General features: G+C 37.6%; 3 protein-coding genes across 3 annotated transcripts; 1 reads left to right on the top strand and 2 right to left on the bottom strand.

The window, feature by feature from the left end:
* Positions 1–23,907: 23,907 nt before the first annotated feature.
* On the bottom strand, positions 23,908–25,032 carry LOC125480549 (calmodulin-6-like). The gene is made up of 2 exons (XM_048591500.1): positions 24,910–25,032; positions 23,908–24,125 (listed from the first exon to the last, which is right to left on the bottom strand). The coding sequence occupies exons 1-2, from the start codon at positions 24,983–24,985 to the stop codon at positions 23,953–23,955; spliced, it is 249 nt and encodes an 82-aa protein (XP_048447457.1). The 5' UTR covers positions 24,986–25,032; the 3' UTR covers positions 23,908–23,952.
* A 2,354-nt stretch (positions 25,033–27,386) lies between these two features.
* Positions 27,387–27,740, top strand: LOC125480565. The gene has a single exon (XM_048591526.1). It carries the CDS (start codon positions 27,387–27,389, stop codon positions 27,738–27,740), a length of 354 nt encoding a protein of 117 aa, XP_048447483.1.
* A 7,567-nt stretch (positions 27,741–35,307) lies between these two features.
* LOC125480614 (phosphatidylserine decarboxylase proenzyme 1, mitochondrial) lies at positions 35,308–39,993 on the bottom strand. Its single transcript, XM_048591623.1, has 12 exons — positions 39,695–39,993; positions 39,341–39,429; positions 38,749–38,802; positions 38,546–38,611; positions 38,282–38,342; positions 38,014–38,123; positions 37,650–37,903; positions 37,448–37,554; positions 37,090–37,157; positions 36,463–36,540; positions 35,951–36,073; positions 35,308–35,608 (listed from the first exon to the last, which is right to left on the bottom strand). The coding sequence occupies exons 1-12, from the start codon at positions 39,852–39,854 to the stop codon at positions 35,447–35,449; spliced, it is 1,332 nt and encodes a 443-aa protein (XP_048447580.1). The 5' UTR covers positions 39,855–39,993; the 3' UTR covers positions 35,308–35,446.
* Positions 39,994–50,918: the final 10,925 nt, after the last annotated feature.

Below are 50,918 nucleotides of genomic sequence, written 5' to 3'. Positions count from 1 at the left end.
AAAGGGTCCAAAAGTTTGAATCTAGCCCTAGGTGTTGTGTGAAGTTCCCCTTCGTGTTTAAAGTTGATTTCTGCATTCAAAAGTGAATTCTAAGTGTTTATTTCATTACTTTGCTTACTATTGCTTTAAGAACTTTTATTTATCCTTAACCTTTCTTTGTTAGCCAATACCTTAGCCCCGTTACAACCCTTAGACTTCTATCTTGATTGTTATGTATGTCAATATGTGGAGTTTAAAATTGGTACAAGCATATGGTATCCCTAGTTCTCGCGTCTAAGTAGTGGCATTCCATTCATGAGATCATATCATATACATGTTAATAATTCCAAAAATCGCCTTCTTTGATTATACATATGTGAGTGCTAGTTTACATGTTTACATCAATCTTCTCACATATACCTAGTGTAGGGAGTGTAGTCGGAAAATCTATGTGAAAATATAGAGTATATCTGGTGAGGAATTGAGGGATTCTCTAAGGCATGTTACTACATTCAAAATATTGTTTTAATTGATTACATGCGAGCTAGTGAGTGGTGATTGCGATTAAGTATATGCCCGAGGGTAGGGATAGCTAAAATCTATGTGAGTAGTGAGTTTTAACATGTCATGTTTCATTGGAAATCCCTGAGGCAATTGTTGGAAGGTTTAGATTGTGTTTGTTTGTTTTGTTTTGCTCGGGGACTAGCAAAAGCTAAGTGTGGGGGAATGTGATAGGAGCATATTTATGCAACTTAGTTAGCTTGTTTTCTTGCATTTACATAGTTAGTTTCCATTTATTATAGTGTTTTAAGCTATTTTCGTGTATTTGTAGGTCCTAATGGCAAAGTTGGCGAGAAAGTGCATTTTGGAGCTATTTGGAGCAGTTTTGGGCATGGAATGGATAGCTAGCATATGGAGCAGGGTGGATGGACGAATTTGAAGATCAAGACAGGCTAGGATTTAATGTGATAAGGAATCAGCTACAAAGAAGGAACATTATCCAAATAAGCTTATTTTATCCAAACCTTATCCAACCTTATCTTATCATATCCTAATCTTTTGCTACCTTAATTCCAGCTGCAAAGAGGACTCGTTTTCACATTAAATCACCTAAATATTAGGTTCTAGAAGCCCTATTTTCATGCCCTAAGTTGTGCCACATATCTTATCCTTTGTCCTTCTAGAAAGCTGTCACAAAACCCCTTTCTAGAAGCCCTAAGAACCTGCCTCACCTCTGTTTCCTTCCTCATTGGATTCTGTCATATAGATAGTCCTTTTCCCCTAGGATTGTGCAATCCTTTTCCCTTTAGAAATTTTGTGAACCCTAGCCTATAAATACCTCATTATGCCGCACAAATCAAGCACCAACCTCTACCATTAGATCACCACACCATCCACCAGACCTTAAGAGCCTAAATTCAGAAAATCCTCATTGTGCTGCTGCAAGGAAGGAATGAGGAGCCACCTGGAGCCGTGCTTGCCATTCAAGACATTGGATTGTTGGAGCGTTTTAGATGCATTCTATTCTTTGTTTTCAATGTTTAAATTTAATTATCTTTGTTTTGCAAACATGAGGAACTAAATTCGTTTTAGTTAGAGGTGAATTCAAAACCATGAACATATATGTGATATGAATTGATTTCATCCAATTATTGTTTCATAAATCATGAGTGCAATTTGCTTAACTGCTTGATTGATAACTTATTCTTGTATGTTGATTAAGGAGGCCTACTTAGTTTGCATGCATGAATTTGATGCTAAAATATAAGGGATTTTCACCTAATCATTATGAACTTATGTTTGCAAGTAGTGGAGGTTACTAGTCGCAATCATGTTAAGTAAATTCCTGGCAAGAGTATCATGCTTTTCATAGTTACGAATGCCTTGTCAATGCTTATATTTTCACAAAGCTTAATGATCTTTGATTGTGTCTTTATTATGTTGTTCATGTAGGGAACTATTGAAGAATAATTTGGTTTCCGATGCGTATTTCATCCAATTCAATGACTTAAGGAAAATCTAAGGGTTAATTAGTGTTGTTCACGGTTAATCTGGGGCGTTGAGGTTCATGGTTTAAAGAAAGAATAACTGGAAATCGATTTGTGTTGCATATGTGTCATGTGTGGAGAAAGACCCTTTAGCTAGCTTATCACCCATCCATTCACCCCAATTTCGTGCAACTTAGTTTAGAGTCTTTAATTTACTTGTTTTTACTTTAAATTCGTCAAAAACTCAATCTTATTTACTTTGTTGTGTCAAATTAGTTAGAATATGGCCAAACTTGTGTTTTTAAGTGTTTTGAGTCAAGTTAAAGGTAATTTTCGTCCAAATCATCCTTTAGTGTCTAGTTTGAGTCTATTTGATTATTTTGTGCTGTTTTGAGTCTTTCTAGTTTGTTTTGAGTCATAAGAGTCTAGTTTTCTGTTATTGAGTCTAGTTTAGTGATTTAGAGTTTAATTTGAGTAGATTAACAGTCCCTTCTAATCCCTGGCCTAAAACGATCCATACTTTCATATACTACAATCATAGGGTTTTAATTTAAGTGTGTGTTAGAATATATCACATCATACTACTCTGTTGACAAGACGCCTAGTCTTCCAACAAGTCCAAAAGAAAATTGGGCACTGGATGACGCACAACAAATAGCTGAAATGTTTAAGGCTTTTCAAGCATCGACAAATGCTTATACGTGCACTAATGAGAAAAGTGCACATGATCAATAGATGTCTTATCTTGATCGTTTTATGAAAATAAGCCACTCAAGTTTTTGGGAGCGCCTAAAGTTGAAAAAGCAAAAAGTTGGTTGGAACATATTAAGAAGAAGATGAGAACTCTTTATGTACCACCATAACTTCAAGTTAATCTAGCTTCACATGTCTTCGAAGGTGAAGCAGATTTATGGTGGGGTACTATACGTGCTCAGTATAACATTGAAGAGATGAATTTTGATGATTTTGAGCAACTTTTTCTCAAGTGTTACTTTCCTAATGCAATGAAGCATACTAAGATTCAAGAATTTCTTGATCTTAATTAAAGGAACATGACTGTGGCTGAGTTTGTCGCCAAATTTACTAAGTTGAGTAAGTACTCTGATGGTATTGCTAATGATTAGAAGAAAATGGAAATTAAGTTCAAACAAGGGTTTAGAGACTCTATCTAAAGGCATATTGTAGGTCAAGGACCTAAAACTCAACATGAAATTATGGAAGCAGCTTATGAGTTAGGGCAAGAGTATCTGTTTACTCAAAAGAATCAAAATTAGTATTAAGGATCGGAATCGAGTATTCCAACCGTATTTGGATAAGCTTGTTATCATTATCTATTGATGATATCCTTATTTATTCTAAGACTAGGGAGAATCATGAAATGTATCTCCATATAGTCTTACAGATTTTAATGGACAATCAATTGTATGTTACGAAGCGGAAAAGTGATTTCTGGCTAACACAAGTACAATTCCTTGGACATGTAATATCTAGAGATGGAATTTGTGTGGACCCCAGTAAGATAGAAGTGGTATTGAACTAGGAGCAACCTAAGAGTGTTTTGGAGATATGAAGTTTTCTTGGATTAGTTGGCTATTATAGGAGATTTGTTCAAGATTTCTCAAAATAACAACTCCAGTAACTCGACTCATAAGAAAAGGAGTTAGATTTGAATAGGACGATAAGTGTGAGTCATCATTTAAGAAAATGAGTCAGTATTGCCTAATAACCAAGATCCATTTGAGATATACACGGATGCATTGGCACAAGGACTTGGATGTTTGCTAATGCAAAATGAACGAGTTGTAGCTTATGCTTCAAGACAGTTAAAGAATTACAAAAGGAATTATCCAACACATGACTTGGAGCTAGCTGCAGTAGTACATGCATTGAAGATTTGGAGATGTTATTTGTACGTCAGTAAGTTCAATGTTTATTCAAATCACAAAAGTCTTAAGTACATATTTACTCAACGTGATTTGAATTTGAGACAAAGAAGATGGGTGGAGTACATAAAGGATTATGATTTTGATTTGTCCTAACATCTTGGGAAAGCAAACGTAGTTGCTGATGCTTTAATTAGAAAGACCAGGAGCACTTTGTCTTGTTTGATGTTGGCAGATAAAGGGATGTTTAATACAACACAGAATTATGATTTAGAAGTGCAACATGATGACATAAGTGCTTATTAGGAGAATCTTAGTCTAGCACCTCAATTAGAGCGATATATAGTGCAGAAACAACATGAAGATACTGAACTACAAGAAGTAAGGCAGAAGATAGTTTTAGGAGAATCACTTAATGAATGGAAGCTTCATGACAATGGTAGTTTAAGGTACAAAGACCGATTGGTTGTACCTGAGAATGAAGAAGTTAGAAAGAAAATAATAGATAAAGCTCATAGAATGCAATTCGCAATGCATCCTGGAAGTACTAAAATGTACAAGGATTTGAAAAGGCAATATTGGTGGAAAGGTCTGAAGCGTGATGTTGCTATTTATGTTAGCCGATGTGTAGCGTACCAAAAAGTAAAGGTAGAATACCAGGAGCCATTTCGAATGCTACAATCACTACCGATCCCAAAATAGAAATGGGATGACATCACGATGGATTTTATAACCGGCTTACCAAGATCAAAGAAAGAAAAAAAAATGGTATTTGGGTCATAGTTGATAGACTTACTAAGGTAGCTCACTTTTTACCTGTAAAGATGGATTGGTCTATCAGTTATTTCACCAAATTGTATATTGAATGGATTATTCGATTACATGGAATTCCAAAGATAATAGTCTCAAATCGAGATCCAAGATTCACATCATGACTTTGGAATAAGTTACAAGATGAGCTTGGAAATTGCTTTGATTTAAGTACAGCTTACCATCCACATAATGATGGACAGTCAGAGCAAGTAATTCAAGATTGGAGGATATGCTTCGTACATGCATACTTGATTGGGAAATGAAAAGGCTTAGAAATCAGGTTATGAAATGTAAAAGACAATACCATGGACTTGAAGAAACAACTTGGAAATAGGAATCCGACATTTAGATATCCACCTACATTTGTAGAATAGTTCACTACTTAGTGGCATGATGGGAAAGTATCGGCTATCTCTTTCTTTTCTTATTGACGTAATCATTGGCATTTGCTCATGTTAAGGGACCGACTGACCACCGGATCTTTTATACTCTATAGTGGAATGTTCATTGATTCAAGGAATAAGAAATTTAATGGATATGATGCTAACAAAATTGTGCAAAGGTACCCATAATTTTCTTGGGAGTTTATGGGTGTTCGACTAAGTGTTATATGTGGGTATGCATAATCAGTACGCTTAAGATTTCGAACTTGACTTGGAAATGACAGTCCGATCAAAGATGGAAACTCTGGACTTGTAAAGTAACTCGGTGTTATAGTAAATCTCGAGGACAAGATTTGTTTTAAGGAGGGTGGAATGTGAGACCCCGAAATTTTAAAGTGCCTAGAAAGTGTTGTTATGAATTTTGGAGTGTTTTCGAATTTTACGATTTGTAGTTCATTTTAAATGGGTGATAATTTTACTTGAGTTCAAAGACTATTTTCATGTGAAAAGATGAAAGTCGACATCATTACGAGTTTGTAACATCTTTCGAATTATTTTTCAGAGCTCGAATGAATTTTTAAAGTGATTTACATGTTGGACCAATGAGTAAATGACACGTGACAGCCAATAAGTGGCTAGCTTGCCACGTGACAGCTGCTGGAGCTAGACACCAAGGGTCTGGTCTGACCGGTTAGTGGCAATTTAGCCACATGAAGTGAGGATTGGACCCAAAGAAATGGAAAGTTAGCCTTGCAGGTGGTGCAAATCTAGAATATGATTGCCTATAAATGTGATTTCAATCCTTGTGGAATTGGAGATGACTAAGCTATGTGCTTAGCTTGCTGGCCGATTAAGGAGGTGTCAATAAAGTTTACATGCAAATGGGATATCTATGTAAGTCCTGGCATGAGTTGTGGATATCAGGCAAGCATTTATCCACATTGAGATGATAGGTGTGCTTGCTACCAATTCATCCAATATGATGTGTTGTTTTACCGTCATTCTTGTACTATAAATAGGAGCAAATGCTCTTGTTTAATATCGTGCAAAGGGCTAGTTTGCATGCAAGCTATGGTCTGATGTTTATACACACACACACACACACACACATATACATATATACATACATGCATGCATGTTAGAGAGATTAGAAAAGAGAACAGAGTGGAAGAAATACATGCTATTAGGAGTGATCAAGGAGCTTGCTCAAGTATGTGGAAGTTAACTATTTAGGGAGTGATGTGGATAAGTACGTGGAGCTTATTTATTTCGGTAGTGACGTGGATCTTCGTTTTAGCTTTGGAATTAAGGGCTTTGAAGCCTATTTGATGACTGGACAAGGATTTCTGAGACATTAAGGTAAAGATTTATGTATGATCAGATTTCTAGGATTTTGTACAAGTTTCATTTGAATGAGATATAGAGAAATATGATGATTGATTCGAAATATATTGAATTTGGACTTTAAAGGACGTTTGTATGGAACAAATGAGTTGTCTATTGATGGATTGTGTTTTGGCTTGGAATATATGTTGAAATTATAGGAAAAAGACCTCAAAGCCGTTGGTTTTCATACCATGGACTGAATTGCAAAAACAGTTTTGGTATTGGAGCAATTGTGTAATTTTCAAAAAGTTCAGGGGCTAAAGTGCAATTATCAAACGTTTTGGGACCTATTTGAAATAATAAAAAGTTCAAATACAAAATTTTTATTCTGATCAAGTGAAGGTCCCTATTGGATATAATTGTTGTTATGGGAATGAAGTTGAGTCATTATATATAGACATATAGTGACATACTGTAATTGTTGAACTAGGGACTCCAATTACTCTCAGTGCTTGCGTGTAATCGAGGTATTGGTGAGGAATATTGATTGCTTAGCTTGGACACCAGGTGCGGGGATCCTCATTTACCCTAGTTATGGAATTTTGTGCATGTATGTATATGTAAATATACAAATGCCTATGAAAGTTGTATATAATTTGTTGTGATAGAACCATGAGGAAAAATGGTTTTGTGTTTATATCATGATATGGATGTTGTTTTATGCTACAAATTAAAGTGATGACTTGAGACTAAAGGGAGCATAGTGACCGCCTTGGGTTTCGATCCCCTAAACCTCCAGAAGGGCTACTACAAAGGCATTAGTACCACTACCTTTCTAGGAAATGTACTAGGATATCTAAGGGTAGAGCATTAAAGGACACTCTCGCTACACCTTACCATAAGTATATTCGTTTGGAGTTGGTCCAGGTAAAGGGGTAGTTGGTCATTAGATTGGTCATCAGGCATGTAGCAATTTATTGGGATCCCTATTTTCTTTTTAAAAGGAAATTGTGTGAGCATACAATCTATTTTCAAAACTAAAGCTTTTGTTGTGCATCAATCATTTTCCTATAATATATAGTGTCATATACTATTTTCAAACCTAGCTGGGATGGATTCCCTGAGGGGGAGCAATGAACGTTTGTGATGCTCACCCCTACTTTATTACACAACTGGTGCACCTACAAATAAAGGATCTGGACTAATGTTGGGACTAACGTTGTTTGTTACTTGTCAACTTCTCAATCGTTCATTGCCTCACCGTCTTGAAGGGATTTTTGTAGCCAAAGTCAACGTTTTGTATCTTTCAAAATTGTACTAAAGAGTTGGTTTAGTATGATAATTACCTTTAACTCTTTTGTTTTGTTGTAGATTGTGAAGTTCTTTTCATATGTAAAAATTTTATCCAAATTCCGTTGCCCTTCTATTCTTCGTTTTACAAAAAATGATTTTCCACTTCCGTACTGCTTAAAAATAAATTATTTTACTTCCCCTCAAATAGCCTTACGTTCTATTGGGAATCTAGTGCTATAGTGTTGGAATTTAACACTATAATATTACATTACTAATAGAGCGTGGCACTGTTACGTGCCCTTTTTGGGGCATGACAGATTTTATTTTGTAGTAGTATAAATAAGGCTATTTAGCCATTAGGGTCTCTATGGACTAATTTGGAGAATGCGGCTTAGAGAACTTTTACGATTCAAATTTATTTTACAAGGTGCTTCTTATCCATGTTCTTAATAATATTTTGTTTTATGATTGTTCATAACTAATTTCTTTGGCTAGGGTGAGGCCATAAGCCTTAGTAAGAACATGTGGTTTCTTTTCAATTTACTTATGATATTATGCATGTACATTTTGAATTATTAATCACTGTGTTTAAGCTATCTAAGTGTCTTAGTGATTCGCGCCATTAGGATGTTTAGAAAAGTAATTTGATGCAATTTTGGTCTGAAGGTTCCCTGAAATTGATGATGGCTTATTGTGGTTAATAATTGTAATTTTACTTAGGATGAACACCATGTATTAAGGGTTGCATGGTTGTTCAAAGGGTTTTCATAAAGCTTAATGAGTCATTCATTTTCACATTTGATCCAAACGTCCGGACGCGTTGCATGTTTGATATGTGTTCTAGGTTGGAGGTAGTAGAACATTTTAGGAAAATTAAACCTTGAAAATATGCATGGATAATTCATAAGTAAATTGAGAGAACTATGTAGGATTGTTAAGATGACAGCAGAACCTATTCATTTACAAATTGATTTAAAAAAATATGTTTTGTTTTGTTTTCCTTTCTTTGTCAATTTATTTAATTGTTTTTATTTTAAATTTTTTTTTTAATAGGGAGTTTTATGTATAGAGAAAAAATTTTACTATATTTCAAGGAACTCTACTAGTTTTTAAACATGTCAAAGAAAGACAAAAACATGAAAACAACTAAAGCCCAGCCTAAAAACATGGACCCCTAAGGCTTTATGTTGTTAATAGAACTTACCCCTCAAAACTCTAACAAAATTATTGTGCCATAAGCTCAACCCATACTCGACTATTTCTGCAAAATCAGTTTTGAAACTATATGCACAATTAGTTTGTATGTTTTGTTAAGAGAATCAATTCAACCCATTCTACACCATTTTTTCAAAATTAGTTCAATCCTTCATCGACCATTTTTGCATAATCAATTCAACCTATCCTCATCAATTTTTGCATAAGCAATTCAACCCATTGTCGACCATTTTTCCAGAATTAGTTCAACCAATCCTCAACCGTTTTTGCAGAATCAGTTCAACCAATCTTCAACCGTTTTTACATAATCAATTCAACCCGTCCTTGACCATTTGTTTAACCTGTCCTCCTACAGTTGAACCCTTCCTTGACCATTTTAGCAGAATCATTTCAACTCATCATTGACCGTTTTTGTAGAATCAGTTCAACCCGTCCTCGACAGTTTTTGCATAATTAGTTCAACTCATCCTCGACCATTTTTGTTGAACTAGTTCAACCCATCCTTGACCATTTTTACAGAATTAGTTCAATGTTTTTGCAGAATCAGTTCATCTCGTTGTCAACCATTTTTGCAGAATCAGTTCAATCTGTCCTAGACCATTTTTGCTAAATTAGTTCAACATTTCTGCTGAATCAGTTCAACCTGTCCTTGATCGTTTTTTCATAAACAATTCAACCTGTCCTCGATCGTTTTTGCAAAATCAGTACCTATCTTCGACCATTTTTGCATAATCAGTATCCATTTTTACAAAATTTCACTAATTCCTCTTTTGGTTTAATAAGTCATAGGTGTGTCCAATAAATTTCCATTTGCAAAATCCCATTCTTGTATTATTTTTTTCACTTTACAAATTTGTATTTTTTATAGAATTTTTTTTTCGTTAATAGAGGTTGAAATAAAACAATTGAATTTTGAGGGACAGAAGCAAGGCAAAGGTCTTCTAATTCAGAATTTGTTTGATTTGAAACTCATCTTAAATTGGTCAATAAAAGGTTATCTGTGATAAATTATGTTTGATTTGAAAATCATATACTATAAAGCAATAAGAACATCCTTCAATCCAATTTCAAGGCACATTGAACTTGAAAAGGGAAAAAAGAAGGGAATTATACCCGTCTAACAAATAATTAAAACTGGATGGGAACTTTAATTGTCCAACTAGGAATGGGAATGGGAAAGTAAGCTAGGTAGAGGTTGTAGATCCACAAGTTCATTCATTCATTTGAATAATTAAGTGGAACCAATATTTCTTGAAGAGAGAAAGAGAGAGAAAGGAGCAATGGTAGAAGAGATATAAGTGTGAGAAAGACTTTTCCACTATAAAGGGTAATATTGTAACTTACACTCCAGAGAAAATAGGGAAATGAATTCATTTTTCACATGTATTAACTTTTGTCTCTCCTTGAAATGTTTAAAAAAATGTTGTCTCAATATATAATTAAGTATTAAAAGTATACTCTATGTGTAATTTTTCATTTTTTTTTAACTTAAGTAACAATATCAACTGTTTTCAAAACTTTGTTTTAAATAATTAATTAAGATTTGATTTTACATAAATTGTTTTAAATAATCTATATGCAGAACGATCTTATTTAAGCCGTTTATACTACAACTACCTTGTTCTCCTGCATGTATTTTTAAGTGTTTTTAACCCTACTTTTGCAGATGGTAAAAATCCTACCAATGACAAAGAGGGTCCAATTACACGTATCAGATGGGCTCCTGATGAGCAGCATATTGTCATTGGTTTGAACAATTCTTACATCTAGTTATAGGATTTATGAATAACATAAAAGCGGGCACCAAACAAGATTAGGTTCCTTGGCCCAGAATAAGCACATCTTAACAACATAAGGATTGAATGCTAGAGTTATTAACAGTGATGTAAGACTGAGGTTCCTATGTTGCTAGAACCTACGCAGGTCACCAACCGGAAGTTTGTGATTGAAATGGTCACCTTTAGCCAACAAATAGCCAATGAAGGAATGTCAATCTTCTCTTTATATAAGATAGGTCAACAATCTCTTTAATTCACCTGGCAATTGGCTTCACAGGCTTCAGGACCATATTCCATCAGCTTCTCAAATTGAAGAACACCTTTGCCCTAACGGTAGGGCGATTATATATGAAATATCTTATCAACCTTTTCAACATGGGATTTGGATCCTCTCCGGATCTTTCTTGTGAGGATCCTAGGATCCTCACATCCTATCCATTCATCGTACATCATGGGGCCAACTTTTGTTTGGTACTGTTTGTGTTTAATTTCAAATAAAAAAATTCAAAATGATTTTTGGCCGCATGATGTATGATGAACGGATAGGATATGAGGATCTCTAGGATCCTCGAAAAGAGGATTTGGATGAGATCCAAATGGCCATTTTCTTGTACACCCCAAAAGGAAAGTGGCATTTTCTTGTCATGTAACATGGACTTGGCCTTTTCAACCGTAGTCCTTTTTTTCCTTTCCGCTACACCATTTTGTTGTGGTGTATAGGCAACTATTGACTACTTTTGTAATCCCAATTCTTAACAACACTCCTTGAATTCTAGTAAAGTGTATTTATCTCCTCTATCACTCCTCAGCCTTTTGATCTTAAGACCACTTTGTAACTCAACCATTGCCTTACAGTTCTTGAAAATAATGAAGACTTCATTCTTGTTCCTCATGAGATACACCCATACCATCCTTGTACAATCATCAATAAATAACGGGATTACCTATTTCCACTTAGTGTTTGTGTTTTCATTGGACCTCACACATCAGTGTGTATGAGCTCTACAGCTTGACTAGCATTCCATGCATTTCCAGTTTCAAAAGCATTCAATGCTTTTCCAATGTGTATGAGCTCTAGAGGTTGACTAGCATTCAATGGCTCATACTAAGACTAGCAAAGTCTTTCTCAACCAAGTTTTTTTAGTCTCTATGCAATCTCTGCTCATAGCCCCTTAATAGTCCAATCTCCTCATGAACCTCAAAAGTATCAAGGTACTTAGTTTCCTATATAATGGATGCGATGGAATCATAAGATTTAGACAAACTAATAAAAATCTTCTGAACTAATCTTTGGCTTGACAGTTCCTCACCATAGGTTTTCATTTGGTTCACAATATCAAGATTCTTGTCAAGTAAGAGGACAAAGTTTCACCATCATTCATTCTAGTATACTCAAAATCTCTCCTTAAACATTGTAGGTTGATTGATCTAACCTTTTCGTCACTGCAGAATTCTTGTTGTAGAACATGCCACGCAACCTTGGAGGTTTCTAGGATTAAGATTCGAGGAAAAATCTCATCTGAGACTGCTCCTTGAATGATACCAAGACTTTTGCATCTCTGGTTTCATTCACTTAACTTGAAACTTCTTTTCATAGACAATTGTTCTTCACCTCTGGAATCATGTTTCATTTCTGAGTTTCCAAAACCCTTGTCCACCGACTTCCAGAAATCGTGTGATTTGAATATGGTTTGGATTTGATGGACCAAAAATTGTAGTTAGACCCATTGAAGATAAGAGCCCTTAAATCTCCTCCACCTCTTGAAGTAGCCATATGAGACCTTGAATCGACAACTATAGTTCTTCGAAATCCGGATATGTTTCCTCTTTTTTGCTTTCAAAGATTCGAACACAAAACGCCCAATCTTGTTTGATCAACTCTGACGCCATGATAAATTTTTGAAATGTTTGTTTGTATTTTGTGTGATGTATTTTCCTGATTCGAAGAATAAGAACAATTTTTTTTTTAATTGCAATGATATATTTTACACTAAGGGGATGGGGAGTTCAGGAAAGCCACACAATGGGCAACTTAATTTGGTATCGAATTTGCCATCAACGAGATTTGAACCTAAGACCTTTTACTTACAAGTGAATAGAAATACCACCAGACCGTAGTACTAAGTGGGAAAAATAAAAGAATTTTTGAAGGAATGTGGAGGTGCTAATCATTGCAGCACATCACATATATTTTCATGTTTCATCAACACTGGATACCTTTATACAAGCTTATCCTGATTGTCCTTCACAATACAAGTTCCAACTACTTAAGGGCAATATAAGGCCGTTGACTTAAAACAGTAATCTGGTGCATACACTTGTCCTATGGGACCACCAAACCATAACACAACAAAACAAAAACTAGCCATGAGAGACTTAATTTTAAACTGATTGTAGGATTTCTTCCTTCTCAAGTCTTTGATTAAAACCAGAATCTTTTTTTTCTCTTTTTTTAAGAAAACGATACCATCTACACTAAAGAGGGGGGGGACTTAGCCTCACAATGGGCTAGCAATAATGTGGTTCAAATTCGCCATTGATAAGAATCGAACCTAGGACCTTTCACTTATAAGTGTAGAGGAATTCCACTAGACCATAGTACTAAGTGGTAAAACCAATGTCTATTTAAATCTAACACAAACTTGGATGTTTATGTACGCATGTGCATCTACCAAGCTAGATTACTGGGAGAGGGAGTGATTCAGTTGTCTTATTCTGCTTTTTTGTCAATTGTTTGAAATCTTTACAAGATTCGTTTATTTAATTGAGTGAGATGATTTAGTAGTACATAATAGTGTATGTTTACTGATGAATTAAAAACTTAAAAGACTACCATACTATGAAATCCCATATAAAATACTTAACATAAGTAAGCACATTACACACCAGTATATTATTCAGTCTGAGTGAGTCTCGCCTCAATTTTGTTAAAGGATGACCTGAGCTTAACTGTTCATGCATGACAATTGTCGATTAATTAAAAGAAAAGGTAAGAACATATGATATTTTTAGGGGCACCGGTAATATCATCTACAACTTGATAGGTTTATAAGGTTGCCACAACTTTTTATACTAAAAACGCGTTTACAAATAGTTTTACTAAACACCTAATTGTGTTTGTGACAATCCGTCCCAAATTGTTATCTATATTTTCTCCCCTAGTGTGTAAAGTGACCATATTACCCTTGTTGGCTTAGCGACGTGGATGTACATATGCAGTTCTAAATTAATTTCCTCGTTATCGTAATTAGATTATACTCGACGTCACGAGTGAGTTGACATGAGTTAGGGCCAAATCGGAGTCTTAACAAGGAAGTTACGAACGTATAGAGTGTAAACAGACCAAAATAAGAAACCAATCACCATAATTCCTATTTCCTTGGACCCAATTTGGTATTTAGGCTATTATCTCATCTGGACCAATCAAAATTAGTCATCTGTCTCCCTCTTTTACGACAGCCCAATCTGGGCTTAACATTTTCTTCTTCTGCCCAATCAAGATGACACACACACAGACATACATGCATGTACACACTCTCTCCCCTCTTTTTGAACCTTCATTTTCCTTCTTCTCTCTGCTCTGTGATACCCACATACACCATCATCATCAAACTCTCACGGATCGAGTCTTTGGAAACCATCATCATTCTCCTCTTGACCTCATGAACTCAACCATACCCTTAGCTCATTGAACGGACGATAGGAACGTGAGAAACCAGAAGCTTCGACGAGGAGTCAAGTTTGCTCCGACGCGATCCCGATGTAGTTTCGAGATTTTAAGGCTTGGAAAGGTATTCACCCAACTTTCCTAACTCTTTGAACTACTTTTGGAGTGAAGTGGACGTTGGTATGGACAAATTTGAAAGGTTGCAGATTTGGCTGGAAGTATTGAGGGAATTTTCGACCGTTTTCCGTTGTATTTTGAACTTGTATTAAGTACGAATGTGTTCTACCCTTCAAGACCTTCAAATCCATATAAATTTCATGGATTTTGGTTGAGAAATGACAAAGTTATAAGCTTTAGAAATTTTTCCAGAAACCGGCAAGTGCAATCGACGGTGGACGGCAGAGATCGGCAAAGTGACAGAAGAAGAAGGGGAATATTCCATTAACTTTAATGGAATATTCTAATGGCATCAGGTACCATCAGTTACATTTAACGGAATATTCCATCAAACTGACGGAATATTTCTAATGACGTCAATCAAACGGACGGCACATGCCTGCGTGTGGCCGGCACGTGTGGCTATGCCTTGCCCGGCGAGTATGAAGTCGCATCCGGCGTCCAAAAACTTTTCTAAAAATATATGTGTATTCATACTGTCGAGTAGATCACATTGGTATATTCAAATACCCTATTTAAGCAACTTATGAGGAATTAATCATGGCCTTTGTTTATATGTTATCGAATTCACGTTAAAATAGTTGTATGGCATATAGGTGAGACGTACCCCGAGAACGAGCTTGGACAAGCAAGGCTAGGGGGCTACAATACTGCTACTTATTAGTGAGTGGGCATTTGTTTTGTGTGTGTGTGTGTATGTGTGTGTGTGTGTGTGTGTGTGTGTGTGTGTACACGCACAAATGCTTTACGATTTCCAAAAAAACATTTTTAAATGAATTTATGCCTTGTATGCCATGTCTATATCGTTTATTACTATATTGTTGCATTAGTATAATTGTGAATCATATTATTTGATGCTACAGAGGCTCAGGTAAGTTAGCATGTGATTGGTCTTGTTGCATTGCATATTTCTATGCATTTATGCATTTAGAGCTTATTATGCTGCACCCCGGTGTCAGTGTTCCCGCCTGAGGCCAGCGCACAACTTTCACGTGATTGTTCACCTCCTACACCGCATGCTCACCTTAGATCCAAGTATTGGTGCTAGCCTGTCGTACGGAGCACAATAGATGGTTCCGACTCATAGGTGACCCGCAATTTATCACACAGCTTTCACGTAATCATAGCACTTAAGCATACTTATTTACACACAGCCTGTCATATAGGTCACATTAGGTGACTCCAACTTGTGTGCAGACATATGTTGATGAGCTATAGGTCCAGTCGTACAGGTCACGTTAGGTGACTCCGACTGGTATACTAATTTATATCAACGTTTCACCTAGCTTACATATTTTAGTGCTGAATGTTATGAAATGACATAATTATGTTTTCACTACTCTTGAACATGGTTTTTATATACGTGCAATATTACTATTTCCTAGAAATTATACGGGTTTTACGAAGAAGGGTTATTATATTCATAAAGATAAATGTATTTTTCTAAAGCTTTGTTTTTGCCCACTCACCCTTCTATTTTGCGCCCCTCCAGGTTCTAGGTAGATGCTCATCTTTAGTGATTCACGAGGACTACACGGCAGTTCTGACATTTCCATAAATAAAAGTAGGGATCTTCTCCCTATTTGTATAATTAGTACTTAGTTAGTTCAACTACACTTTCGTTTTACCTATGCTCTGATATGCGTACATCTTATATTTGATCACTTTCACACACTTACATAGTATCTCTAGTTAAATAAGTTTAGTTTTGGTTTTTAATTATTCACATTTCTTTTATTAGTATCACTTCTGTTGCGCACTTGGCTACGTTACTCTCACATGGCGGCCAGCACGTCTCGACTCCGGTCGGGGTGTGTCAATTTGGTATCAGAGCAAGGTTGGGTAGTCCTATATTTTTGCTTAAATCCTAATCATTTTGATCTCTTATGTCAGAACCATGCCACCTCGTAGGGAGCCATGTACTTATTCTGAGTTTGAATTTCCAAATATTGGACAACTTAGTGAAGTTATTGCTAGTGCTATTCAGTCCTCACTTCGTCATCCCTATAGGACCCCCTTGGAGACTGTATATAACTTGAAGCTAAATGATTTCTTTGGTAATGAAGGGTTCGAGGGACCTAAGCGTTGGCTTGACCATGTTGAGAAAACCTTTCGGATGATACAGCGACAGGGAAATCTTTCAGAGGACAGATGGGTCGAGATAGCCACTTGGTTCTTGCATTTGGAGGCTATATCATGGTGGAAACAAGAATCCTTTCAACTGTCAGCTGAAAATGCCACAAATTGGTAGGTTTTCAAGCATCTATTTCAGAAGAGATTTATACCTCTGGAGTTTTTAGATCATAAAAGGGATGAATTCTCAGAACTGAAGCAAGGGAAAATGTTAGCCACTGAGTATCATCGAAAGTTCACTGATTTGTTCTGATATTGACCATAGATTGTTGCAAATTTTGCTAATAAGCTCTGACGCTTTAAGAAGGGTACTCGTAAGAAGTTGCGTTCTATGGCGACTTCGACTCCCTATTCTGCATATCAAGAGTTTTTCAAGGTATTACTTCAGGTTGAGGACTCTGAGAATGCTCCAGATGATAGTGATGAGGAGGAAGAGAAAGGTAATGCTCAAAAAAATAATACTAATAAGGATAGAGGGCAATCAACATACGATCCTTGTAAAACACATAATTTTAAGCGAAGTGGCAACAGTTCTGGTTCATCCAGTGGTGTTTGAATTCTACTATGCTGCGGAGGGGCGGCAGGTTCACAGGTGGTTCCCGATTCCAGAGGTAGAGAAATCCTAACAGTTCTGGTGCTCCACTTTGTCGTAGGTGTAATAATCGTCATTTTGGGGAGTGAAGATAAGGTGGGAGTGGTAGATGTTTCACTTGTGGTCAGACGGGGCATAGGGCTAACCAATGTCCGCAAAATTAGCAGAAACTTGAGCCCTCTGTATTACCACTAGATGTACCCCTTCAACTAACTCAAGGGCCTAGTGGCTATACTCCAACGGGTTATGGTGATGCTTACCACTATCAGGGAGATGTAGCTCTATATTCCAGGGGAGCATACCAGCATCCAGCTGATCCATATTATTAGGGTAGTTATCCACAGTACCAATGAGGCTATATACCGTATGCGTCATATCAGGACGGTGGACCACAATGGTATACTAGAGGAGAGTCCCAGAACCTTGATGTTGCCTCTAGCAATGCTAGTTCATCAAGGTAGCCTAATCAGCCCAGTCAAGGATAAGGTATCCAAGGACAAGGTAATCAAGGAAATAGAGGTCGTGGAGGTCGGCAGCAGGCAGAGGGCCGTGTTCATCACATCACTGTGCAAGATGCTCAGAACAACCCTAATCTGATTATGGGTACGTTAAATATTCTTTGTTATTTTGCTAGAGTATTAATTGATTCAAGTGCCACACATTCTGTTATTTCTCATATGTTTGCTTTAAATACTCAACCACACCCTACTCCCATTAGTTATGAATTGGAATTTTCCATGCCTAGAGGCGTGACTTGTTATGTTAGCTGGGAATATCAAGGATGTCCTGCTTTTGTTGAGGATGTCATCATGCCAGCTAATCTTGTTCCTTTGGATATTGTCAATTTTGATGTTATTCTGGGCATGGATTGGTTACATTACAATCGTGCCAAGTTGGATTATTATAAGAAGGTTGTCACTTTCCATCGATCGGGCTTACCTGTGGTCACTTTTGTTGGTGAGCATTGTGGATTGGGGCTGGGCTTTATCTCGACTGTGAGAGCGGAGTGATTGTTAAGGAAATGATGTGAGGCTTATCTAGCTTATGTGGTGCTGCATAAGGATACTTCTACTCATATGGAGGATGTTAGGGTAGTCAGGCATTTTCCTGATGTTTTTCCTGATGATTTACTTAGACTACCACCAGATCATGAGTTGGAATTCGCTATAGATTTAATTCCAGGTACAGATCATATTCCTTTTACAGATCATATTCCTTTAACCCTTTATCGAATGGCTCCTGCTGAGTTAAGAGAATTGAAAACCCAATTACAAGAACTTAATGATAAGGGTTTCATCCAGCCGAGTACTTCGTCGTGGGGAGCTCCAATTTTGTTCGTGAAAGAAAGATGGAACTCTGAGGCTGTGTATTGATTATCGACAATTGAATCAGGTGACGATTAAAAATCGTTATCGGCTGCCTTGCATTTATGACCTTTTTGGCCAACTTCAGGGTGCATGTGTGTTCTCAAAGATTGATTTAAGATTAGGGTACTATCAGCTAAATATCAAGCGTGAAAATGTCCCAAATACAGCATTTCAAACTCGTTATGGTCATTATAAGTTTCTGGTGATCCCGTTCAGGTTAACTAATGCTCCAGTAGCCTTTATGGACCTGATGAATCGGGTATTTCACCCATATCTCGACATGTTTGTTATTCTCTTCATTGATGATATTTTGGTATATTCCAAATCTAAGGCAGAGCATACTAGACATCTCACTCTGGTTCTGAAGAAGTTAAGGGAAGATCAATTGTATGCAAAATTTAGTAAATGTCAATTTCGGTTGGATCAAGTGTCATTCTTAGGACACGTGATATCAGCCCAAGGTATTCTTGTAGACCCTCAGAAGGTAGTTGCAATAGAGAATTACGAACAGCCTCGTACTGTCATGGAAGTACGGAGTTTTCTCGGTTTAGCCGACTATTATTGACGTTTTGTTAAAGATTTCTCAGCTATAGCTCTGCCATTGACGAGGTTAACCGGGAAGGGAGTTAAATTTGAGTGGAGTGATGATTGTGAGCAAAGCTTTCAGCAACTGAAGTATTGTCGCAATCATGCACCTATGTTGGCACTTCCGGATGACAAATGGGAACTTTGAGATTTATAACGATGCTTCTTTGAATGGCATGGGCTGTGTACTAATACAGCATGGTAAAGTGATCACGTATGCTTCGCGATAATTAAAGGCCCACAAAATGAACTATCCCACTCATGATCTCGAGTTAACCGATATTATCTTTGCATTGAAAATCTGGAAGCATTATTTGTACGAAGAAACGTGTCGAATCTTCACCGACCATAAAATTCTTAAATATATTTTTACTTAGAAAGATCATAATCTCAGGCAGCGGAGATTGGTTGAGTTGCCCAGTGATTATGACTACACGATTGAGTATCATCTTGGTCGTGTACATTCTGTAGTAGATGCTTTAAGCAGGAAATCCCAGGGTCGACTTAACTCACTTTATGCATCCAGTGTTCCACTCTTGACAAAGTTGCGATCTACTGGAGTCACATTAGGGGAAGATTACCAAGGAGCTCTACTTGCTAATTTTCAAGTTGGGCCAATTTTGCTGGATCGTGTACTCGAAGCTTAGGCTAATGATTCGGAATCTCAGGAGTTAATACAACAGTGTCTAAAGGGAAAAAGAAAGACCACAGGATTCGGATACCAGATGGTATGCTTATGCAGGGTGATCGGATGTATGTACCAGACATAGCAGAATTAAAGAAAGATATACTTGATGAACCACATATTTCGGCCTATGCAATGCATCCTGGGAGTACCAAGATGTATAACACCATTCGACCTTTCTATTATTGGCCTGTTATGAAAGGAAAAATTGATGAGTATGTGAATTGCTATGCAGTTTGTCAACAAGTCAAGGCAAAGAGGAATAAACCTTTTAGGTTATTACAGCCACTTCCCGTACCTCAGTGGAAATGGGAAGATATTACCATAGATTTCGAGTACAAGTTACCTCATACATGGAATGGTTATGATGGTATTTGGGTGATAGTTGATCGACTCACCAAGTCAGCACACTTCATACCCGTTCGAGAAAATTACTCATTGAGTAATTTGGCAGAACGGTTCATTTCAGAAATTGTCAAATATCATGGTGTTTTGGTGAGTATCATTTCTGATTGGGATCCCAGGTTCACTTATAAGTTTTGGGTAACTTTCCAAGAAGCTCTCTGTTCAAGATTGCTTTACAGCACAGCTTATCACCCTCAAACGGATAGACAATCTGAGAGAACCATTCAAACGCTAGAAGATATGCTGAGATCCTTAGTTTTGTAGTTTGGCGACACTTGGCATAAGCGTTTAGCTTTGATCGAGTTTGCTTATAATAACAGTTATCATTCGGCGCTTTATTGTAAACCATGCCGTACCCCGTTATGTTGGTCTGAAGTTGGCGAGAGAGTGCTAGTGGGCCCTGAGATTGTGGATGAGACCACGTAGAATATTCAGGTGATCAAAGCTAACTTGAAAGCGGCCCAGGATCTACAGAAGAGTATCGCCAATAAACATGCCACTAACAGAGTATATAAAGTTGGAGATTAGGTATTTCTAAAGTTAACTCCGTGGAAAGGCGTGGTACGGTTCGGTAAGAAACATAAGTTAAGTCCTCGGTATATTGGACCGTATCAGATCACTGAGCGAGTTGGTGAAGTTGCCTATAGGCTTAAGCTACCTCCAGAGTTATCAAAGGTACATGATGTTTTCCATGTGTCTATGCTTCGTCACACTGTCTCTGATCCATCGCATGTAATTCCTTCTCAGCCACTGGAGATTAACCCGGATTTTGACCTGCGATAAGGAACCTATGATGATCTTGGATTGGAAAGATAAGGTTCTTCGGAACAAAACCGTTCGTATGGTGAAAGTTTTGTGGAAGAACCATTCAGTCAAGGAAGCCACCTGGGAAACGAAAGAACTCATGCGAGACCTCTATCTATGTCTATTTTATGGCTATTGAAGTGTTGTTGATGTGTAGGAATTTCGGGGATGAAATTTTCTTAAGGGGGTAGATTGTGACGACCCGTCCCAAATTCTTATATATATTTTCTCCCCTAGTGTGTAAAGTGACAATATTGCCCTTGTTGGCTTAGCGACGTGGATGTACATATGCAGTTCTAAATTAATTTCCTCGTTATCAAAATCAGATTGTACTCGACGTCACGAGCTCATTGACACTAGTTAGGGCCGAATCAGAGTCGTAGCAAGGAAGTTACGAACGTATAGAGTGTTAACAAACCAAAATAAGAAACCAAATCACCATAATTCCTATTTCCTTGGACCCAATTTGGTATTCGGGCTATTATATCATCTGGACCAGTCAAAATTAGTCATCTCTCTCCCACTCTTACGGCATCCCAATCAGGGCTTAACATTTTCTTCTTCTGCCCAATCAGGAGGACACACGCACACACACACATGCACGTACACACTCTCTCCCCTCTTCTAGAGCCTTCTCTTTCCTTCTTCTCTCTGCGCTGTGACACCCACGTACACCATCATCATCAAACTCTCTAGGATTGAGTCTTTGGAAACCACCATCATTCTCCTCTCGACCTCATGAACTCAGCCATACCCTTAGTTCATCAAACGGATGACATGAACGTGAGAAACCAAAAGCTTCGATGAGGAGTCAAGTTTGCTCTGACGCAATCCCGGCGTGGTTTTGAGATTTTAAGGCTTGGAAAGGTATTCACCCAACTTTCCTAACTCATTGAAGTAGTTTTGGAGTGAAGTAGACACTGGTATAAACGAGTTTGGAAGGTTGCAGATTTGGCTGGAAGTATCAAGGGAATTTCAAACTGTTTTCCATTAGATTTTGAAATTCTATTAGGTACGAATGTGTTCTACTCTTCAAGACCTTCAAATCCATATAAATTTCATGGATTTTGGTTGAGAAATGACAAAGTTATAAGCTTTAGAAAATTTTCCAGAAATCGACAAGTGTAGCTGGCGGAGTGACCGGAGAAGAAGGGGAATATTTCGTTAACTTTAACGGAATATTCTAACGGTATCAGGTACTGTCAGTTACAATTAATGGAATATTCCATCAAACTGACGGAATATTTCTAACAATGATAGTCAAGCGGACGGCACGTGCCTGCGCATGGCCAGCGCGTGTGGCCGTGCCTTGGCCTGTGCGTGAAGGCGCATCCGGTGTCCAAAAAATTTTCTAAAAATATGTATATGTTCGCACTATCAAGTAGATCACGTTGGGATATTCAAACACCCCATTTGAGCAATGTATGAGGAATTAATCTTGGGCTTTGTTTATGTGCTATCAAATTAACGTTAAAATAGTTGTATCGCATATAGGTGAGAGGTACCCCAAGGACGAGCATGGACAAGCGAGGCTAGGGGGCTACAATCTTACTACTTATCAATGAGTGGGCATTTGTGTTCTACATATATATAAATGCTTTACGATTTCCAAAAACTATTTGATGTTGTGGAGACTCAGGTAAGCTTCAGGTGAGTTAGCATGTGATTGCTATGCATTTATGCATTTAAAGCTTATTATGTTGCACCCCGGTGTTAGTGCTCTCGCCCGAGGCTAAGGCATAGCTTTCACGTGATTGTTCACCTCCTGCACTGCATGCTCACCTTGGATCCAAGTTGTGGTGCTAGCCTATCATACAAACCACAATAGGTGGTTCCGACTCATAGGTGACCCATGATTTATCACATAGCTTTCACGTGATCGTAGCACTTAAGCGTACTTATTTACAACCAGCCTGTCGTACAGGTCACATTAGGTGACTCGGACTCATGTGCAGACATATGTTGATGAGTTATAGGTCCAATCATACAGGTCACGTTAGGTGACTCCGGCTGGCATGCTAATTTATATTGACGTTTTACCTGGCTTACATATTTTAGTGTTGAACGTTATGACATGGCATAATTCTGTTTTCACTGCCCTTGAACATTGTTTTTATATACGTGCATATTACTATTTCCTGGAAATTATACGAGTTTTACGGAGAGGGGTTATTATGTTCATAAAGATAAATGTGTTTTTCTAAAGCTTTGTTTTTGCCCACTCACCCTTCTGTTTTGCGCCCCTCTAGGTTCTATGTAGATGCTCGTCTTTGGTGGTTCACGAGGACTACACAGTGGCTCTGACGTTTCCATAAATAAAAGTAGGGATCTTCTCCCTATTTGTATAATTAGTACTTAGTTAGTTCGACTGCACTTTCATTTTACCTATGCTTTGATATGCATGTATCTTATATTTGATCACTTTTACACACTTACATAGTATCTCTAGTTAAATAAGTGTAGTTTTGGTTTTTAATTATTCACATTTCTTTTATTAGTATCACTTCCGTTGCGCACTTGGCTACGTTACTCTCACGTGACAGCCATCACGTCTTGACTCCGGTCGGGGTTTGTCAATGTTCATCTCTCAATTCCCCCATATATGTTTATCATAATCCCAAGCACAAAATGTGAAAATTGAAGCTAAAAATGAAATGATCACAATATTCACTTAAAGATTATTTGTGTAAAATTACGCTGAATCATAATCCTTGAATATGGAGGAAAGCAAAATTGCACTAAACCTTTATAGGAGGATAAACTTACCCTTTTATTATACACATTAGTTATAAAGAAATAAATATCTTTATATCTTAGAAATATTGACAATTATCTGGGCCATGACTATGACGAATTTATCCCAGTGAATATTACCATCCTCACTGCCCAGCTAATGCAGAAATTGTCTGGGCCATGAGTTCGACGAATTTATCCCAGTGAATATTCCCATCCTCACTGCCCAGCTGCTGCACAAATTGATCCAACTCCTCCTCGGTGGGATCTTGCCCTAACGATCTCAACACATCGGCCAGCTGATCCCTAGTGATTATGCCTTAAAAAACAAAAAAAATTGACAAATTATTAAAGAGTAAGATGAATCAATCTCTTCTTATATGTACTTACTTGAATCAAATTCAAACCCCAACATAGTAGAATAAAATAAACAACATTAACGTAATCATGTACGGAGCTACCTTGGATTTAGGCCCCACTCATTTTTTTGGGTGGAAAAAATGCATATAATGCATATAGGAATCTCATGTTATAGAGCAGTTTCAACCATAAAATTTTTAAAAAATTGATTGAAAAATTGGTTGGGCGATCAATGCATGAGTAATACCAGATTATTTTTATAAAGAGATATTTGATGGTATTGGTAATTAAGAAAATGCGCACATCGAGTGATATTGTAATATATTGTATAAAAAAATAAATAAAAATAGAAAAATCCTTATTAGTTAGTACATAAGCGTTTTGTTTAATAAATTCTTGAGCTTTTCAATTTTTGACTTTGTTGTTTGAGGATGCCCCCATAATAGTTCGGGGCTAAGTTTAGCCCCTCCATGACTGGAGATTTATCATCTGTTACCTATGCCATTATTTACAATAAACAACATTAACATGATAAGGCATGAATGTGTGAGATTGCTAATCATCTTTTACATTGGTGTTGGCTAAGCCTATGTGTACTCAACTGAAAAATTAGATCGGAAGATAAGTTCAGCCCAGTCAGGTTTGAAATTTTGCCTTCGTCCCTGGCAGTACGTACTTTGACATGGTACACACACACACACACACACATCATATACATGTACATATGGAAAGAGGGTTCTAACCAGTGCCATCCGGGTCGAAGGTATTGAATTTAGTCTTGAGCATGTTCAGTTGATCATCTGTCAATTGATCTGCCATTGTTTCTCTTCTTTCCAAATTAAACGCACTGTTTTTCTTTTACTCTACGGAAGCTCTGAAAGAAATGGAGCTATTTAAAGTGCATGCAGTTAGTTCTTTTGGTGGATTGCAGGAAATCTCGTTGCTCTGCTGCTTTTTACTACCCTTATTTGTGTTAATTTCTCAAATGACTACTGAAAATGCAACACTTGGAATTTGACGCGGGTTTTCTGGCGGAAGATAACAAGAGCACATCCTCCATCCAATTCTTTGTATCTATATCTGTATAAAAAGTGAGAAGACAAAAAAGTTAAGACATTCATAATTTCAAAAATACCTATTACGAGTAAAGATTTTAAAATAAAATAATTAAGAATAAGATGTAAAGAGCAAATTGGCACACGTTCATGGCTAGTATCTCTAATATTTGTTAAAAAAATAAAAAAAAATAAAAAAAAAAAAAAAAAAAAAAAAAAAAAAACTTTTTGTTATTATTTTTTTCAGGTTTTAGTATCCGGTCCCTATTTGCTAATGTTCATTGATTGAAACCTTATTAGTGTTCAAATTTTAATTAAAGTCTCTAACATTAACGTATTAATGAATCAATTACATAATTTTTATTACTCACACCTTTATTAAACTCCTAATTATTTTTCAATTCAAAATATTTCCCAAATAAAAATAAGTTTGTGTTGCAGTCATATTTAGAATAGGAATGTGATTGTGTAAATTCTAGTGGATCTAGGAATATCTCTTATATTCCTATTAGGACTTGATTACCTATTAAGAGTTGTAATCCTAAAAGGATAAGGATTTTACCTACCCTACTACTATAAATAAAGGCATACTAGTGTGATATAACACACACCTCGCAATTATATATCTCTTCTCTCTCTTGCTACCGCCAGTCTCCCTCTCTCTGTTCCCTTAGAATAGCTCAGTTAAATAGGCTTATAACACGTTATCAGCACGCTCTTGCCATAAGCTAAAGAACTAACAGATCCTAGAAGGCTATCTTCTACAAAATTCAAAGGCTCTTATTTGTTTTTTGCTACTTAGGTACGCTTAAAATAAAGTAAGATATTTGAAACGTCCATGAAGCATAAAAACATTCCCCATGATGCATGAACTCCCTATATTTATATTTTCCTTCCGATATATATATATATACACGTTTCATGAATTATGCAATTATTTTTGCTATGTGGAATTTGTGAGTCAAAGCATATAAATAAATTAGAAGCAATTTAGGGTTTTTCAAACCCTAGAGAATTTGAAGAAGAAAAAAACAGGAAAATTGGGAACTGTGTGGCACCACCATCGCATCACCACCATGACACCACCGAACCACCACTGGCCTAAAGCCCAATCATGTGGCGCACATCATGACACTGTGTCGTTTTTTGACGCCCTTGGACCACACGGCAACAGCCTTTAGGCTTGCTGTGCTGACCCAAGCACCCCAAGCCTTGCCTAATAAACTCAACAAAGCCCAAAGCCCCATTGCCCAACCAAGAAAACCTATAGCCTTCTTGACCCGTTGTCCTATGATTTGGACTGTCTGTAGCAACCCGTAGCCCATGCGCCCCAGCCCACTTCCCGCAAACTTGTCTGTTGGGCTTAGCTCGCCCTGACCCAGGCCCAGCTTCGGCTAGGCTTCCCAGACCCAACCCAATCAGCTTTTTGTTGGGCCTGCACCCATAACCAATTCCCTTGCCTAAACGCCAGTAACTGCTGCTGCTGAGCTCCCCAACCTCGGGCCGTGACCTGTAACCACATGTGGGCTGCTTTTGCAACCAAACCCGAGACCCAATAGCCTCTAGGGCTTTGCCCTACTCACGACACCTAAGCCCAAACCCTTTTGGGCTATGGTTTTTCGAATCCAATGTTATTCTTTGGCATTTTAAATAATTTTAACCCGAATGTTATTATCATTTTTACTTCCACGATCGACCCCGTTTGGTCCCAATCCATTGAATTAATTAAAAGTGACATGTAATTTATTAATCTGATAATTAATCCAAAATTATTGACCTGAATATTACTTTTGGACATTAACAATTCAATAATTTATTTGTATACTTTGAACTGTTGACATCATTTCGTAGTCCTGAAGCACTCACACTTGAGTTCCCGAAGAAACTCAAATCCACTACACTTCAATCTATATATTGCATACTGTGTTTCTTGCAGGAACTTCTCCTTTATGAACTAATCGTTCATAAAACTAAATTGAACCTATAGTTTCATATTTAGTGCCTTTGTAACCCGAAGTTTTCATTCAAAGCTTACCACATGAAACCTATAGCTTGCATGTTTAAATTAAACCAATACATGTCTATAGAACCCAATGTTCTACAATGTATGTCTATGGACTACCATATGACCAACTACGTTTTGTTGTACCCTCTGTTTTAGGGACATGTCAAACTTAAACAAGCTCGATTTCACTGCTCTGGAAGCCTCCGGAAGAAACTACGTGAAGTTGGTTCAAGAAATGAAGCTCCATCTTACTGCAAAAGGTACTAGAGCCACCATTGAGGCATCCGCCAACAACAAACTCATCGATGAAGCCCAGAAAGCTATTGCCATGATCTTCATTCGAAGACACATCCATGATGCACTGCAGACCAAGTACCTCACTGAAGAGGACCCACGCACCCTCTGCCTTTCTCTAGCTGGCCGTTTCAATCACCCGAAAGACATTTACTTGCCTGAAGCAATACATGACTGGCAACATCTTCAGTTCCAAGGCTTTAAGTCTATGAATGAATAAAACTCTGAAGTATCACTGCTTAAGTTCTATAAAATGGAATTAACAGAATCAGATCTTCTAGAGAATACATATTCGACCTTCCATGCCACCAATATTGTCCTGCAGCAACAATATAGGGCACATACGTTTACCAAATTTTCAAATTTGATCTCTGTTTTACTTCTCGTTGAAAAGCAAAACTAGCTTTTGATGAAGAATCATCAAGCTCGACCCACTAGCTCGAACGCTACGCCTGAAGGTCATGCAACCAATTCTAGCAGCCACAAACGATGAAAGAATCGTCGTGGCAGTGGTAATGGGTGGTAAGCCCCACCACGAGCCCAAGGTCAACAGAGCCAAAGACCACTCAAAGGAAGCTACCGTTCAATCAGATTCCACTAAAATGGACATGTGCTACCGTTGTGGATCACATGATCATTGGTCACACGTATACCAAGCTACCCTCTAAGCACTTGCCAAGTATCATTCCCGTCGTGAGTCTAACTTTGCACATGTGGACCATCCCAAAGTTGCTACTACATCCATAGAGATATCAAATTTTCAAGAGGCATTAACTCCTTGTTTTAGGTTTATGTTTTAATTTTGGACAATTTTTCTAAGAATTTGGAATAATTTGTTTGGTTTTGATTTGTTTTGAATTATGGATAATTATTTAATGGATATTATTTCTCAAATTGATTAATTGAGTGAATGGAATTATATTTATGCATGTGACTAATTCAATCAATTTATTTCTAGGTATGTCTAGTCGGGAAGTTAGTTATCTGACTGATAGGGCTACCACGCACACCATCTTGCATAAGCGACACTATTTTACTAACTTCATACCTAAGAAAGCACCTCTAACAACTCTCTCAGGTTCATCCAACCTGATTGAAGGATACAGAAGGGCCCATATCATGTTATCTAATGGTACAATCTTAACCATTAAAGAGGCCCTCTATTCTCCGAACGTTGCTCAATTTGAGAGATATTCGAGATAATCAATATCATTTTGAAACCACTGAAGAGAATAGTTCTAAATTTCTTTGTATCACTTCTTACGAGTGTGGCCAGAAGCATATAAACAAGAAGCTGGAACGTCTCCCAAGTGGGTTGTACATAACAACCATTCACGACATAGAAGCCCACATTGTGGGTGGCCCTGTACCTGAGTTCTAAAGCACTTTGTTGCTTTGGCATGACCATATGGGACATCCCAGACGTGATATGATGTGCCTTAACCTCAAATCATCACATGGGCATCATTTACCTCCCTCCGTTGGATTCCCACCATGCAAAACATGTTATTTGGGGAAGTAGAATACTCAACCCTCACATACAAAAATTATTCACAACCCCCCTAAGTTTCTTTAGAGGATTCAAGGGGATATTTGTGGACCTATCCAACCAACATACGGACCATTTAGATACTTTATGGTGTTGGTTGATGCATCGACACGATGGTCACATGTTTGCCTGTTGTCCACATGCAACATTGCATTTGCGAAACTCTTCACACAAATTATTAAGCTAAGGGCCCACCACCCTGATTATCCGATCAAGTCGATTCGACTGGATAACTTGCATGTCGATAGAGATTGAAGTCAAACATCTTGTACCCCTTGTTCACACCCAAAACGGCCTAGTAGAAGGTTTCAAAAAGCATCTTCAATTGATAACTTGGACTTTGGTTATGTGAACCAAACTGTCGGTATCTGCCTAAGGTTATGCAATATTGCACACAGCTATGCTGGTCTGCCTGAGGCCCACCGCTACCCAACCTCATTCATCGTTACAGTTGGTTACTCAATATGAGCTTGACGTCTCGCATTTACGCATATTTGGGTGCGCAGTTTATGTGCTAATCGCGCCGCCACTACGTACCAAAATGGGTCCTCAGAGAAAAATAGGAATCTATGTCGGTTATGATTCGCCATCAATTATTTGCTAGTTAAAGCCCTTGATAGGAAATCTCTTTACTGCATGTTTTACGGATTGTCACTTTGATGAGACAGTCTTTTCGTCATTAAGTGGAGATAAGCATGCTAACATTCCTAGAGAACGCAGCGAATTATCATGGTATGCTCCCACTATGTCTTATTTAGATCCCCGCACTGCCCAGTCTGAAACTAAGGTGCGACGATTTATAGATCTTTACAGCATTGCTCAAAGCATGCCAGATGCTTTTACTGATCTAGCTAAGGTGACAATATCATATATACCTGCTGCAAACGCACCTGTAAGGATAGACGTACCCCCGCATATGTCGTAACACCACCTGGGAAGGTCGAACCGTCCCCGAAGGTGGGGAGGCCGCAACTTCCACAGGGCCTAGTACATTGGCGGCTAGCCAATCATCTTCCGACCCTAAAGCATGGTAGACCGCTTGGTTCAAAGGATTCAAAACCCCGAAAGAGGAAAATGTCACCAACTAGTGACCCTAGTTTGAATCCGACCATCGCCCACTCATCTGTTCCAATGTATGAGGTTATTCTAGATTACGGTGATGTCTTAGATGAGACAACCCGACCTCCTAAGAATCGCAAGATTTTGGTCCACTATGCAGTATTGGATGAAGTTTGGAATCGGAATGAGATAATCGTCGACGATGCATTTGCGTACACAGTAGCTACTGACATCATGCTTAGCAATGACATTGAACCATGTTTCATTAATGAATGCTGACGTAACATGAATTGTCAAACAGGAAATAAGCAATCTAGGTCAAACTCAATTCATTTGCAAACGTAAGGTGTTTGGGCCCGTAGCTCTTATTCCACCATATGTGAAACCCGTGGGCTATAAGCGGGTTTTTGTGAGGAAGCGTAATGAGAATAATGAAATATTGTGATACAAAGCACGCCTTGTAGCACAAGGTTTCTCTCAACGCCCTAGATTGATTACGAGGAGACATATTCCCCCGTAATGGATGTCATAATGTTTCGCTACCTAATCAATTTGGTAGTTTTCGAAAAACTGAATATGCAGCTAATAGATGTGGTAACCGCGTATCTCTATGGGGATCTAGATACGAAAATATAAATGAAAGTTTCAAAAGGACTTCCGTTGACGAGTTCAAATAGTTCTAGACCACGAAACATTCTCTCTATTAGATTGAGGAGATCACTCTATACATTGAAACAATCCCGGTAAATGTGGTATAACCGTCTGAGTGAATATTTGACAAGTCAGGGTTATGTGAACAACGAATTATGCCCATGCGTGTTCATAAAGAAGTCACATTCCGGATTTGTAATTGTTGTAGTTATGCCGATGACATAAACCTCATCAGAACTCCCGCAGAGCTTGAGGAAATTGCTACACACTTGAAATCGAAATTTGAGATGAAAGATCTTAAGAAAAGTCGATATTGTCTCTGCCTAGAAATCATGCATTGTTCGGATGGAATCCTAGTACATCAATCGAACTACACCCAGAAGGTGTTACGACTTTTTAATGAGGATAAAGCGAAGCCTTCGAGTACTCTTATGGTCATTTGGACTCTAGATGCTAAACGCGATCCCTTCTGTCCCAAGGAGGATGAGGAAGAGATTTTGGAGCCTGAAGTTCCATACCTAAGTGTAATTGGTGCTTTTTTATACTTGGCTCAATGCATTAAACCCAACATCTCCTTCGCTGTTAATCTTTTGGCTAGATGCAGCAACGCGCCTACACACAGACACATGAATGGTGTTAAAAAAAATTTCTGCTACCTCAAGGGTACGATGGATTTAGGCTTGTTCTGCACCCACAAATCCTTGAAAAGACACACCTCTCCCTTGGTTCTCAGGTTGATTTTTACCTTGTTGGTTACGCAGATGTTGGATATCTATTTGTCCCACATAGGGCACATTCTCAAATGGGCTATGTCATTACCATTGGTGACACCACTCTATCTTGGAGGTTTACCAACCAAACGCTATTTGTGACTTCTTCAAACCATGCTGAAATTCTCACCCTGCATAAAGCATTACGCAAGTGCTTTTGGTTAAAAGCAGTTATGGAACATATTTGAAGCACTAGTGGTCTTACTTCCATCGTTGACCTTCCTACGATGATCTTTGAAGACAATGCAGCATGTATCGAGCAGTTAAAGAAAGGATACATCAAGGGAGACAACACCAAGCACATAGCACCGAAATTCTTTTATTCTCACCAGCAATAACAGTATCAGAACATTGAAGTCAAGCAAATCCGTTCCTAGGACAACCTAGTCGATCTCTTCACCAAGTCATTGCCTAAGTCTACTCTTTAAAAGCTCGTCCAAGGAATCAGTATGCATAAATTATCTGAATTGAATCGCTTGTAATTCTCTTATTTGGAAGTCATGTCTAACTCAAGGGGAGTATCCGGAAGCATACTCACTTGATCTTAATGTGCTCTTTTTCCTATGATTAGGAGTATTTTTTCCACTGGGTTTTTGCTACCTAACGAGGTTTTAATGAGGCACCCATCCTGAGATGATCATACTTCGTAGAGTTCACTACTTTTGTCCTGTTTAATGTTTGTTTCAGACATTATGCATACTTCTCACTTTTCTCATTAGTCTATGGGTTTTTCTCCCACCTTGCATTTTACCATAGCGAGGTTTTGTGAGTTTTACTACTAATGCATACTTTCGTAAATTTGAGACTCGCATTCGCCCGTTGTGCCACCAACTTCATCAACTGTTTTACCTTATCTGCTAAAAATCTGATGCGATATTTGTTTGAGTATTTACACACTCAAGAGGGAGTATTGCAATCATATTTAGAATGGAAATGTGATTGTGTAAATCCTAGTAGATCTAGGAATATCTCTTATATTCCTATTAGGAGTTTATTACCTATTAAGAGTTGTAATCCTAAAAGGGTAAGGATTTTACCTAACCTACTACTATAAATAAAGGCACAATGGGGTGATACAACACACACCTCACAATTAAATCTCTCTTATCTCCCTCTTACTACTGCCGGCCTCCTTCTCTCTATTCCTTTAGAATAGCTCAGTTAAATAGGCCTACAACAGTTTGTACTCATTAATTATTTATAAAAAATACTTTTTAATTTTTTAATGTTAGATGCACCCATTCATATCATTTTTTTAATTTTTTAATTTTTTTTATTCTTATGTGTACCCATTCTTAAATATAACAACTTGTTTATAGGTAAAATGTGTTGTGTGATATATATTCTTATCAATATTGTGATTGTGTAAATCCTAAGTAGAGATAGAATAGGAATCCTTTGAGATCTAGATCTTTCCCAATAGACTTTATATTACTTGGAGAGCAAGTTTCTTTCCTCCTTATTGCTATAAATAAAGGCACAAGAATTGGGGAATTAACACACAATTCCTCAAGTCTATTCTCCATCTTTCTATCTTCCCTTTCCCGCACCCCTTCGTAGAATATAAGTCATAACATGTTATCAGCATGCTCTTCACGCTGTACTAAAGAGATTTTATTCGTCTTCAATCAGGGAAGTATTATGTGTCAATTATTTTAATTGATTAAATTTTGATTTTTATTGAATTCATATACTTTTATTGATTCAATTTTTTTTTCCTTATCTTGAACGTGATACAAGCTCTAGAGATGGAAAGCCGAAATTGAAGAAATAATTTTCTACATCAAACCAGTTCATCCATATCATCACGCAATTAGGTTTTTCCAAAATAACAGTTTTTATCTCGACATTTTTACAGCCCTGATAGCATGAACGTTCACCAAAATGCATGACCCAACTTTACGTTTTTCGAACTTTAGAATCTACATAAATTGTGTATGCATTGTATCCATAATTGTTGAATTATGTGAATTTGATATTTCCATGAATTGCATCAAATATATGTTCATTCATTAAAATGATTTGATTACATATGCATTGAATTAATCTGGAAATTGAAAAAAAAAATATTAATAAAATATAAATTAGGGTTTTGTTCAAACCCCTCCATTGTGTGAGCCACGGCTGGCGAGCTACCAAGCCGTTGAGCCGCTAGCCCTAAGCCTGCATCTTGTGTGGCTGAGCCGCGCCGAGCTATGAGACCACAAGCCAAAGCCAAGGGCTCCAGGTTTGAAAAACCCAAAAACCCCGATGCCTTCCATGGCGTCTCCACCATTACAGGTTGGCCTGCAGCCAATCCTCGCCCACGGGTCAACGTTTTTTTACGACTTGTAGCTCGTCCCCGACAACTATTGATCGAGATCCTTCAAATCTCGTCGAATTTTTCAATTTTCCGATCGAATTTCTAGGGTTTTGGTTGAAACATTGAAGATTTGTCTATCTCCTCTCTGATTCGTGGTCCTTGTTGACTCACGAACTCGCCTCGAGAATTGTTATCCCAAAACATGGCCGTCTGAAGTGACCGTGCCGATCTTTTTCCTCAGCAAGCACACCCATCTATAGCTAGGACGTTTTTCGTCCCAACCCGAGCCCAATTAGGCCTTGATTTCTCAACCTACAGTTTATTTCCTTCTTTGGGCTCACCTGTAGCGTCCCAAACCATTAACTCGGCCCGCGAATAACACCAAGCCCAAGCCGATTTTGTGTCCCCTCTACTCCGCGAAGCACTAGATCCTAACCCAGGCACTGGTGTATCTATGTCCGCGTCGCATCGGATCCCAACCTATGCACTGGTGCATCTGTGTCCTTGAAGCACCAAATCATAGCCGGTTTGGGCCTCTATCCTTGGGCTTGCAGTTGCAGCCTATTTTTCTATAATGCTGGGCCTAACTAAATACTAGGCATGTGATCAACCCAGCCCAATTTTAGGCATGGTCCGCACGATACAATTTACTCAGCTTACCCTGTGGGCCTTGGTCCTTTATTGTAGGCCCTGAATTTAATTGCCTAATTATTTTAGGCCCAATGGGTTTTAAATTTTTTCACCCAACTTATAATTTTGGCCTGAAGTCCAAATAAATATATTATAAATTCTATACATATTTGCATATTTTCTTGTTGCCTATTTTTGTATATATTGCATTTGTTTGCAGGTATTATTCAGGACGACCCCAAATATTGCAAGATAACCTTTGTTTATCATGAAGAGCAGAAGATAAAATACTGGAAAGCAAGGCAAAGCACAAAATAATACTCAACTTTGCTTCCACCATGTTAAAAGCCGCAACAAATGAAACAACTCTACCAATCCTGGCTTAGTTTTGGCCCTACTGGGGTGGGTGGGTGGGTGGGTGGGTGGGAGCTTGTGCAACAACCTTATAACCTTGCAGGTTGTACATCATACTAACGGTGCCCCTAAAAGTGTCATGTTCTTACCTTTTCCTTCGACTAATCAACAATTGTCGTCCATGAACATATAAGCTCAGGACCCCCAACAAAATCGAGGCTGAGTGCCACTCAGACTAAATGATAAATGTGTGTAATGTGCTTACTTGTCCTAAGCATTAGAGGGAAGTTAAAAACAAAAAAAACAAAAAAATTCTTACTAAACACAATTTCCTGAGCATTTGACACAAACAAAATGACTCCCTGTAATTATCTAGCTTGGTAGATGCAGAGGCTTCAATAAGCATCCAAGTTTCGGACAATATATACACACAATTGGAACAATTTAAAAGGGTAACTGAAAACTAAACCGGTAAAAGGCAGCATCACATAGATGAATGATATATTACTTAAATTTCTGAAGTGAGTGCAATAGCTAACAGATTCTTTTGTTCCTTTTTTTCATTATAAACAGATTGAATGCATCATATAAACAAGCTAGCTACGCCGGGCTTACTGATCATACCACCTCCCTAATGCTTCTCCGACGCGGACTCTATCCCCACGTTGCACCGAAAACTTGAACTCTGACGAGGAATCCCCTTTTTCTTGTGAGAGTGATATGGGGGCCTGGAAGACAAGCACCACAGTTGATCCCATGTTGAATGCGGCTACCTGAATAAATGGAAGCAGTGGCAGGTAAAATAAAAACCTTGAATGGATGGAAGCACAAAGCATTGACAGATCAAGATAATAAAGGGATTCAAGAACCTAAGAAAGATTTCCATCTTTGTGCTTGAAACCCACAAGATATAAAACAAAAAAGAGGTTCAAGGCAAAGGGGAATCGTTAGAAGAAAAAAAATTCTGGACCAGATGGGGCAAGAATAACATAAGTATGAAAAAAGATTTTATCTGATTTTAATATTCCAAACAGTTTTCTTTCGTTCTCTTTTACATCTTGGACATGTAATGAAAGCATAAAACTCCTAGAAAAGTTTCAAGGTACATCTCTGACCTCATCCCCTTTCTTGAGCATCCTACCAATACCATCAGGCTCGTATAACTGTTCTTCTGGAGGCCCTGAGGGCAGTAACTTCTTTCTGGCCTGGTTTGTCTGAAGTTCTGGTTCAATGGAAAGCTGCCATGTCCAAATTAAGACAAAGTCAATAACAATAGAAAGCTAATCAGTAGAAACTAGTAGTCCAATTTCACCCAGGTCAAATAAAAAAATTACAACTGGCAATCTGGATTTGCTTCACTTGGGGCCAAGATGCAACTCATGAATTTTTTTTTTTATTTTTTTTATTTAAGCTTTTTTAGTTTTTGTTGTCGAAATAGAAGCACTTGTACGTTTCTCAAAACTTTGCAACACCCCATTTCAGTTGCTTTAATAAAAAAGATGCCGGTGACTTGAAAAACCACCCTATGCATTACCCAGCCTCTATGCACATTATTTGATTGTGTCCTAAACTGATGTTCAGCCTTCTCAGTCAATAACACAAATTATTTTAAATTTAAATGCCAAACCTCAATCGAACCAATATTTGTTGCTCCAATGGCAGCAAGTGCCATAAATCCTTCTTTCCATAGACCTTCGAGAACAACCTGATGGCATAAGAATTGCAAAGACAAAATTGCATCAATAAAAGAACAAAGGAACCCATATTAATCCTGGAAAGATGGCAACCGAACATAGAACAAAGCATGTTGGCATACTGACAAAGGGAAAACCATGGAGCAATAGGATGATTTGACGGTAGATGAAAAGGCCACATATTTCCAAGGAATGCACGTTTTTTATTTTAATGTATCAAATTCGTTTTATGCTTGCAACATAGCATCCACTTTAGAACCTCATACAGACCCTTATTATGTTGTTATGTTCATCTCCTGCATTTCGTTAACGGGTTTTTGCATATCTTCTCATTACATTACATTAGTTCTTGCATCCATCATTAACCCCTAATATGTAAAGCAAAAAAAAAATATCAACAAGGAACACTTTACTTTCTAGAATCAGAATTTACTTTCTAGAATAAGTAAGCATCTCTCATAACAACAATGAAATCAATAATACAACAAACAATATCAACATTCGATCTCACTAATTGTTGTTAAATTCCTGTTATTGTAAACTAATAAGTAACACTTTACCCGTTCATTTTCAACATAAAGGTTTCTGATTGTTCTTGTAGCACGTTCATTTACAGGAAATAGACGACCTGCAAAGTAAATACCAAAATCACAAAGAGAGCAAATGAAATAACTAAATCAATGACATTAAAAGCCAAACTGATCTTCATGAGAATATAAAATGAAAAGTTAAAAGTGAGCAATCAATCGTGTCTTGCTTTACTACATACAGAAAATGGCCAATTACATGTTGAGAGAGATAAAGAACTTTTTCAATAGAAGAAAGTAGGCAGAATACTTCACAATCAAAGATTTGTTAATATAAAGTGACGCAGGGAATGCGTTCAACATGCCAGGTTCCAACAGCCTTTAAGCTTACCCGAAAAGTGACGGCGGACAAGAACATTCCAATCAGCGGGTGCATGAATACGATGATAGTCTCCAGGGTTCAAGTAAATTACACAGTAAAATAGGCCATTCATAGGACTGCAAAGAATACTTATGTATTCATTAATCTGCATTGTATTCAATTTGGTACATGATAAATGATAGTATTAACGGAAATGCAAGTATTTCATTACCATTCTGACACAGGGTCCCAAACTTTAGGGGAAGCCAATGAAACTCTCAACCATGACTTTTTATTCTTCTCCCTGGAAGTATTTTCTGATTCACTACTCTCCTCATGCATATCTCCTTTAGCTATCATAGGAAGAAATGAGTTTGCACCGAGCAGAGAAAAAACAGAATAAGAAAAACCTTTTACTTGTTCAATCATAGCTCCTGCTTCTCTAAGCTCCCCAAATCTTAACACTGTACCATCCACAGGACTAACCTATCACGGTATCACCACAGAAAAATTTATACAAGTCACGTAATACTATAAACACTTCAGAGAGGAACAGATTGGACAATAAGAAGTCCAAAATGCTGGTTACCAGTTACCAGACATCGTGGGTTGGGGTCAATAGGCCTGGAACCTTCTTTCAAGGTTCGAACAAAGAACTCTCGTAAAGATGCGTATTCATCCAGTGGCAGAGCTGCTTCTTCCAAGTCTTACACACAAACATACCATATTATCAAATATATATCATTCAATTTTGAAATTCATGCACAAATTTCTACTTTTCTATCAAAAATAATAAGTTACTAGCTATAGTATCAAAAGTACTAAAAAGGTGTGTGACAACAAAAATTTAAGGTAAAATCTTACTTGAATGGAATGCCCGAGCCCACGCTCCATAAACATGCGGGCGGAGAGAGACTGGAATTTCCTAACAAAAATAAATCATAGTGAGTAATACATTTAAAATTCAATCTGATATCACAAGTAAAAAATAAGTAAGGCAACATAATGAGAGGAAATACAAACCTATTTTCTCTAACAAAGAAGGTGTACAAAATAAATGGAACACATAGGTTTGAAAGGAAAAGATTCGTTAAACATAAGGAATCAAGAAGTGAGAAGATCACTTACCACACTTGTCAATAATCCCCAACATCTGGAAATGGAGCGCAGAGGCAGCAACCTTAAAAATTTAGACTAAGGTTGCCAATTTAAACAAAGTTCACGTCAATGTCAGAAATGGAAAACATTTTTGAACTTAAAACATAGCAGCTATAGTGAAAGCATGAACGTTACAAAAAAAAACCAAGCTAGAATTACAACTGAGACATTACTTTTACATCTGGTTGAAACTCAAGTTCAGCTCCATTCTCTCGTGCCTCCTCGGCCTATCAATCAAGTGGGGGAAAATATTTAGTCATGAATAATCACCAGAACTCCAAGTAAACTTCATATCGATGATCGGATATGCATGTAAGTGTAATAATCGAGGTCCATTTTTGGAATAGGCAGCACGATGTAAGAAATATATAGAAAGTATTGTGCCATAAATTTCAATTTTCATGTGTTAAGCATTAAAATGGTAGATATAGCATGTAGAATTCACCAAAGGGGACAGACAGAAAACAGTAACTATGTAATTAGATGTTTGAATTCGGATGCTTTGGTCAAATGATTTGATCCTTTTACTCAAAGGACCTTCTCAAGCTACACAATCGTCTGGCATCTGACAAATTATGTCTTTTGTTCAATGGCATACTATCCCACATATCTCATTCATGGTTAATTAGTAAATGGGTTTAGCAAATGCAGCTTGGTTCATGGTTAATTAGTTAATTAGTAAATGCTGCTCGGTTCATTCAATCATTCACAACTTTATTCAACTATTTATTATGGATGAATGGAATGTAATTCACCCACATATACCTTCCGGTCTTCATACATCCGACGACCATGTAGAACACCGAGCATAAGTAATGTAGCCACCGTTGCACCAGGCAACAAAAAAGAATCACCTGCATATAAGTTACATAACAATTAACAAATAAATAGCTCATAATCCCGCAATCTAAATCCGAAACCGATAGTGCCAATGATCTCGCACAACGATTAGCAACTAATTCAAGAAATCCCAATTCTTTACGTTCTATTTGTTTGTTAGCATAAAAGGAAAGACAAAGTGGAGGGTTAATTCCATCAAATTAAAGGTTTCATCCTTTCTTTTTGCTCAATTTTCTCAGTAACCAAACGGGAATGAAAAGCGGGAAGTGAAACACTGACCTTTAGAACCGCCGCCTCCACCATTGGCAAACGCGCGAGCTTGAGTGGTTTTATGGAGTTTCTTGAGGAGGGAAGAGAAGCAGCGACGCTGGTTATGGAGGTAAGCGAGGTGTGAGGAGCCAGAGAACATAGGGATTCCATGTGAAACCCTAAATTCCATCTCTGTAAAATTTGATTCAGATACAGTCTTAAGCCTCAGAGTTGCAGGGACGGTGACGATGACAGGGACAGGGTTTTGGGGTTTTGTATCTTTGGATGCCCGTCTCAACAAATTTTCTATTTACATGTGCATCCCTCTACATATGATTTGGGCCTGTTTGAGGAGCAATTTTAATAATACCGATACACTGCAATTATTGGATGGCTCGTGTTAATAATACAATGTTATGTAAAATTAAATGTTTAATGCACAGGATGGCATGATGACGGTGTACATGCGCCATAGAAGTTTTTATGCGGTTTAAGTTTGCTTCTAGGGGGCTTAAAAGTGTTTCCAGATGACCAAAAATGTTATACTTTGAATAAGAACTTGAAGTGTTTATGAATGATAGAAGCAATTTTGGTTTTGGGAGAAGCACTTGAATTTTTAATGGACAAATTGACATGTTTATAGGAAAATTGACACAACCCGACCGAAATTAAGACGTGTTGGCCGTCACATGAGAGTGACGTAGCCATGTGCACAGTGCGGAAGTATAAATAATAATAGAAAAGCGAATAAATAAAAACCAAACTACTAGATAGTTAGAGTAATACGCTAGTGTAAGACTAAGTGTGATAAACATAATCAGAGCACAAAAAGCCTAAGTGCAGTCCAGTAGGACGAATACTAATTACACAACACCCAAAGGTGATCCTACATTTGTGTTGTTCTGTCAAAACCACTGTCAAAGTCCTCATGAGCCACCAAAGCGCTTCTACCTAAAACCTGGAGGGGCGCAAAACAGAAAGTGTGAGTGGGCAAAAACAAAGCTTTTCAAAATCATTTCATTCTCAAAAATTCTAACCCCTCTCTGTAAAAGCTGTATAATTCTCCAGAAAATAAAATATATGAATATATCGAAATCATGCTCAGAATAACAACATTCATAAATATGCCATGATGAATTTCTCAGCATAAAGTATAAGTAAACCAAGTAATATTAATCAATGCAAATGATATGTCAGCTGGAGCCACCTAACGTGACCTGTACGGCTGAATCGAGAGCTCGAATCCACATTTCAACAACTATACTTGCACACGAGTCGGAACCACCTAAAGTGGTCTGTACGACAGGACTGGGTGTAAATAAATACGCTCGAGTGCTACGATCACGTGAAGACTGTGCGAATAATCCCGGGTCACCAACGAGTCGGAACCACCTATAGTGGTCTGTACGATAAGACTGTGCACCTAACTTGGATCCAAGATGAGTGTGTGGTGCGAAAGGTGAACATCACGTGAAGGACTGTGCCCTAACTCTGGGCGGAAGCACTAATACCAGGGTGCAGGTTTATGAGCTCTCAATGCATCTCACATAACCACTAATTCATAACCATAAACTATAAACTTACCTGGCACTTACATGTGCGTCCGTAGCACCAATCATACATATATGCAACTACCAATGCATAAATAAATAGGCAAACACTTTGCATGGCATTTTAAAACATATAAACATTCAATTTCATTTTCTAGGAAAACTCTCAAGTATATAGGTATATATGGCCCACTCACTGGTATGTGGAAGGGTCGTAGCCCCCGAGCCTTGAGTGACTGCACTCGTCCTCAAGATAGGTCTCACCTATATGCAAAACAAATATAAAAACGTCAATTTCAAGCACATAACCAAAATTAGGTAATAACTTCTCATACAATGTTCAAATGGGGTGTTTGAATATACCAACGTGATTTACTCAACCTCACGAACATCCCCATATTTTTAAAATAATTTTCTGACCACCCACGTGTCGCCACGCGCGGCCAAACCCTAACTGGCATTAACGGCCGTTAGGAATATTCTGTTAAAACCTTAACAGAAGTTAACGGCCGTTACCTAACGCCGTTAGAATATTCCATGAAATTTGTACCAAAATGAAGCTTACAACGAGTAGAACAAAATCTTAACACTTTCAAGCCTTGAAATCCACGGGATCTTGCCGGAAAATCCTTAGATATACCAGCCAAATCTGCAACCCACTGAACTCAAGCTTCCCGACATCCAAAACACCTCAAAATTCTTCCCCGAGCTTCGTGAAGACGTTCTAAAGCTTCCTATGACCTTAAAAACTCTTAAAAACCTCACAATAATTAGTGCATGAACAGTGCATGAAAACTGGGGTTAGGGTTCTCGAGGTTTCCAAAGGTTTCAAGTCTCGCAAATGGTATATATGAACTCAGAAACTTGCAAGGAGTTCGAATCTTACCTTCTAGACGTCGATCCGTGCGTGTATGGTTGGTTTTGAAGTTTGTCCGTACAATTGTAAAGGAATGGAAGAAATCTGAGAGGGAGGGGAGAAAGAGAGCCACGGAAGAGTGGTATGAGTGTGTGTGTGTGTATCTTGTTGAGTCAACAACCAAAAACAACTAAACGACACCCCCACAACGCCAACTAACGTCCAAGGGCAATTTTGACACACCCCGATCCAAAAATTGGGGCGTGCTGGCCGTCACGTGAAAGTGACGTAGCCGAGTGCGCAATGCGGAAGTAATAGAGTGAAAATATGAGGAAATAAAGTCGATGGGATAATTTACAATAAAAAGATCAGTGAGTGATAGTGACAAATATGGAAGGAGAAATGCAAAGTAAAAGCTCAAGTATCCTAGGTTTGGCAGTTCTGACAAAGCATCCTCTATGTAGGATTTCCTAGTTATCACTTGCGTAGTATTGTTTATTCTTTTATCACACTTAGCCTTACACTAGCGTATTACTTTAACTAGTTTATCTAGTAGTTTGGTTTTTATTTATTCGTAATTGTTTTATTATTATTACTTCCGTACTGTGCACATGGCTACTTCACTCTCACGTGATGGCCAGCACACCTTGATTTCGGTCGGGATGTGTCAAATTTAATCTTTTCACACCTACGGTACAAATAATTCAGGACGGGCTGTCACAAAAATCACTTCTAAGTTGTAACAAAGTAAATGATGAGCACAAGTGCTTCATTTATAAGCAAATGCCTTAGAATATTGATAAATAACAAATATTTCTTACAAAATTAGAAAGTGAAAGAATTTGTTTTGTTAATAAAGCAATTTGCGTTGGAGGACTATGTGACTACATTGGCCGACTGACCTAATTTACATCTTAAAAAAAAAAAAAAAAAGGAAAAATTCTTTAACCGATTGCATATTACATATTAATCACATAATTAACAATATTTACAACACCATTCTTCCATTTTCAGTTCTTGACATTATATGGATTCTAAAATAGGAACAAATGATTTAATCTTAATTAGCATAGATTTGGTGCATGAAACAAATCTCTAATCCCTAGAATTTAGGCGAAACACTGTATATGGTATGAATCCGACCTGAAAATATCGCAGATATGACGGAGAGACAATTTTATAATATTTTTGTCGTTCCCATAATCAAGGGATCTATCTTTAATTTATTTGCTCTTTTTTTTTGGCTCCTTGTCTGATTTATTATCTATTTGTAGACATTTCATTTCATTTCATACAAAATGCAAAATGCAAGCCTTTTGAAATACCAAACCAAACCAACAAAATCCGAGGCAGTCGGAAAGATGTTTGGGAGTTGTATCCTGAGGTCAACAACTGGGGAAAAGACAAGCACTTCAAGCCTGGAGATGTCTTGAGTAACATCCCTACACCTTTTTTTTTCAAACTAATAAGATCTCTAGTTCAAATGTGTCGTGTTCAATCTCACTCTCAATCCAACTCATCGACTATATTATTTAGCGTCTGTTTGATAGCCTTTTTTTTATTTTTACAATTTTTTGTGAGAGTTAAATAGATGGCATGTTGTTGCCCCAACCACATGCCTTTAAAATTAATTTCCAACAAAAACTGAAATGTTTAGAGGCTGTCTGATAATCATTTTGTTTCTTGTTTTCATCTTTTGTGTTTGATATATGAGGAAATTATATAGGAGAAAACGAGGATTAAAAATGGTGATGAGAGAGAGGGAAGTAATAAAGAAGAAGGATTGAAAACGAAATCTTGAAATTGAAAACAACTTAAAAGAATTTTTTATTTTTTTGTTTCCGGTTTTCATTTTATGTTATTTTTCGTTGTGCATTCCTCATTTACCTTGTATGTTTTCTTCTACCACTAAAACACGAAATGGTTATCGAACGAGTTCTTAATTTTCTCGTCAAACTTGAAGAAATACATACATCTACTAGCTATACATTTTAATTATTATTTTCATACTATTTCTTCATTAGTTTTGTTTTTGCATGCTACAGTTTTCAAATATAGCAACCCATTGTTCCGTGTGCCGGGTGTGGACGGAGAAGGGTACGAAAGATGCAAATCAAAAGAATATCTTAAGAAATTGTAAGAAACTGGGAATGATCGTGTGGTGTTAGAGAAGGGTTCATCCTATTTTATTTGTGATGTTATGGATTACTGTGGATATGGAATGAGAATTGCAGTTAAGGCTGGCTGAGGGATTTATTTGTTAACAATGTTGTTTTTTTTAATATTTCATTTTACAGTATATAATGTGATTCATTTCGTTTCCATATCACACTTTATTTTAGGGTGTTAGATTGAGGATATGTGTGCAATGAAATATAAAGTACTTACGAGATTTGGCAAGTGTGCTTACGTCCTTGGGGCAACAGTAAAAATGCAAAATAACTCTCATTATTCCTCTCGTTCCCTCTAGCCTTGGTATATAGCTAATTGATGTTTTTTCTCTGCAACCCATTATGTATTTCTTCCCTCTTCTCTTGCTGTGTTCTTTGGCAATTTGTAAAGGTAGGGCCATCCACTTAACCAAATAATAGATGGTCATCCATATTTACAATACTCTACCTTGGATGGTCGTTTTGATTGAATATCTCTTTAGAACTTCTCCAATTATAACTCATGAGATGACAAATGTTCAATTGACTGTCTCTTTAGAACTTCTCTAATAATAACTCATGAGATGAATGGATGGTCTAAAGGAAACAAAAATATATTTTGCTCATATGACCAATTTAGCATATTCTTAGATGCTCTTCATGATTATAACCAATGTTCTAAAAAACAGCCTAGGGGGCCGCCTAGGCGGTGGTGACCTGAGGCGTTTTCTTGCAAATCGGTTGGAAAAATCGGTTGAGGTCTAGGCGGCGCCTAGGCGGGCAAGGCAGCCCTAGGCGGCTCTAGGCGGTGCTAGGCGGCTCTAGGCGGTGCTAGGCGGCTAGGAGGCTAGGAGGTTTTTTTTTTTTTAAATTAAAAAAAAATCCTATCTACATTACTATATTTCCTTATTTTCCTCTTATTTTGCATTTTGTGTGGTTTAAAATTGGGAACTTATTGTACATGTGTTATCCTACAATACTCCTCACCATGGTTCTATGACATATATGCTTAATGTGTTTTTAAATTTTGGATTTGTTGGATACTCTTTTTGCATTTTATTGTTCTTTTATTATCTTATCCATGGATTTCATACAAGTTTAATTTTTTGTGAGTGTCAATATGCACTTATTTACAAGATATACAAGAAATTTACCTAAATCCACCTAGGCCGCCTAGGTGCCCACCTAGACCCCGCCTAGGTGCCAGCCCGCCTCCCGACTAGCGCCTAACGTTTTTTAGAACCTTAATTATAACTAGCTTGTCATACGAATGTGTGTCAGGCCCGGCCCAGGCCCAGTGCTGGCAAGGCGACCGTCGGGGGCCCAAAAAAATTGGGGGCACCAAAATTATCAGGGTGATATATTTATATATGTTTTTGTAAGAGTATAAATTTATAAAATTTGGTTTAGTGACAAAGAAATTTAACTAGAACTAGTGGTTTTGCTATTTAAAATGAATGAAGAGGTCTTAGGTTCAGAACACCATGTGTGCTTATTTACATTCCAATTTTTACAAATTTCTTTTCATAAAAGTATAAATTTATAAAATTTGGCTAAATGATCAAGAAGTTTAATTAGAATGGTTATTGTTGTTTAAAATTAACGAGAGGTCCTAAGTTTGAAATGCTATGTGCATGTTTATTTTTTTTCAATTTTTACAAATTTTTGTTTGGTTGTTAATTTATTTACTAGCTAGTAGCTATGTGGGTTGCTATTTTTAAATATCTGTTCCAATTCAAGTCTAATCTTCAACAAAAAAATAATGTGTAGACTAAATTTTTAGACCAAATTTGCAAATAATATTACGTGTCATCAAAAGGTTTAATTTAGTGTTCATTTATTACTTGTACATATCTTTAAAGACTCAAAAACATTAATATTTTTTTAGTCTTATATTGACGAGGTTAGTAAATAAGAAAAAACAATTCACGATTTATACAAAAACACTTTAGTGAGTTCTTGCCCAATAAGACATGGCTATTAGTGAGTTCTTTGGAATATAACAAACACATGTCTATAATTTTCCGGAGCTTCATTTCATCCAATATGTATACGTTGGTATTGTGTTTCCCAGGAAATGTAATATCTGATTCAACGTATCGTGCTAAATATAGGAAGACACATACTTCACTAAGATATGGTACTTCTGGACCAATTATCAATTCATCATATCCCTCATGAGTCATGAGGATGAATGATCTTTCTTAGTGACTAAATATTGGTTAATCATTTTAGTGTTCAACTCATGATCTTCAATCCATAGGGTTCTTTAATACCATAAGCCCTTTGATGGAACTCCAAGACTTATGAAGGATTTGTTGACCCCATATCAGGATCAAATCTCATGTCTCACGGAACAAGTGTTGGTCTAGTGGAGTTGATAAGATTTCGCCTATTGCCCGTAATAGGTGATGGTGGCACCGTTGTTCTGTCTGATTCAGCTTCGCTCGGAGTTGTCGAGTCTACAACTGAACTTCTAAGATACCGGCATTCTGATCAGCCTTACGCGGGCCTTAAAAAGTCATGATCCCACATATAATACATTATGGAGTGCAAAACCATTGGGAGTCCCTGATGAATTGGGGCCCTGTGCAATGGCTCCTATCACTCTTAGGGATAGGTTCAAAAAACTGAAAATCGAACCGAACTGAAATAAAAAAAACCGAACTGAACCAAACCGAATTCTTTTGGTTAGGTTTTGGTTTTAGTGGTCTAGAAACCAAATCAAACCGAACCGAATTAATTAAATTAATTTTTATTTATCTATTTTGGGTTTTATTTTCTAAACCCAATTTGTAAGCTTAAATGTGCCAACCCCAATGTGTTGCCAATCTTTAAGCCCAAAATATTAAAAAAAAATCTTTAAAAACTCTAAACCCTAACCTATCATTTCTCCCCCACGTAAGGTTCCGGAACCAGACCTCATCCCGAAGTACCTACATCCATCTCCACAGCACTGTCTACTTCTACCCCAACTTCCTTTTCCAAATCTACTATCATATAACATGTAACAGAATCCATAAACATTTATTTCGGGCAAATTACTTGCGTAATTTGTGATGGAAAAGAATCCAACACACACTAAATAAATCCACCCATTCATTAGTTTTACTAATCTAGTTGTCAACACGTGGTTACATGCAAACAGCCCTAATCTTTGAACAACGTCATACAATTTAACTTTCTAAGTCATTTGTTCGATTTTTGTGTTGTGGGGTTGTTAGTTTGGACTTTGTAAGACTTGATTGATGATTTTAGTTGAACTTTAAATGTTTATTTTCATTGTCTTTGATTCTAATTGGAATGCTTATGTTATGATTGTGTTAGAGATGTTAAAATTTAAAATTTCAATTTTTTTCATTAAAAAAAAAAAACCAAAACCGAACCGAAAACAAATGAACTGAACCAAACTTAACCAAAATTTCGGTTCAGTTTCGGTTTTGGCAAAAAACCGAACCGATTTGAACTAAACCCAACCTTAATCACTCTCTCTTAAAGCCGCACTATTTGAATATGCACTAGCAAAAGCAGGGAGTAAGATTCTCTCATTTCCTATTCTCATTCTTTTCCCTCCCCTCCCCTCACACTTGCTTTTTGTCATATTGTCTTTATAAAAAAATCAATATAAGATGTTGATGTGACTTAAATGTAACCATTCAAGTAGGAGGGAAGGGAATAGGAGATAGATAAGGAGGGGAGAGAATCCTCCTCCCAAAAGCAGGGGTAAATGTAAAAAGTAGTTGCCAAATTGTATTTCTCCCTCCTCGTAATGATATAGAAGAAAAAATTAAAATATATATTATTTAATCATGATTATATTAAAATACAGATATTGAGCTTTGAAAATTCAGTTTACAAATTTAGTGTTTAAATTCTCACTTAGTACTACAGTTTAGTAATATTCCTCTTCACTTAAAAGTGAGTGGTCTTAGGTTTGAATCTCGTGAATGGTAAATTTGATTCCAAATTACACTGCATATTGTGTGGCTTAGCCAAACTCCTATTTTCCTTGATATAAAAAATATATGTCGATGCAAATTTCTGTCGTCTTCAGTCTTGACGAAAATGCACCTGCAAAACAATGAACACCTTTTATCAGAGTCCTAAGCCTCACGCGCCCACGAGGTGGGGGGGTGTTAGGTCAACGGATCTCCGATACCTAAGTTAGTTTCTCTAAGAGAGTAAGTGTTTAGGACTTTTTTAAGATTGCAAAAGCCCTAAAAATTTGGTAGAATATGAGATATTTATAGGGTTAGGGCCGGCCATATAGTGTTTAATGGAAAGATATTCTCTAAATATTCCCAATATAGTTAATAGGAAATAATATCTTGAGATAATGGGGTAATTATCCCTAATTGATTTAAATTAGGATTACTTACTTAATTGGAGTCAATCTTCAATAAGGAATGTATTAAAGATAGGATTTGGGTAATTAATCCTTATCTTTAATTCCTTGCCAAGGGCAGGTAAGCTATGTTCAGTCGTATTCAGCTGCTGAGACCTCCAGAGGTGTGAGCTATGCGTTGAAGCATCTAAGAAGCCTGCCCATTGATTGAGGGCAATCTTGTCTTTCTTGAATAAAAATACACGTGTCACCTCTAGAATATTTGGGATTATTTTAGGCTCCACAAATGCCCCCACACCTACTGTGCTGCACGCAGGAAAATGATAGTAGGTGTAGGAATCCCAAGCTGCTTAGGCTTGTAGAATTGCTTCCCAATTTGAACTTGATCTTCTTTATTGATTTAGAGATAGACTTCTTCTAGGAAAGTTTAAAATAATTGCCCCTATACCTATTTAATTATGCCTTAAGCAGGGGATTAAATAAATTTGGAGAACAATCATTATTCCAACAAGGAAGAGAAGCTAGAGGAAATTTTTATTCCCCCTCCCCTAGCGTTCTTCTTTTCTTGCCCTTGCAAAGAGTCGTCTCTCGTTGTAGTTATTCTTCTCCGTACCGCACTAAGGTAAGAAAAATTTGAATTTTCTTCTTCTTGAATTTTTGGGAGCCTTGGGGCTTGAAAAATTGGCTCGACAGGGGCCGAGGTGGTGAGTGGTGCGCAGCAAGGAGGCCACAGTGTAGCAGATGGTGTGGCACGGTCGGCAAGCGCACGGGGGCACTGGGTTGGCCGAGTCGTGAGGCTATAGCCCTTTTAAATGTGCTTGGCGAGGGCCAAGTTAGGTGAAGCAAGCTCGAGCCTGCAATAGCAGGCGAGATGAGTGGAGGCATGGGCCTCCCCTTCACTGAGCAATACGGTTTGGGCTGCGTCCATACTACTCCTTGCATATATATATATATATATATATATATATATATATATATATCATTCTTCTTCTTCTTTTTTTATTTTTTTTGCAAGCTGCCTTCCAAATATTTTTCCTCGTACTTTTTGCAAAGACTTTGAGATGTCTTCCTCTGACCACAAAAGTGACAAATATCCTCCACCTTTGTATCGTCAAGGCGGTTCTTCCAGCAAGGTGGGTTACTTGAAGGCTGCACATGTCAAGATCAATTCCGAAGAGTTGTTTCGGGATTTCCTTAAGGTGTATAAGCATGTGATTCCGTCAGGGGTTCGCATTAAGCGGGTGAAAGATGATAGCGGGCATGAACTATACGGCGAGGGTGCCACTACCAGGAATAGGGCCATCAAATTCCATCCATATTACTTCGTGTTGGGATTCACTTTTCCCATGCTGCGTATTTTCCATGAGGTGATTTGCTCTATGAAATGTGCGCCTGCTCAGTGCTTCCCAAATGCAGTTCGTGCGATGGTGGGGTTCTCAAACTTGAGCAAGTTCTTTGATCTTGGCTTCACCATTAATGAGTTATGGTACTTCTTTGAGATCAGCTACAAGGAAACTGTGGGACAGTTGAGGTTTCACCATAGGTTGTTCGATGCTTCTAGCAAAGGTGATCATGAGTGGGCAAGAGACACCTTGGAGGTGAGTGGAGAGCGGGAGTGTGACTCTTCTCCTGAGTTGCGTGTCCCAACTACCTATATCAATGGTAAGTAAACTACTTCATTCTTGTCCTTCTTGAATCTTTTGTTAAGCTGCTCGATGACTTCAATTTATTGATAGTTTTTCCTACTTTATGTAGATTTAGAGTTTGGCTCAACTCCAAACACTTCGGCAAAAATAAAGAAAGTACACATTGCCTTGTGCATTCCTGCTGAGTACCGTGAGTGGCGCTGGCTGCTCAGCCCTCTTCGTCGAGAAAAGGGTGGCCTGCCTCCGAATAAAGAGATAAAGCGGATAAAGAACAAGGTGTTGGCTCACTTGATCGCTGCTATAAAACCTGCTGCCAATAAGGGTAGAAAAAAAAGATCTTTGTCACCTGTCTGTGAGCCTTCGGCTCAGAAGAAGCCAAGGACCTTCTTCTGCTGCTTGTGGGAGCTCGTCTGCTTCTGAGAAGCTTATCATTGATCTAACTTCCCCCAAGGGGGCGAAGATGACCGTTAAGCCTGAGCCTGTGAAACCTGCTGCTCCGAAGGTGAACACATCTATTACTGAGAGACTTGCTCAGCGGAAGAGTTCGGTGATGTCTCTGGTGTCTCGGTTTGTATTGAGGCATCCATCGGGAGCTAAGTCTAGCTCCGCTTCTGAGAGGTTTGCCGCTATGAAGAGTGGGAAGGTGGATTTTGCTGCTAAAGTGGTGTCCAGGCCTCTTTCTCCTTCTTTCATGGCTGACTCATCTG

This window comes from the organism of the source record quoted next, unplaced genomic scaffold, assembly GCF_019419815.1.
Source record: "Pyrus x bretschneideri cultivar Hongxiangsu unplaced genomic scaffold, Pyrus_bretschneideri_v1 Contig34, whole genome shotgun sequence".
Taxonomy (NCBI): Eukaryota; Viridiplantae; Streptophyta; class Magnoliopsida; order Rosales; family Rosaceae; genus Pyrus; species Pyrus x bretschneideri.
This window is presented reverse-complemented; position numbering and strand designations above follow the sequence as displayed.

Excerpts from the sequence above, each read along its gene's own strand:
- LOC125480565 (XM_048591526.1), top strand. The coding sequence starts at position 27,387 with ATGTCAAACTTAAACAAGCTCGATTTCACTGCTCTGGAAGCCTCCGGA.
- LOC125480614 (XM_048591623.1), bottom strand. The coding sequence starts at position 39,854 with ATGGAATTTAGGGTTTCACATGGAATCCCTATGTTCTCTGGCTCCTCA. Across the intron at positions 39,430-39,694 it reads TGGAGGCGGCGGTTCTAAAG|GTGATTCTTTTTTGTTGCCT; the intron begins GTCAGTGTTTCA and ends ACTTATATGCAG. Across the intron at positions 36,541-37,089 it reads TTTATGTTGAAAATGAACGG|GTTGTTCTCGAAGGTCTATG; the intron begins GTAAAGTGTTAC and ends TTATGCCATCAG.
- LOC125480549 (XM_048591500.1), bottom strand. The coding sequence starts at position 24,985 with ATGGCAGATCAATTGACAGATGATCAACTGAACATGCTCAAGACTAAA. Across the intron at positions 24,126-24,909 it reads CTTCGACCCGGATGGCACTG|GCATAATCACTAGGGATCAG; the intron begins GTTAGAACCCTC and ends TTGTTTTTTAAG.